Below are 72,089 nucleotides of genomic sequence, written 5' to 3'. Positions count from 1 at the left end.
ATGGAAAGGTAAACTGCTCTCCCACGCTAGTAAGGAGGTTCTCTTGAAATCACCTGTAGCCCCCATGTCAAATTTTATTGGATCCCATTTCAAGTTACCAATCTCTTTCCACAATGCTGTCAAGAAGGCATCCTCGAATTTCTATTGGAAAGTTGAAAAGTCAAAGATGCCTTGATCTCATTGCTTGGAAAAGATATTTACAAAGAAAAGGAAGCACAAGTTAGAATTAGAAATTTACTTTTCTAGAAATAGAAGGTTTATGTAGCTAGGATTCTTTTCTCTCCCTCTTTCTATTTTTTCTCTTTTTTCTTGGGATTCAAGGCATTGTAAAAGAGGAAGGAGAAGAGAGGATATTCTCTTTTCTTAAGGAATATTTCTCCTACACTTCCCTCTTCTCTCTTCTCCTCTCTTCCCCCTATAAATACCCCTACCCTCTCCTTTGTAATGTTGCTCATTCAATTTAATCCCTTAATTTTGTTAGATGCTTATGAGTTAGGATGCATTAATTTTTATTAGTTTAATTAGTTTAATTTAACACTTTAATTTGGTTCACTTTGCATTATTTTTGAGTTAGTTAAATAGAGTGGCATATATCTCCTCGTGTTCGACCCATAGCTACGATTGACCCGTATGCTTGTGGTATTATTTTAACTCAAACAAATTTTTGGCGCCGTTGCTGGGGAGATTATTGACCACTTTATTTTTTTATTTTTGGTTTGAAGTTCTTAATTTACTATATTTCTCTTCCACCTTTTCTAAAAAAAAAAAAAAGAGTTTTTGAAAACCTCTTCTTGTTTCTCTTCTGTTTCAAATAGTGTGCACCCAATCTAAAATCCTTTATATGCTCCAACCCTCCATCTTTTGGTGTCCCTCATAGGATTAAGTTACCTATGATGCTACATCTTGACTTGGTTGGGTGGTTTGGCATATGACTTATCTTTGGAGGTGACCACTCTTGATAACAGGAAAGCGACATAGTGAGAGATTTTAGAGACAAAAACGTATAGTAGTCCTCCACCTTACATTAGAATCCACTTGGAGTCGCACGTAGGTGGCTATAGAAGACTATACGAGTTCTCTTGCTATTAACCTATATGACATCCTTACAACTTTGGAACCATTGTTTCGATTCTTGAGGGATAGATATGCACTATCTACCTTAGGCTCCCTCTTATTTTTAGTACTTTTTTCTTAAGTCTTTTATTTTTCTTAAATTTTTCTAAAGGAGACCTCATATCTGCTTAGGTGGCTACGGTGTGGACTCGTGATTCATCTAATTGTCTTATTAGAATACCATATTCTCCACTACCCTTAACCCCACCTTTGACCATGGGTGACCAACAACCCAAGACTCTTAAGGATAGGTTTTACCCTACTAGCGCTGCGCAGTCTTCTTGCATCAACTTACCACCTGTTACAGGAAACAATTATGAACTCAAGCCCAACTTCATTAGCATGCTACCCCACTTCCATGGGATGGCCAATGAAGATGCATATCTCTTCCTTAGGAAATTTGAGGAGGTCTGTGTTCTAATTAAGATCCAGAATTTGATTGATGATGCAGTTAGGCTTAGATTTATACCCTTTGCCTTAAAAGACCAGGCCAAGAAGTGGCTCTATGGACTGCCGATAAATTCTATTAATACATGGGATGAGTTCACCATTGCCTTCTTGAGAAAAATTTTCCCTCTTTACAAGACCAACAAACTCAAGAGTAACATACTCCAGTTTAGACAGAAACCACAAAAATCCTTTTCTAAATTCATGGAAAGATTCAAAGACCTCCTCTTAGAATGCCCTCACCATGGTTTTGACTTGTGGCAGTTATGCCAAATTATTTATGAGGGTTATACAAGGCCAACAGGATCAAGGGCCCTCCAGCTAGGTAAATGCAATATATGTTTTGAGAAGCGGCCGTGAGTATCAACAGGCTAGTGCACCTCAGTCTTTACCATCTCATACTCCTGTTGATTCCCCCCTTCTGAAGAAGCCGTTGTAGTACCTTCTGTTCCTAGTTCATCCGATGAATCAGTAGTAATTCCGGATGATTTGGTTGAGGAAACCAAAGATGATTACTGTTGAGAAAGTGAAAGAGACCACCCCTGAAAGAGTTTATACCCCACCTGTCCCTTTCTCATATAGGTTGAGGAAACCAAAGAGGCCGTTGTAGTACCTTCTGTTCCTGGTTCATCTAATGAACCTGCAGTAATTCCAGATGATTTGGTTGAGAAAACCAAAGATGATTCTGTTGAGAAAGTGAAAGAGACCACCCCTGAAAGAGTTTATATTCCACCTACCCCTTTCCCAAATACGTTGATTAGCAAGAAATCTCCTTCTGTGGAGAAAATTTTGGATGTTTTTAAACAAGTTCAAGTAAACATTCCTCTATTGGATGTTATAACCCAGGTCCCCGCTTATGCTAAAGTCCTCAAAGACTTGTGCACCCAAAAGCGGACCATTAATGTGCCCAAAAAGGCATTCTTGGCTGCTAATATAAGTTCTCTCATCGCACATCCGATAGCAACCAAGCATAAGGATCCTGGAAGCCCCACCATCTCTTGCACTATATGCAACACCACCATTGATCATGCCTTATTGGACCTTGGTGCAAGTGTGAACCTATTGCCTTATCATGTCTACCAATAATTGGGATTGGGTGAGCTGAAACCGACCAAAATTACTCTCCAACTTGCAGATAGATCGGTTAAAGTTCCTAAGGGGATGATTGAGGATGTTCTATTGAAGGTTGGGGAATTTATTTTTCCTATGGATTTTATTGTTTTAGATATCCAACTTACTGCCAACTTCAAGGACCAAATCCCTATCATCTTGAGTAAGCCATTCCTAGCTACCAGTAATGCTTTAATCAATTACAGGAATGGTCTCATGAAATTATCTTTTGGCAATACCTCTGTGGATTTTAATGTGTTCAGGTTGGACAGACAGCCTGATATGGATGAAGAGGTACATGTGCTTCAGGAATTCCTAGATGATGAGACTCTCTTTTTTAATTTTGATTCGGGATTTCAGGATTGTACGGAGGAATTGGAAGATGTTGATGATACCACCTTATCTGGGGTCTGGAACATCAAACCACCATTGGAGCCCCTTGAACCCCTATCCACCTCCATTCCTCAATCCTTCATATTTGATTCCCCCATTATTGTCCCGTATATTGATTGGTCCAAACCTCCTCGGTTTGATGATTTTATTGAAGAGGACAATGTTAGTCATGATGCTCCCCAAGCATATTATCGTGATCCTGATTTGGAAAACCAAGTTATGCAAAGGGCGGATAGTTTTATTGCTAGGATTGATTTGAGTAAACCTCCCATTTTTTATGATTATCTTGATGAGGTTACTGATATTCATTATCCTTTTGATGCTTACTGCGATCCATTCTTGGTTGGTTTTTACGATAATGACATGCATTCTGTATTAACCTTGGGAGAAAATGGACGGATATATGGCCTGAGTTTTAATGCTTTCATTTTCCACTATCTCATGTGGACAAATTTTATTGTTGGGTATTACTCATGTGTGCTTAACCTCCATGTTATTTCTCGCTTTACTAAAATTCATGGTCTAGTATTTTTTGGTTCTCAAGCTCTTTCTACATTTATTGGCCATGAACTGAGGTTTCTGTTGCTACCCCTAGTACTTTTTGTAGAGTTCATGACTCTTCATGATCCTCTTTGTTGATTATATCTGGTAAGTCCCCTCATATCATCCCTTGTCCTTTTCTTTATTTTCTACATGCATTGAGGACACTGCATGAATTAAGTGTGGGGGGGTGTGTTGGACTTAATTGGTGAATTTTGTGAATTTTGATTGTGGCAATAGTTTGGTTATGTGCATAAGTCTCTTTGATTGCAAAGCAAGAGAAAGAGGGAATTAGGTTCCCTAGCATGCGAAATAATAAAAAATCCCTTTTCAATGACGATAGTTCGTTTGTATCCGATGATGGGGATTGAGTTTGAAAATATGAGTGCTACTTCATTTGATGGTTAGATTCCTCTATGTGTTTTATGGATCCCTTGATCTTTTGGCTAGTAGTTGAGACCAATTTGTTTGTGGCAAGGCAAGGCATGAAAGTGAAAAAAACAAAAAAAAAAAAAAAAGAAAAAGAAAAAGAAAAAAGTGGAATTCCTTGGGACTAGACAGGGCACTGTGCCTCATGAAGCAGGGTGACTTGATCGAAATTCCTTGGAAGGAAACTCAAAAAACTCTTGCGTCAATGTTTCAATGTCTTATAGATATATGCAAAAAGCGAAGCTACCAAGTATTTGGGTGTCTGGTGTATGCTCCATCATGCCATTCAGAGAACAGTAGTGGAGTAGAAATAGATTTTGTGGTTGAGAAAGAAAAAAGCTTTTGCCTTAATGCCTAAAAAAAGAAAGTATGGTCAACAATACTCAATGCCTAAGTCTTTGGTTCCATCGATGCTATGAGTGGTTTACTTGAAGGTGAGTAGTGTTCAGAAAATATGAGGAGATCCCTTGATCTTGATGCATGCTTGTTACTTGAATTGATGTGGGGTGATAAAATTCAAGTGTGGGGGAACCTTTGGCTCCTTGATCTGTAGTAGAGTATTTCTTTGAGATTGTGTGCACTATCTTACTTATGCCATGAGAAAAATTTACATCGTTCTTTTTGATTTATTGAATTTTGGGTGTATATTCACTGCAAACACCCACGAGACAAAACTCGTCCACTAGGGGTAACCTAGGGGTTTAAAGGCTTGTTGCACATGCTAAGTGCAACCGTGATTCCTACGAAAGTGAGTTAGGATTTTCTACATTCTAGGTTAGTTTTTCTTTTGCTTTACTTGAAGACAAGTAACGTTCAAGTGTGGGGGAATCCGATGAGCACATTTATGTGTGAAATCTTAGGACATAAAGCATACATTTTACCACATTGGACAGAGTTACTTTGGTGCTTTCTTGTGCTTTTCAGGTTTTGGGCTATTTTGGGCTATTCTGGACTATTGGGAGCTGCATGTCCCAAATTACACGTAAAGTTGCCATTTTTCTTTCCATGGCTATAAAGAGGACTAAATTTGGAGCAAGTTGGACGTGACGGAATGCAAGTATGCATTCGTCTAGCCCACCGTATAGTTGATTATTCTTTTTAGCCCAAGAAAGGATAATGGGTCAGAAAGGAGCTGTAGTGCAAGCCCATAGTCATTCTACCACTGCCCAAGGACATTTTTGACATTATAAAAGATATTTCTAAGCAATGGTGGAGATCTACTGCAAGTTGTAGACATTGAATTTTGGCACCTTGAAAGTGTGACTCGACGATGATGATCAAAGCTCGACTGGCTTGCGTGGTGACCAAATGGTAGAAAATTACCAATTTACCCTTACCCCACTTTTTATAACCAAACTATCCCAAGTAGAGCCCAAATCCCTAGGATAGCCTTATTTAACCATTTTAAGCCCACATGTGAAATTTCACTCCAATCTAACACCTTTTGTCAAAATGACTGTTTTACCCCTGGCCTAGTTCTCGATATCTAGACCACCCGATTTGGCCCAAAACACTTTGGATGACCTTATTTGGTCATATTATGCTTTAATGTAAAGTTTTGGCCAATTCGGACACCTTTTATGAAAATGACTGTTTTGCCCCTGACATGGTTCTCGGTATCTGGACCACCCAATTTAGTCTGAAATACTTTGGATGACCTAATTTGGTCATATTAAGCTTTCTCGTAAAGTTTTGACCAAATCGAATAACTTTTATGAAAATGATAGTTTTGCCCCTGGCATGGTTCTTGGTACCCGAGCCACCCGATGTGACCTGAAACCATTTGGATAACTTTATTTGCTCATATTGTGCTTACACGTAAAATTTCATGTAATTCCGGTATCATTTAGACCTTGATCGGGGTGAAGCATCATTTATGTGCTTTTCTCGATATCCATGCCATTTTTAGGCAAAATCCACCATATCGCCACACGGATAGAAAGTACATGTTGAGATCTTCACGGCGATATGTGACGCAGCAAAATCGGCCATTTTATTTTGGAGATATTAGCATTTGAACGTGGACCTTTAAAATGGAATCTTTAAATGGTTTATATAAAAAATTTATAATAAAAAAAAAAAGTGGGGCAAACTGAGTTGACCCGAACCGGTCAACCTGATCGACCAGACCAAGCAATCGCTGTCGGCGAGGGACAAACCCCCACCATTTAGGCTGAGCCACACATGGCCCCATGCCCACTTGCCTGACCCAAGATAAGGCTGCACCGGCCTAGGCTGCCCAGCAGGCTTAGGCACACGCAAGCCCAACTAGCCCATCAGCCTTTGGTTCCCTGCCATCAATACCCCAGGGCTCATTCAGTCATTTCCTTGAACAGATTTTTTCCTATAAATAGCAGGCCATTTGGAGGGTTTAAAGACACAGAAAATTCATGAAACAATTATCATTATGAAGCTCGTTCTCCCCTCTGTCCATCCATCCCAGATACATCCCCAGATCATCCTCCCATAGACATATAAAGTTCCTCAAATATCCTTTGTTCACCACTCTTACCATTCAGGACAATCACACTTGGAGTGGCTTTCGGTGCTTTCCAACGATAATTCCGGCCATCCAAGGATATGTAAACTGAGCCCAGACACTTCCACGCTTCAAGGGTAGTTTTTATATATTTTTATTTATTTTTGATGTATTTCTTTTGATTTTCTTTAGTTAAAAGTGGCTGTTTTCAGTTAAAAAATCTTCAACAATAACACAAGAGTGATAAAATTCTGAAATTTTTAGGGATGATGATCTTTAACATGGTCATAATAATTTGGTCCAAATACCCACCCACATGTTCAGATTTTACATAATCCGAAATCCTTCACAGGGACAAAAATATCACAAAAACCGTGATTTGGAGCTTGAGAAAATTAATGAATATCAAACATAGTGGTAATGGGCTCTGGTTTGATCCAATTCGGATCTATGATGGGGATTTTGTATTTTTCTTTGTTTTCTCTTCTTTTTAGCATTTCAGAAAATATAAAAAATAGTATAAATGCATGAAAATTCACAAAAAAAATTATAGGATACATATTTCATCAGGGTTGATTTTATGGGATCATTAATCACTGACATGAATGTTTGATCATTTTCATAGGTGTTCCCTACCATGTTAGGGATGTAGATGTCATTTTTCTATTTGTTGTGAAAATCCAAGAAAATCAAAATATATATATATATATATATATATATTTCTAAGCATTAAATTCTGTATCAAGTTGTTTTATAATGTTTTCATATGCATACATGCCCATTATGAAACATAACCATGCATAAAAAGTCACTTCTGCCCTCGGGGGCATTTAGGTAATCTACCAAATGCAAGCCCATTGTGCCATCCAGTAGTCTTACTCGACATGTTTAGTAATTTCAGGATGTTTGATGACATATCAAATGCCTGAAATGACTTAAAAGTTCTTGTTCTAGCATTTTACCATTTTGCCCTTAGGGGTATTTTGGTCATTTTAAGACCAAATCATGTTTAGGGTCCTGGAAAGGTTTCTATCACTTTATTTGCATGTTTTAACTTTCATAAGCATGTCTTAAGCATAATTTTTCTTTTTCATGAATTTTTCATGCATTTTGCCCTCTAGGGGCATTTTCATAATTTTGGTCATTTTGATCATTAAGCCATTTTGTTTATCAAACTTATCCATGATATTACCATTGCCCTAGGATCTTAATAAATTTGTACAATTGACCATGTTTTTGACCATAGAGTTAGATTTTCTAACTTAAGTAAAATAAATCAACTAGATTAATTAAGGCGCATAATGTACATAATCACCTAACTTAGGGGTAGTAATTAGGATTAAAACATTAATTTTAATTAGCCTAATTAGGTTCATAAATTTCAACAAAGATAATCAAAACACAAAAAAGATAGTTTAATTAGGTGCATAATATGTATAACACAACAAGATATAAATAGAGTTTGGTCTAGGAAGATCGGTAGTCGGTGGGGTGGTTCTTGGGTGCCTAACACCTTCCCGACTGTAACTTGACACTTACCCGAGATCTGGAGCAGACCATCCATTGAGTCATTGGAGTTAATTTAGCGCCCTTCTCTGAAGGACGGGCACCATTTGTGGGTCCTAGACCCTGATCTAGGTGGCGACTTCCTACACCATCTACTACAATCCCCGCGCCGCTCCCACACTCGGGTGCACCATGCCAGAAAGAGGTCGCGGATCGATCTTTGTCCGTTGCGCCTACACAAGTACAAGGCCATTTCGGCAATTTTGCATTCTTGAAGAGAGAGAAGGACTGCTACCCACATGGAGGGACCCACACTGCCACTAGATTCCATTATTTTTTAAGGCCCATTATCGTCCATGATTTTTATTGGGCTGCACCCGGTGCTCCACGATTTTACTTGAGGACATGATGCGTATTGTGTTATTTGATTGAGTGAAAATCCTAGTCATCACCCTTGCTCTCTCTCTCCTCCAACTTCCCAAGGGCACTTTTGGAATTCTACTTGGGATAGATTTATTTTGAAAGATATTCTCTCACCTATTGAAAGTTGAAAAGTCAAAGATACCTTGATCTCATTGCTTGGAGAAGATATCTACAAAAAAAAAGGAAGCACAAGTTAGAATTAGAAATTTACTTTTCTAGAAATAGAAGGTTTATGTAGCAAGGATTCTTTTATCTCCCTTTTTCTATTTTTTGCTCTTTTTTCTTGGGATTCAACGCATTGTAAAAGTGGAAGGAGAAGAGAATATTCTCTTTTCTTAGGAAATATTTCTCCTACATTTTCCTCTTCTCTCTTCTCCTCTCTTCCCCCTATAAATACCCCTACCCTCTCCTTTGCAATGTTGCTCATTCACTTAGTGAAATTTCGTCTCTTCTTTTCCTTCTAAATTGTGATTTTTGGCTTTCTAGTTTTTAGTTTTGATTTCATAAGATTAGTTCTTTCAAGTTCTTAGTTTTGATTTCATAAGTCTAGTTTAATGGTTGTAATAGCTTTAGTTTAAAGCTTCCTAATCTAAGTTCCTATGTTGATGACAAGACTTGGAGATTTAGAAGAGAAAGCCATGGTAAGTTTATTCAAGTATTCATGCAAGCAAGTTCAATCCGGTTCAAGCACATCAAGGTATCTCATTCTCTAAACCCTTAATCTCATACTCCCTCTCCTCTATCTCTCTCTATCTTCTTCTTCTTCTCCCTCTATTTCTTTTATTTTATATATATATATGGTTGTGATTTGTGGATGCACTTTTATTCCCTTATTCCCTTTTATGTGGTTATTATGTGTGGCTGCATTTTTTTATTCCTTTCAATTTGCGTTAGTTTGATAGGTTAGATGCTCATGTGTTAGGACGCCAATTTAATCCCTTAATTTTGTTAGATGCTTATGAGTTAGGATGCATTAATTTTCATTAGTTTAATTTAACACTTTAATTTGGTTCACTTTGCATTATTTTTAAGTCAGTTAAATAAAGTGGCGTATATCTCCTCGTGTTCAACCTGTAGCTATGATTGACCAGTACGCTTGCAGTATTATTTTAACTCAAACAAGTACCGAAGACGGCAAATTAATTTCGTCCTATTAGCCTATGCAATGTGGCCTTCAAAATCATCACAAAGCTAGTAGCAGATCGGTTGCATGGAATGTTGGACCAGATCATAGCACCAAACCAATCAGCCTTCATTCCAAATCGCCTCATCTCCGACAATATTATGGTTGCACATGAGATGTTCCATTATATTAAGAAGCAGAAACGAGGTAAACACAGTTTCCTAGCACTGAAATTAGGTATGCGCAAGGAATACGATAGGCTGGAATGGAATTTTGTGGAAGGTATGCTCTTAAAATTGGGATTTAATCAGATTTGGGTTTATCGGGTTATGTCTTGCCTTAAGACTGTTACATATAATCTCCTTATAAATGGGTGCATTAAAGGTTCTATAACCCCGACTAGGGGCATTAGACAAGGAGATCCAATCTCTCCTACCATTTTCATTTTATGTTCTCAAGCTCTCAATTTGATCATTAAACAAGCAGAAGCTGCCGGTAATCTACATGGTGTTAGGGTGCGACATAGGGGTGATGCTATCATTCATTTATTATTTGCCGATGACTGCTTGCTTTTTTCCAAGGTGAACTTGCAGGAAGTTAACTCACTCAAGGAGTGTCTAGATCTTTATTGCAGAGCAACGGGCCAATCTATTAGCTTGCAGAAATCAAACCTCACTTTCAATCCAAACACCCATGTCAAGTTCAAGAGGTGGTTATCTAGAGTTTTGAAGGTGAAATATGGAGAGAGCCCATCGAAGTATTTGGGGTTACCAACCGATTCTGGAATCTCAAAAAAAACCATCTTCAATGAGGTGAAGGAAAAGACCATCAATAAATTACAAGGATGGAAAGGTAAACTGCTCTCCCACGCTAGTAAGGAGGTTCTCTTGAAATCACCTGTAGCCCCCATGTCAAATTTTATTGGATCCCATTTCAAGTTACCAATCTCTTTCCACAATGCTGTCAAGAAGGCATCCTCGAATTTCTATTGGGGTGATTCTGACAATAATAGAAGGATCCATTGGATCTCATGGTTGAGGTTGTGTAAGCCGAAATCATTTGGTGGACTGGGATTCAAAGACACACGGTTATAGAATCGGGCTCTATTGGCTAAGGCAGCCTGGCATTTGTGGTCATCTCCAACCTCATATTGGGCTAGATTCATCAAGTCTATTTACTACCCTGCAACTAATTTTTTTCATGCTAAATTAGGCAACCAACCTTCATAGGGTTGGAGGAGCCTGTTGGAAGGGAGGGATGTGCTTATGGATGGTTTGTTATGGAAAATCGGAGATGGGCGAAAGGTACATATATGGCTGGACCAATGGGTCCCTTCACTACCCGCCTTTAAAGTGCAGACTCAGAGACCTGATGACTGTGATCTTGTTTATGTAGCTAACTTAATTGATCCAATCAGCCGCACTTGGAAGACCAGCCTATTGCAGCACCTGTTCCAACCTACTGATGTAAGTGCAATATTGAAAATTTCTCTGAGTGTATTTTCTGAAGAGGACATGCAGGTCTGGGGTGCCTCAAAGGATGGGCATTTTTCTGTCAAGTCAGCATACTGTTTATTGGCAAAGAAGGAGGAGGAGGTCCAGAGATCGATGGCAGCAACATCTAGAATTCACATTTGGGAGACGATTCCAGAGGCGGTTTGGAAGAGAATCTAGAATACTGAAACTCTACCAAAGATTAAGGCTTTCATCTGGAGAACCTGCAATGAAGGACTCGACACAGGCTCAGGTCTCCACTCTCGACAAGTACCCATTGATCCAAAGTGCCTACGTTGTGGAACAGAGATGGAAACTGGAGACCACCTATTGCTGGACTGCCCCTTCGCAAGAGCGGTTTGGCATGGCAGTTCACTGCAATACTCCCCACTTGCAGATTTAAAGCCAACCATTGCTGACTGGTTGGGTGCTGGGATATTGTGTTTCGACATGATAAGACGAAGGAGCGTGAAGCCTTGTCTAGAGCAGCCTTCCTGTGCTGGTACTTGTGGAGAGCACGTAACGAGCTAACTCCATTAGTTGGACTCCTTCAAAGGTCATCTCAATGGTAGACAAGGCTTACCTGGAGTTTGCAGCAATTTGGAGGCCTATAGGACCTAACAATAACTCTCAGCCGGCTGGAAGAGGCTCACCGTCTCAAGTTTGGAGTGCACCACCAATGGGAATAATCAAGATAAATTGCGATGCTACTCTCCCACACGATAGTGCAAAGGGTGGCCTGGGTTTGGTGTTCAGAGATCATGCAGGCGTCCAAAGGAAATTTGTTTCCATTCCCCATTATTTTGGTTCAGCTACTCAAGGGGAGCTGCTGGCCGTTTGCTTTGCTTTGCGGATGGCCCTGGAATCGGGGTTCACTCACGTGCAGGTCGAGTCTGATTGTAAAGAAGCTGTGAACTATATCACGGATCACAATAGGTCACCCCCTACCCATTCAGCTGTGGTGCTCTCTGATATTAGGAGACTTTCTTCCTCATTTTCCTCTATTACTTTTTATAAGTACCGTGGTCCTCGGGACGAGGGTTCCTCGGCCTCTTAACGACAAGAATTGGCTTCGATGAATAACGGCGTATCGTTCTGATATATCATCATGGGGATTGGGATCATGCTTTATAAAGAAATGGAGTCGCCACCTAGAGTTAGGGCCTAGGACCCAATGGGTGTAGCCCCATCTGGGGTTAGCGGAAAGGGCTACGTGATTCCATATGGTCTGGTCAGAGATTCAGGATAAGTAGTCAGGTTACGAGGGTGGGAAGGTATTAGGCACCCACCTCGCCTGAATAAACCGGTCTTTCTACTAGATGCTGGTTTTCGAATATTCTCCCTTAATAATATATCATATACTAATATGTAAGGCTAAGTTATGATGCACTAATCATGACAAAGAAAGAAAAATCATTTACTATGTACACTAAAACGAGTTACTTTAATTGTTTACATTATGCCAAAAATAATAAGAACAAAAGATACAGATACCTATCAAGAAATACACGAAATAAACCAAAGCGCACCGAGTGCGAAATATGTGATGTCCCATGGCTCAGGTGGAGATGGACGATCGGCTTGTCTCTCTCTTGTCGGACAGAGTAAGGACTATATGAGATGGGTTTCGCTACTCAAACTTCGGGCAGACTAACGGCTATATAAGGGATTCTTGTTATCTGTATACAGACATAATAACGACTGTGAAGGGGGTTTTTCGTTATCCGTACACTGACGGGATAACAATACCCAAGAGCAGAATCGCTCTATGCTTGGATGGGTAACCGAAGGATCTACCCACGTCGAAGAACTCCACTCACTCACATACTCATGAGGGAAAGACAGAAGAAAAGAGGGTGAAAAAGGAGGCAAAACAAGCGCTAGAGGGTCTCCCTACCCAAGAAAAACTTGAGAAATGAGGGAGGGGGGACCCTCACCCTTGGCCGGATAAGCCCTCCACAGCACCGTGGAGATGTCCACGGCGCCGTGGGGGACTTTTCCACGACGTCGTGGGTGACGTCAGCAGGCTGATGTCACACCCTTTCATGGCGTCGTAGAAATCAAGTACACGTCCCCACGGTGCCGTGGGAAGGAGCCCACGGCGCCGTGGGGGCGCAGTACCACTTTTCCTTATTTTTTGGGTTTTGGCCTCCCTTCTAACTCTTCAAAAAATTTTCTGTCGGGGGGCTACCTGCCCCCCTAGACCCCCACGGCCCACTAACCAACTAGCGGGACCGCCGTGGTGGGGGAGGGTGAGCAGTACCTCCTTCAGCCTTTAGTAAAAGGGTCTGATAAGCCATTTTAGGGATGTTTAGGGTGATTTGGTTCAGATGTAGGGACAAGAGTCCTTCTTGAGAGAGATACCGGTGTCTGTCCGTGTCCTGTTGTCATCATTGTCGAAGGTGGTGACAAAAATTGGTGTCTACACTTTTCATTGTATTCCAAGGGTTGTTAATAGTGTAGTTGATGCCCTTGAAAGGAAAGCCCTGTCACTTGTGTGTGTGACAAATTGGCCTTTATCCACTCAGTGGCTTCATGACCTTTGTACTCATGAAGCTACTGCTTTTACACACTCCCTATCTCAGTAAAATTCCCCTTTACCAAAAAAAAAAAAAAGAACAAGGGAGAAAAAAAGCTACCTAAGTACCGCATTGCCCCAACGCCCAAACATAAGGGCTGGCAAAATGACTGCCGCACCCCGATGGAAAGGTCGTCGTTCCATCGGGGTATGACGATCATTTCACCCACCTCTGTGTCTGGGCATAGGGGCAACTCACCTCACACACAAGCAGGTAGCATTCTATTTCCCTCAAAACAAATGGTAAAGAATTCGATTTTACCTACTTTAGACTGAAACAAACAGTCATAAGATCAATACGAAAAAAAGAAACCCTAATAAACAATGACTGAGGATTTTTTTTTTTATTAAACTCTTTTCTGCATACAAATCGCGTAGAAGGAAACTTTTCAAGTTAAAGACATCAGTTTTAGTTTTAAAAAACGACCAAAAAAAAAAGTTACTCTCTAAGACCCAAGGAGTTACATTGACAATTGATATATAGCCATCTTATAGGTCCGTTATTGTCTAGACTCTTCCCTTTAGGTCATATAACTAGAAAGTCCTCATGCCATCTGAGACAGAAATGGAGAAACCCTAGTAGGGTTTTAGTGCACTGTCACTGCCGATGGCTGATGAGAGGAAATGCCCTTTTGTACCGATACTATCAAATCCGTATCGATATCGTATCAATCTCTCACAGCCAATCCAATACTAATATCTAAAATCATGAACCCTGTTGCGTGTGAAAACCTCCGTCGCCCAGTTCGCCCACAGATGAGCCTGCAAAAACCGAGTGAGCACAAGAGAGCCGGTGTGGCTCCAGCCAAGGACTCTCCGATGCTTAAGTTAGGTCTCCGGTGCAACAGCGTATCGACTTAGTCAAAAGTGAGATGAGCGTTTGAGCTCCATACCCGAGTATTTATAAGATGAGATGAGGTGGCTAGAGGAGTCCTTGCGTGGTAAGAGTCCTCCATTGGCAGGGCTCTTCCGTACGGAGCGGAATGGAGAGTTATTCTCGGACTCGGGCTCTTAATGAGGTAAGAGTCCTTATTGAAGCGTGATTCGTTTTCGTCCCTGGATTGCAGCCCGATTCGTATCCCGTGATCGTCAAGGTGTGATGACGTGGCTCCGTAATCCCGGGGGAGTCGTAGTTACTGCTTCTAGAGAGGCCTCGGCCTCGTCAGGCAGCCGTGCTCTTGGTATTCGGCCTCGGGCTCGGTCCGATGCTCGTGTTCGACGGTCCTTGCCCATACGGCCGATTAGGGTCAGCGCGGCTCGGTTCTCGGCCAGCTTAGTGCTCGGCCATAGTGTTCGGCCATGTTGGTGATCAGGGTATTCGCCCTTCCCTTTGGTGCCCGGTTCGATGCCGCACCATTTGGCTCGGCTCGGCTCGGCTCTCAGGTTCGGCCTCAGTCTCTCCACGTGGCATTCTCTAAGTGGAGGGTGATTCTATGACTCATCAAACCCTAGCATACCAAAGAACTCTCAACCAAACAATTATCATTGTATCCAAATTAGATATCTTAAAGTCTAATTCAATGGACTTTAAGGTTTTAGTTAATGGAAAAATCTCCAATAATGGGTCTAGGTCCCCTAAGATTGGGAGCGGGTGTAGGTTCACAAACCTACAACTAAGAACCGTCTCTGAGAGTCTACGTGAGATCATTGAAAAAATGGTCCAATCTATTAAAAGCAGTTCCTGACAATCTACTAGCACTCACATCTACATCTACATATCTTGTGAGAGATTCTAACCCAAAACCTTAAAACATTAGATGGAGAGAACTTCTCAAGTATATGAATTATGAAAGCATCAAGGACCATAACAAACCACCATGAGACTACATATGAATCTATAACTCCCAACATCTCAACACTCCGTCTCACCCTCTACACATTGACAGAAAACTTAAAGAAACAACAAAGGGACGTGAGCTGTAATACCATGTTGGAACATCCTACCCAAAACCTTAAACATTAAGTGAAGATAACTCCTCAAGTATATGAAAACACCAAAGACCTAAACAAATTAACCAATGTGGAACTATAGCAATATAACTCCCAACATCTCTATTCCGGCAACAAACTCACGAAAATTTTGGCCGCTCCATTGTCCACATGTCCTCTCTTACGGTGCTTAAGGCCTCTCTGCATTGAATTCAGTTTTCTGCCACATTCTCCTCAAAAGCATTGTGGGTGGGAAAATTATCAGCGACACCCCTAAGGTATGCCATTATTTTAATGCACCCACAATAAATATGCAAATATCAACCTGAACCCAGATTCTAACAAGGTTAACACTATGAAATGCAATTTACTAAAATACCCTGTACACTAAAACATAAAAAATCCAGATTCTTTCAACACCATCACCCTCACCCTCATCACCGAAAGGGTGAGGGGACGATGAAACCCTTTTGCTGAAACGCTGCAAGTTCTGATAACGAAAGAGAGATCCACTCTTTTCTCTCTACCATTTAAAGCAAAGACGGTGGTGGCACCTTCACGTTCGAGAGCTTCGACGAGGACATCAGAACCTGTACGGGGTTCGTCAAGTGCAAATCTAGAGATGAAGGTGACACTGGTGGTGGTAGTGGGGCATTTAGAGTTTGAGAGGGTGTTGGTGATGTCAAGAGGATGGCATTGAGAGGAGCTGGGGTATATGTGTAGCGTTCAATGAGAATTTTTCTGAAATTATATAGTAAAAGGAAGGAACAATTCAAGTTGCTGATTGGTAACTTCTAAGTTCCAACAGAGGAGGGCCTAAGAGGTAAGGTCTTAGGATTTTGGTCACGGTTCACCCATGAGGAATTATCTAAACCTCCAAATTTCAGACCGAGTAGATTGACCAATCGAATTTTTCTGAGTCCAGATTCCCAGGAGCTAAACCCATCAAACAAAAACACCTCGCTTGCCCTTGAATGGCGACGAAAGAGATCTAGATGGATGTCGTGAAGGGTTTAGACTTGCAGAAATACATGGACCGGTGATTCAGTGGTACAAGATTGTTTCTTTCCCTTCAATATTTCAGCCCAAGGACAGTGTCAACACAAGGGCTATTTATACTTCGAGAGATGATGACATTGTTCATGTCCTCCTCACTCTAGTAGAGTGGCCAATAGTAGGGAATAAATAAAAAAGAACATAACTGGAAACAATGTTGGCTCTTGCCCCTAGGAGATGAATCAATCGATTAAGAAAATGAGCAAAAGCAATACTCAGTAATCGGCAGAAGAGGAGCAAAGGCAATAGCAGCAGCACTCAAAAGGACAAAGGCAACTCTGTAGCATCACATGGAGACCAGAAATTAAGCTCTGGTCGTCGTTGGGAGATGGGGCATGAGGTACTGTGCAACTAGGTGATTGACTTGAACAAACCCCAAGGCCTATGTAGTATATGCTCCCATGTTTTAGACGGTGAGAGAATTAATCTTTGCACTTGCGGGCAGCAGCAGGAGGATCGGCGGCTTTCCCCAGGACTCAGGGAAATGTTTCAGATCTTTTGCTTTTTCAAAAATCATTTCCGAAAAGGTTACTGCTCCACTTCTTCAAAATGAGATATCTGCAGCAAACCCCAATGTAAGTGAGATAGAACTGTCGGGGAAGAAAGGAGAAGGTACAGACGAGGGGCGGGTGTGGGGGAAAGGGGTGGGAAGAGGAAGAAGGGATATGTTTGTTTCTTTTATTTGAAAGGGCAAAATAGATAATTCACTAATGAGGGTAAAATTTTAATTTGCTGACATCACTATTTAACACTTAACAGTTAAAAGGTTAACCCCGTCAGAATCTGGGTTGGGTTTAGATTGATATTAGCATACTTGGTGTGGGTGCATTAAAATAATGGCATACCTTAGGTGGTGCTGATAATTTCCCTTGTGGATGCCTCTCTCTCTCTCTCTCTCTCTCTCTCTCTCTGTCTCTGCCTCTGCTAGTGGCTGCCGATGATGGCATGTGTTGCTCAACCCCTTCTCTTCCTCATCCACTCCCACTGTATCTACGATCCATTGTCTTTCCCCGTAAATGTAACTCCTCTCCCTCAGCATCTTTCGAGGGAATCTTTTTAGTTAAACAGAAATGTCTACTCTTTTTTCAATGTTTTCCTATGTATTACTTAACCTTCCAACTCAATTTTGCAACCACACCATTTCTCTTTCCAAGTAAGAATCCATTCTAAGATTCCTTTCCCTAGAAAGAGCAGAAACCATGCCAAAGACAAATTTTACATATAAAACTGATTAAGGTGAACAACTGATAAGCCCCTAAACACAAGTTTGTTAAATTCAGTCTCTTTACGAACCTCATAAAAAAATTGATCCTCTATGAAATGTTTTTCTCAAATAATAGTCATCTAATTTTCCTTGCATTCATAAAGCAGCCAATTGTGCTACCACCTGCAATATACCAGATAAGCACTAAATATCACAGGAGTTTATCAATTCCGATTGCATTTTGTAACCATTCTGGCATGACCTAGAAAGAGCACTTTGTCCATAAGAAACAGTATAATTGGGTGATTTTCTCTCCTTAAAATTGTGCTTAATTCAGGCAACGAGCTTTGTGTTGATGAATGGTTTTGCAACTAGGAACTGCATTATTTTCATCTCCCCCCCCCCCCCCCTCCTCCCCCCAAGGTGTCTGTGAGCTGGGTTGCTCATATTGCTGCAATGGATGAAAAGTAAGAGAATCCTCTATAATTAAGAAAAATTATCCCTTCGAAGTTCCTGGCCACATAAAACAGTTACCAACTTGAGTTCATCAATATGAATAGGAGATACCAGAACCATTATATAGGAGTGTCATAATTTCCATATATACCATCCACAGATGCACTCTCTCTAATATAGAGAGCAACTAGAATCTATACAAGTAGTAGGTTTTAGCACACCATTCTACAAATATACTTCAGGTTAGAGACAGATACATCCTCGTCTAAATTGAGAGTGCAAAAATACTAGAAGATTTCTCATTTCCAAAATTCCTAAAAAGATCTCAAAAGTACCTATCTTATCAAAACTAATAGCTAGTACCAAAAGCATTTGCCTGAAACAGAACTTAAATAAATCCAACCTAATATATAATTTAGAATTCAATCGATTTAGGAAAATTAATAAAAACCCAAAACCATGACAATCCAAACTACATTAAGAGAAAAGATAGTCAATTATCTGAATTAAGAGCACTCCCAACATCTACCTGTCATTAGTGAAGATCTCTATCAAACAATTCAAAAACAAAGACAAAATCTTTCCTTTATATTTAAGTACACAAATGAAATAAAATATAAAACGAAAGTTATCATAACAAATGACTCAAATCAAGGCCAGCAGCCCAGTAGAGTATTAAGCCATGGAAAACTGTGATTCATCTTTTCTGTAAGGTTGGGCTGGAATCCCTGCATGGATTTAATTCCTTTCACCAAAGATGCCATTTTTCCCTCATTAAAACATCCCAAAAGTTTGCCTTACACTGGTCCTACATTCCACTATGGAGCTCATTGTTTCTGTTCCCTCCCCCCCACCCCCCAAAAAAAAAAAAAAAAAGTTCTGTTCCTGAGTTATTGCGGTCGTTAAGGCTTACAAGTCCTCAAGTCTCCTCACAGTAACTCAAACCACATTGATTTTTCCATCAGTATAATTTTAGGGGCCTTTCAAGATAACAATTATCACTTCTCACTGGTGCAATCATTCATAATTATCACATTTACCAAAACCATCACAATAGACTTCCTCTCATCTCATCACATCTTGATTGTTACCCTAATTCCCCACAAAGGTATATTCAATAAACCAGACTTACTACTGATTGATCAACTCCTATATGTCCGATCGGGCTCCTCTCCAGCGGGCATCCAATGGTTGGGCTGGTTGGATGCACGCCGGGATGCGTGCCGGCACACATCCCCGAGCACATCCAGCCAGCCCAGCTGTTGGATGTTCACTGGGCACTCCCTGGGTACTGGGCTCGCAGGAGAGTAGCCGAATCCCTATATGTCAGCTACACTACTTTAATGTACATGGCGGTCTTCATCACCATCACAAAAAGTTTCCTTCAATTTTATTGGTATTTGTTGAGCAAAACAGCATCCTACTTCAACCATCATACTCCAATTCCAGGGGCAGCATTCATTTCAACCTCCAATTCTTGACCCAAGGTAACAATATTATCGCTTTTGAGGAATAACTTGCCTATCAATATTGAAACTATTCCCTAACCGACAAGAAATCGCAGGGGAAAGTCGGTATCGCTGAGACCCACTGATCTCACTTCATCAACAGTTCAAATTGGTTAGGAAAAGATCATTCTAAACTCTGCAATTAATACCGAACAGTGGTTGATGGTTCAGTCATGGTTCCAACATGAGGTCTCTCAACAGGGAATGATTCAGGATCTAGGCACATAGGACTTGGGTCGCCCTAAGATGGTAATTCAAGGCCCCAAATCTCAAGGCAAACCAACTTGAATTGATAGGTCGGCAAGTCCTTCTCAGCCATGTAATACCGCTCAACAAGAAGAACCAGGAAATATGTACAATGCAAATTAACAATGACAGCAAAGTAATACCAGAGGAGAAATAAGAACAGAAAAGAGTAAGGAAGAAAAGGAATAAGGGAAAGGGGTATAAATTGACTATACCTAAAATGAAAACAGAAAACTGAAAACTAGAATTGGAGTATGACTCAATTTCCTACTGGCTTATGGCAACTAACATTATCTAAATCAAATAAAAATTAATAATAACTCAATGAAACAAATCCCTACATCCTTTAGATTATACAAGGTTTCATCCGAAAGGAGTACAGTGGTTTTAGGCACCTGGTGACTTCAGAGTTGTAGGAGTCAATTCTGAAAAAGTATATTTAATGTAAACTACTAGTCCTATGTTTGAGGCGGTCTTATTTCCTCTCTTTATATCGGAATTAGGAAACGATAAGAGTTATAATCAAGGGGCATTAAATCCAGTGTAATAGAATTTCAGAGATCAAGTTCTTTAATCTTGTACTAAAAATATGGGGCATATATCTTTCTTTACTTCCAGACTTCTTTAAGAGATTTTCTTGTTTGTTATTCCACAAATCTCTTTTCTTGGATCTAATATATATTCAAAATTTGACCTGTAGTAACAAGTTCTGCAGAGATTCTTGCTCATATCTTTATTTGTCAAATGTTCATGGGCACAGATCCTTAATCTTCTTTCAACTCTATTTGCTCCTTATCAATTATCTACATTTCAGTTCAGTTTACTTACTGGTCAACCATACTAGTTCATCAATAACTCGTCTACTATCTTGAAAGCACAACCCTAACAAGCCAGCAACTAGTTGGAATGAGAGAAGCACTCTAGCATATGGTATATTGGCTAAAAGACACCGAAATAATCTTCTTTTTTAGGGATCGAAGTCAAGTCTCACCCTTTGTTGATGCCTATTCCTTTAGTTATATGATTTTCTCCTCTGCTAACCAACACCCATATTACCTCAAATCCTTTTTCCTACTCATTCTCTCTATATTATATAATTATTGGGATTTTAATTGCGTTAATATTATTCAATTGGGTTTTTAATGCCCCTCAAAACCCCATTTTCCAACCCTTGATCTCAAAGTGTCTTGGGCCCATTATTTGCTGGAAGTAAGAAAATAGGCCCTACATTAATCTCCCAGCAGTAGCTCCCCCCACCCAACCTTTTGTACAATCTCCTTTGCCACAACAAACTAATTTCAGATACTGCATTGTCATGTGCGACCCTCCAATGTCAGACATTTTTATTCAAAACTACATAGTCATTTACCCCATTTGTTCTCAAACCACTAATTCCCACACAATTTATGTCCTCAAGCACGCTGATATATCTTGTACTGGACAAAATGTCAATTTACCTACTTGAGACCCTCTTATTTTCCAGAACCAACCAGATTATAATTACAATGGCCATAGCAAATGCTTCCTCTGAATCAGTAAAGACCAAGTGAAGAGATATTCTTCTTCTCTCATCTTTTCCATCACTCATGCAAGATTGTAACAGAATAGCTTAGATGTTTGATGAACCAAGGAAAAAACAAGATTTCCAGAGAGTAGATTCTTGCTGTAGAGTGTAGGCCATACCCATTTACACCCAAAATTCCAGCATGTTCCAAGAGCATGAACTCAAAATTTTTGGTAAAATTACTTATCAAAAAATTGTTCAGAAATCAGAATATCTCCTTTTCTATTTGATGACAAATATGATACCTAATTTGCCTTGTGTATAGTCAACACAGTGCTGCAAGAAAATTAGGGAAAGTACAACAGATTTATTTGGCAATTTCCATATTCAAAAGAAAAAATAAGATCTAATGGTATACTTCATTTCCAATGTCTCCAACTAGATTTTTCTAACACATAACCTTCTTGTCCATACTCGTTTCTATGTTTAATTATGGATAAGTTCTCAGAAGACAACAGATGTCGGACTCCACCAGTATATTATAAAACACATGTTAACTGGCTTTACGTAGACAAATAATGATTCATACAGCTTCCTCCATGTTATGAGTTGACACTGTCAAGAATCTGAACTCCCACAACACATGTAGTCAGCCTGAAAAATTGCAGGCGAAGAATAACCAGGGGAAAAAAAGGAAGGTGGGAAAACAGACTGACTGTACAGTAACAGTTATGATTGTATACACGGAATAGAGCATCAAAGAAGACGATGACTGATGCAGAATTATCACCAAACTGGGCTTCTGTTATTAGGAATAAGGCTAGGGTTGGGATATATATATATATATATGTTGGGCCTTTAATCCCAAGGATTTCCTATGTAATAGGCCACTTTAATGAGCCTAAACTAGGGGTATATAGGTTGTATACGGGATTAGCCCAATACTTAGTCTATTTTTATGTTTTTTAATTGAACCGGTTCAAATCGGTTGCATCCAATTGGTTCAATTTAAGTGATCATGTGACATGGTTAAGTGGTCATGTGACAACTTAAGTGGTCATGTGATGTAAGTTGGGCTGGATTAAGACTTTATAAGTCCAGCCATGTTTTGAGTCTATTTCCTTTAGTATTCTAGTTTCCTAGTCAATTTAAGTTACCTAATAGATTAGGTATAGGGTTAGGCCTTTCCTTTTTAGTGTCTAAATCTATTTTTGAGTCTTCTATATAAGTTTATCAAGGAGGCTAGCATTGAGGACGAATTTTGATTAATAAAAACTCAGCTTTATGCTTGCTGCCTTTGTTGTTGCTGTTGCTCCTTGAGACTTGAGAGTGTTGCATCCTTGTGGGTTTATCAAGGTGGAAAGGGTGGGTGGACTCCTACGACTCCTTGCATCTGCTTATGATCGGGAGGTCCTCTTCAATCAATTCTCAAGCTGCTACTGCTGTTGATCTTCAAAACCAGTGAATTATTTAATAGTCTGCAACTATCTTCTTCTCCTAATTCCTTACAATCTACCCTAATCATTCTCCAATCGACCTCCATTAATCCTATCTCCATTAAACCCTAATTTCCCAATTCAGATCAATTTCCCCATTAGTTTATCATCAAATTTCAACCACAGTACCCTCATTGCCCTACCTATACTCGATCCAAAACACTGCCCTAAATTCCCATTAGAAACCCTAAATTCAGCCTATTTCCTAATTCCTAAAACCCGAAACCCTAATTCTGCAGATTTTCAAACTTAACCAAATCCAATTATTTTTATCCCATAATAACCCCCTAGACCTGCATATTAAACCTATATAAGACCCATTCCCAAATTCCCATCCTAAACCCTAGAATTAACCTAAAACCTAGTGTTGTCCATTCGAACCAGCAACCCCTTTTGCTATTTGATCCTGTTATCTGGCTCCTAGTAGGTGTCCTACCTATCTAGGACTACATTAACGACCCAAAACCTGAAAACAGAATACTGTTACAGATGATTTGTGTTTTACATTTGTATGTGCACTATATATATACATGAACGCAATTTAATTATTTGCAGTCTCAAAATAATAAAAAAGAATTAAACATATTGAAAATAATAAAATAAGCCCACCAATCGGCCTTCATCTCCGGCCTAAGCATTGCGGACAATATTATCCTCTGGTCTGAGATCGTCAGAGGATTTGACTGCAAATCTCACTCCTCTGCGGCTCTTTTGAAAATCAATCTCCACAAAACCTTTAACTCCATCTGTTGGGATTTCATCTGTGATGTTTTCTCCCTCATGGGATTCCCCCCTGTCTTTGTCCGTTGGATCTACGCCTACATCTCCTCCCCCTCCTTCTCTGTCCTCGTCAATGGCACCCCCACCAGTTTCTTCCACTCTAAAGTGGGAATCCGTCAAGGCTGCCCCCTCTCTCCTTTTCTCTTTTCCCTTGCCCTGGAAGTCCTCTCCAGGAGCCTCCAATCCAAAACTGATCTCCATCTTATCTCCCCCCTTCCTAAATGCAAGCACATCAACCTCTCTCATCTGGCCTTCGCCGACGACTTGATGATCTTCTCTAAGGCCTCCCACTCCTCCATCTCTGCCATTATGGACTCTCTCCACCTATTTGAATCTCTCTGGTCTCCGAGTCAATCTCCTCAAATCCAAAATCTTTCTCTCTGGTATCTCGGACTCTATCAAAGAGACCCTTTGCCAGCTTACTAGCTTCTCCATAGGCACCCTTCCTGTCATTTACCTCGCCCTTCCCCTGATTCCTGCCAGACTCTCGAGCCCGTTGTAGTCCTATGCTCGACAACATCCGCAAGCGCCTCCAGCTTTGGAAAGGCAAGCTTCTCTCCTATGCTGGAAGACTTGAATGTATCTGCTCGGTCCTCCAAGCCTCCTACATTTACTGGACAGGTATCTTCTGCATCCCTAACTCCACCATCAAGGCCATTGAACGCATCCTTTGTGCCTTCCTTTGGAAAGGGAAAGACACCCCAGATTTCTTCACCCTGCCAACTGGAAGTCTATCTGCCTCCCTAAATCCGAGGGTGGTCTGGGTCTCCGCCGCATTCGTGACTCTTAACACGGCGGACATTCTCAAACTCCAACGAAAAATTTCTTCCCACCAGGACTCTATCTGGGTTACCTGGGTCCAATCTCATCTCCTTAAATCAGACTTCATCTGGACCGTCCCAATCCCTGCTGACTCCTCTTGGATTTGGCATAAGATTCTCTCTCTTCACCCCTTGCTCTCCATGGAATCTCCTCTTCCATTGCTGATGGTACCTCCACCTCTCTCTGGCTCGACCCCTGGCACCCCCTAGGGATCCTCTATAATCTGCTTGGTCCCAGAGCCATCTACTCCTTTGGTCTCCCTAAGGATGCCCCTATCTCCACCCTCATCTCTTCTGGCTCCTGGTCTTCACCCTCATCCCTTAACCCTGCCATCATCTCCCAGATCTAGGCAACCCTCCTCTGCAGTCCACCTCATCCCACTGTGCGGACAAGGTTATCTAGCTTCCCTCTCCTAATGGTATCTTCACCTCTTCTTCAGCTTGGAACCTTTCCAGAGATCCTAGCCCTTCTGTCCCCCGGCACAAACTAGTCTGGTTCACAGGCCACATCCCCCGCCATAGCCTCACTGTTTGGAGAGCCCTCATACTTTGCCTGCCTACCCAAGCCTTCCTCATCCACCGCACTATCCCCGCCCCCCCTCCTGTAACCTTTGTTGGATTGGCCGAGAAGATACCCCTCACCTCTTCTTTGACTGCCCCTTCACCTCCACCATTTGGAATAAGGCCATGTCATCTATTTGGCCGCGTAGCAGAAGGGCCCGGAGTTTTGACCGTGAATGGCTCCAATTGCTCAAAACTTTCCCGGGGAGCTCCATCTGTGACACTATTGGGAAGCTAGTTTTCAGCGCTGCAATTCACCATATCTGGTTGGAAAGAAACCTAAGGAGATGGACTTCCAAATCTAGATCTTTTAACGTGATTTGGAAAGCCATCTACTTCAATGTGTCTTCCAAGCTCAGCTGTATCCGTCAGAGGCATTCCATGGACACCATTAGGAACAAGCACATTTTGACTTTTTGGGGCCTTGATATTGCCCTCTTGCGGCCTCCCTCCTCTGCGTAGGATGGTTGGTCGCGCTTTCCCCCTCCCCCCTCCTTTTCTTCCCCTTTTTTGTTCTTTTCTCTCTTCTTGTATATTGGTTCTCTCTTCCCTGCCCCCCCTTGGGGTTCGGTATTATATTCATTTACCAAAAAAAATGTAGGTATTACCATATAAGAGTACATAAAGCAAAGAAAAAGCAAAGAGAGTGAATGCAAATAAGCCAACTTATACAGTCACTAGCATTAAACACAAATTTGTAAACCTAAGGAACTGTAGACAAAGAAATGATAACACCCACCAAGTCTGGAGAACTTGACACTCATCTCCAAGATCAAGTTCCAGCCAAAATGCCAAGCATGTTAAAATAAGGCTTGAACTTACAAAATTCCAGAAAGATCCGTAGCATTTTTTTAGCCTCTGAGTTGGAATTTGACAGCTGAAGTGGGAATGTGGTCCTCTATCACATGGACTCCATGTGACAACCAGTGAATGTCACCAAGTTCATCAGCTGCAACAAGAACCCTATGAATGCATGGGCTCTGGTTTCCTGCACATCCTACCTACTACCTAGGAAGATCTTCCTGTACAGCCCCAAGGCAGATCTGGTACGGCTCAAATTTCATGGGCCTTCATTGTGGCTAGATATCTTTCTTAACTTGTGAGGATGCATATTTTGTTTACTTGTGTAGTTTTTTTTGGTTTTGTTGTATTTAATTTTATTTGGTGTCAAACTGTCAAGTACTAAGTGGAGTAATTATTAGGAAGTTATTGCTGGAGAAGTAGTAATTGGGGAGTTATTTATCTTTTTTTATTTTGGGTTTTAAAAGACTGTATTTTGGGATGGAAGGCAATGAAAATATGTTGGAACTTGTGAAATTTTCTCTCGTTCTTGCAACATGAGTGATTCCCTACAAACATAAAATTCGGTGTGAAGCCAAGCCCCCCTTTCTCTTCCCTAATTCTTCTCTCATAGGCTACCTCCCTCTCTCTCCATCATGTTCCTTTATTCTTTCGACTAGAATAGGACTGGTTTGTGGTATAATGTGGATTCCCAGACCTATTTAACCATCTTGTGACTTGAAAACTTCAACAAATTCAACTTTCCCCACTAGCCTAAACTTGATTTACACCAGTTTTCATACCAATCCCAGTTTTCCCACTTTTGGTTTAAATTACAACCCCAAACACTATGGGATTCATCAATTAACAACAAGTGGATACTTAAGGACACATTCTTTGGAACTCGGAAGCAACTTAGCACTTGATCACAGATTCCAACTCACGGGGCACAAAGGAAGGTACTGACCTATCATGTATCCATTATTAAATTTCCATGAATCCGCCTAATAATTTTTTATTTTTTTGCACTTGTATATGGAAATCTTTATCATTTATGGTTGTCGTTAGACCTGACATTCAGCATGTATGTTGTGATTTTTGTGTCAGTAGACCTTCCCCACCCCAAATTAACTCAATCCTTGGACTTGTATTAGATTCCAAACCTGCCTTGCACCATAATTGGTATCAGAGCATGGTTCCAGGTTGCAGCTCTTCATGTCCTCCTAAAATTTCCCCATTTGTTATATAACCACCCATACTGGGGGACAATACCAACTGCACTCTCAAATAGGAATAATGAATTTAAAATTTTTGGCTGAATCGTTTACTGGCATAAATGCTAGATTGGATGAGATCCAAAACCAGTTTGAGACCCAAGACATGCATGTGAGAGCTCGAGGCTCCATGGCAGCCTGAAGAGCATGTTCCTAGAGATTGGGAAAATGACATTCAGCAAGAGGATGCTGAAATACGGGGTGGAACTCAGAAGAGTGAATTCAATGACCAATCACGTCAATTTATGCATAGAAAGCCCTATAGATGACATATGCTTCCCTACCCACCAAGAGATCGACGAAATCTTTATGAGGAGGACAAAGACGAATGGGAGGTGCCGGATAGGATTTCTAGCATGCAATGGTCAGATAGGGCTAGTGACATGACACAAAAAATGAAGATTGAAGCTCCTACATATGATGGAAAACTTGTTCGAAAAGTCTTTTTGGATGGGCTTGCAAAAATGGGCCAATATTTTGCATGGTATGATATGTCTGATGCCCGCCAAGTAAGATTTCCCAAAATGAAACTTACCAGGTAAGCCAAGCTGTATTGGATGCATGTGGAGTCACATTCAAAGATTGGGACATGAACATATAGACTATTGGGCAAAAATAAAAGCGAAGTTAAAAGAAAAATATCTCGCAGTATCCTATAGAGTTCGGATTTTGGACCAGATAATTTCTCTTCAGCAGGGCATAATGTCTATTGCTGAGTAAATGAGTAAGTATGATGAATTAATGGTCCATCGTGATGTGAATGAAGATCCCAAAGTGACTCTTTTTCAATTTCGTACTGGTCTTAATCATGAGATAAAAAAGGAGATGATTCCACACATAGTAGTTTAGTTGAGCAGGCCTTCCAATTGGTATTAGAATTATAACAGTACATTAGGAAAACATTCACGAGGAAATACGGGTACTAATCAGCAAATTTTTCTTCAAGAAAATTCTCTGAAGGTGAATGAGTATCTAAATTTGTCTCTGCAGCACCTAGAGGAAGCAATCCTTTCCCGTTCACAAATAAAGATTCAAAAGTTGTTTGAGTAGATCAGACCACCATTCCAGTTAGTCAGCATGGTTTAGTTCCCTTACAATTTTCTGAGTATAGGGACATCAATTAGTATGACGTAATACCATGAATGTGGCACACATCCTATTGGAAAGACCTTGATAATTTTGATCTTGATGTGACACATTTTGGCAGAGCAAACACTTATATGTTTGTCTAAGGGAAGAAAATTAAACTCAAACCATCCCAATCTCGAGAGTTGAAAATGAGTGGTGAGACAATGAATCCTTCTAAAATTAACCAAAAGAAGCAACTGCAATTCCTTAATACACAAGAGTTCGAGAGAGAATGCAAAGCATTTGAAGTGGTTTATATCCTAGTTTCAAAAGAAGTGAAAGAATATTCCTTAGATGTTCCATTAGAGAATACGAGAGAGGTTGCTTCTATACTCTCTGAGTTTAGTGACATTGTCTCCAAGAAGTTGCCAAATGCACTTCCTCCCATGAGGGATATTCCACATGCGATTGACATTGTTCTGGGATCATCTCTTCCCAATCTTCCCCATTTCCGAATGAAGCCCACATAACAGTCCGAGTTGAAAAGACAAGTTGATAAACAATGGTTGGATGATGAAGTTTCAAAGGGACCTCAACAATAGCGGGTAGGCCCAAAATAGCAGCTCAAATTCAAAATCCAAATACTGTAGTGGGACTAGCAAAGTAGACACTAGAGCCCAAAATAGAGGGTTTCAGCAAAAAGAAGTCAGGTATAGTACCTCAGAATTTTAGAAAGCAGAATCGAAATCAAATTCAAATAGAAACAGATTTGAAATTAGTAACTGGAACAAAATAAAAAGTAACCACTTATAAGGTTTAGAAACTGAAATCAGAACCTGCAGTATCTGCAGATCTGGAAATAAAAACTTTCGGAATTTAGGGTCTGTATAGTAACCTTCCGAAAAATCATTTCTGGTGTTTTTTCTGTTTCTGGAGGCATAAATGGAACGGATCCTGTATGTGTTGTTTGAAACGAACCAGGTAATAGAAATGGTTCTGGCACGGTTTTGAGAAACACCACAAAAAAGCTCCAAAAAAAACAGAAATACAAACTGAAAGCAAAAATGTACCAACACCACCTCCATCGCCACCGCCACCGCCACCGCCGCCTCCACCTCCACCACCACCACTACCACCATTTCAACTGCCACCATCACCCCCTACCACCACCAATTCCACCACCATCTCCACCACCACACTACCACCGCCACCACCTCCACCTCCACCTCCACTGATGCAGATTCTGCCCAGAATAAGAGACAAAGGACCAGGCCCCTCTTTGGGCCAGAGATGGACCAGCTCGAGCCAGCCCAGCAGGGCCAACTCGAGCCAGCAAAGAAGGGGTCTGAGATGCCCCACGATTTTGTTAAAGATACCCCCTTAACTAGTCAAAGATGCCCCACGGTTTTGCTAGCATCCTTCTTTGACCAGTCAACTGGATTTTGTGCACTTTAGTAGTTTCTAATTTGTGGCTGAATTATAAAGCCAAATAGATTTAGTTACATTCTCTTTGGATTTAGAAGTTTCTATTTTATTGAGTTTCTATTTTAGGATTAGCTTTATTTTTGGAAGTTTCTATTCAATTGTAAACTTGCCTAAGCTATTAAAAGGCACCTCTTCTTAATGGAAAATACAGAATTTTTAGAGAGAAAAAACTGCAGGCCACTTAGCCATCGAGTATGGGTGTTTCCCCTATGCTGCAACAGCTGAGAAAGCTGTGGATGAAAGACCCAGGGTGAGAGACCAATCCGCCTACCCCCTTCTTCTATCATCTCTTCTTCCCTACCCCTGCTTGATCTCCACTGCTGCTGTTAGCTTGCGACTGCAACAAACTACTGTGAAGCCCTTTGAAGACCAGATTCAACTTCCAATCATCTCCAAGGATTGCTGCTGCTGATCACAACCACAGAAGGATCGAGTCACCCCTACAGATCAGTTTACCGCCCAAAATTCTCCAGCAACTTCGAGCCTACACTTCTCTGCAACCTGAGGCTTGTTTCAGTAGGGCTTTGGAGGGCTGAACCCTCTCAAAGAGAGGTACACTCGATCCCTGTTTGGAGTCCAAGTTGCTGCTGGTTTGCAAGATCTCAACAAACTTTCTAATTTTGATTCCAGTTCATATCTCAGCAACCAGCCATCATAATAGGCTGAAATTTGGAGCACAAGGCCCTCTCCTCATATTCCCCCCCCCCCCCCACTAGATCCAAGTCTGGATCCAAACTGCTGGCTGATTTGGTTTTATTTCTCTAAGTTACTAATTCTGATTTTGTTGCTATTTTGATGTTCTGCTGCAACATATCATCAATCCGACTGTAGAGTGGTTCTTACTTGAACCCCTTCTGCATTACACTGCCACAATCACCACCACAATAAAATAGAAGAAATTTTTCTCTTAATATGCAATCCATACATGTTTCTTTTTTTCTTTTTTCTTTTTTTTCCTAGTGGTAGAAACAATTTTTTTCCAGTTTTACCATACAGCATTTGTTGATATAGAATTACACCAAAATCACAAACACAAAATTTTGTTTCTGATTCAGAAACATTATTTTGGAACCGAAAAGTTGTCATACAGACCCTTAGAAACTGTACCTGAATACTGTTTGATAACACTTCAGTAGTATAACTTCTGCCGGCAGAACTTCAGAAACAGTATATGCATGCCTCACGTTAATGTTCAAAAAGAATCTAAGAATCAACTGTATAGTTCAGAAACTGATCTTAATGACTGAAGAAAAAAAAGAGAAAAAAAAGTAGAAGATGAAGAAGATAAAAGAAGAATAGAAGAATAAAAGATAGGATATGTTAGGCGTCTCACCTAATTATGGAGAAGGAATCCCACCAAATCCAGCCTTGGCATCCAACCAAGGTTTCCCTAGTGCATCTCATAATATTAGTAGAGCAATTTTAAAACCCATCAAACCATGCTCCGTCCCTCACAGAACTCACAAGTTCAAGGCTAAATTAATTCTCAAATCGTTCATAGGAGAAAGAATCCCACCAACTCCAGCCTTGACATCCCACCAAGGTTTCCCTGGTGCATCTCTCATAGTAGAGCAATTTCAACAAACAACAACAACAACAAACTCAGCCTTATCCCAACTTAATGGGGTCGGCTACATGGATCCAAACAAAACAAAGTAGGGAAAACAGAGTTCTAACCAAAAAAGGGAAAGAAAGATGGGAAAAGAGAGATGGGGAAAGAGATGAGAGATGAAGAAGGAAAAGGAGAAATGAAAGATGGGAAATAAATAGAAAAATGAACAATGAATGATAGTAATAGGAAAGAGGCATAGCCCAGCCTGTCAGGAGAATTTCAGCTAAATGGGGTCTGCGACATGGATCCTTGCCCTCCAATAGGCTCTGTCCGAGGTCATACTTGGAACAAGCCCTAGCCTATGCATGTCCTTCTTCACCACTTCTCCTATGGTCCTTTTAGGTCTGCCCCTGCTCTTTTAGCTCCTGCAATCGGAATCATATCACTCCTCCTTACTGGAGCAATTTCAAATCCCATAAAACCATGCTCCGTCTCTCATAGAACTTACAAGCTCAAGGCTAAATTAATTCTCAAATCGTTCATAGTGGATATGATCCCCTACTCTTTATTTATAACTTCATGGACATAAGCAAAATAGGAAACCCCTATGTATGGTAGGGGAAATCCCCACTTAGTCTTCTTCAAAATAGAAACTATTCTAGAACTTTAACAAAATAGAAACTAACCACTTAATCCTGTATGGGACTTGAATCCCTAATATTTAAGCTTATAGAATTGGCTCATGACAATAGTAAACCCAAAAATATTAAGCTCATGGACCATATAACTCATTGGTCACTCAAAATTAAACATATTAGTCCATTCTTCATCCAATTTGATGGCTTGGTTTTTTGCTGGCCTTCTTGTTCTTTTGAATTGCACGACTCTATTTATACCCTGCCATGATTTTCTTTCAAATTATCTTTTGGTTGAGAATTAAATTCTGTTCTAGAACTATAATCATCAAATCAAATTCTGGCTTCCTGGCTCAACTCCTTTCAAATTCTGATTTTCTGTTCTAAATCAAATCATTCTTCTGCTGAATCTGATTACTGTTTACCGATTAATCATTAGTGTGGATCCCTACTTTATTTCTGATCTGAGTTCTGAAACTCCCTGGTCCAGTCTACTGTGAGTTACTTTCAAGTTTTCTAGCTCCAGAAGGATTGCTCCATATCTGGAGATCTAGCTGTTGGATTTGAAACTTTGCTGACCTGCTTTACTTGTTAAAATAGCCCTGTGATTGCAATTTCAAGCCCATCTGATCTGTTTTGATTTAGTTATTAAATTTTCTCTGTCCTGGCTTTAGTTCCCTATCCTGCAATTCTGCAATTTTCTGGCTATCTAATAACCCTAATTGGTTAAGTAGTTGGATAACCCAAAATCATATGATAGAATTGGGATCTGAAATTGACACATGGGTAAGCCAGACCATGCGCTATCCATCCAACAGTCAAAATTGACATATAGGCAATCCAGACCATGCCCTATCTATCCAACAGTGAAAATTGACACATCACTCTTCGACATGAAAAAATTAGGTGGACCACATAAGAAGGCCTGCCCATGTGGGCCTTGGAAAAAACTTTTTAGCCTATATACATACCTACAATCAAAGGAAAAAACAACTAGAAACATTCTAAGGGATAATAATCATAATAAGGAATAAATACATCAAGCTGATTAACAAGAGATGCACATAAATGCCCAATTGAGAATATAGTATATCCATACAACTGTCCAACAGGACATGGGAGAACAACATGAGAAATCTACAGTGAGAAAGACACCAACAAACCAGAGAGCATAGGATTAATGCTGATCTCCATTACAATCTCCATGGTTAACAGTTTTGTTCTGCCAACCTACCCAATTTTGCACTATATTTCAGTTAATTCATGCCTCACCTCACCACTCCAACTTAAGTCATTTGAGCCTGCCCCTTATCCTTTAGGATCTCCAATTTAAATCACATCATCAGTATAGTTACACATGAAAATGTGAATTACATGAGGGAAATAATAGAGCATGCCAATGTGTGGCACAAGTACTTGAAACAACCAGAATCCACTGGTAGGCAAGATCCCAGCCATTTGTGCCACACAGCATTCCTAGCACTTCCCATCACATCAAATGCAATGTTAAATTATCTAACATAGTTGTCACGGCGTTTAGGCAACCCTAGGCATTGGAGGAGGGACAAAAATCAAGGCGACACAACCAAGGTTGCCTAGGCAGCGCCTAAGTGACCAAGGCATCCTTCCAGCAAACGCCTTGACAACTATGTTATCTAACAAAAGTTCAGTAACCCAAAGAAAATGCAGAGGTTTTCAACCCCACAAGAAACATGTTCGAAAGCAAGAACTCAAACAACCAACAAAAGAACAGAACATATGAGATAACTGATTAGGATGATGGATACCAGTGCTTAAAACTTTCTCAAGAGAGTAAAACCTGGCAATTCTCAATTTCATATGTCACTATCATCAGGAAACAAGGATGCAAAAATGTAAAACAAAGAATGGAACATAATTTACAAATGAAGCACTTTGATGAAAATATACACAACATATATATTTTCTCACTGAGAACTACATACAACAACAAATAGAAGCCTGGCAACAGCACTAAAAATGACATAGGTGAATCACATGAACCTCAAGACAGGTACACCCAAGCATCAAATGTTACCAGTATTTTTACAGTTACAGTTGAGGCCTCCTACTGAACAGTCACCCACTTAGCAGTGGTATCATCTATGACCATCAATGTAATCCTCCAAATTTCTCCGAGTGAACCTCCTACCGTCTGGATTTGCATCCTTACACCTCGCAGCGAAGTAGAATATCAACCATGCCACCATAAAATAAACCTCCACTACCGACTGAAAAAATGAGGCTAACAATTTCCCACAGATCCGAGTTAGAACCCATCTCACAAATGGCCCACAAAGGATGGCTTCATAGCATTTTATTTGGACGGCCTGGTTTAACATTGTAGAAATTAAGTGGCATCCTTCCTTCACGACTTCCCTGCCACTCCTCCTAGCGTCCATAATTGCAACCCAACAATCCAACGCAAGAACGAAAGCCACAATAACATCCAACAAAAACCATGTAAACAGAAACCCTGAGATCTCAGTCTCAAACCCTCGAATCCACGGAGAAGTAATGGAGAAAGGCATGAGTTTCAATCGAACAAACAGTTTAAAGAAAGAGTACTGATCCTCAATTTCACCAAAAAACCACAAACCAAGGAGTTGGGTCAACGCATCTCTAACAGCCCATCTCATGAGTATAAACCCAGAAAGCCTCCGAATGCCCAAACGCGAACCAGCGTTAACCGTTCTACTAAACGACTGATACCTTCCCAAATGGTCGTTGACGACAGTATAGAACACAATACCGAGAATGCAAGAATGCGTAACCAAATAGCCCAGAATTACCCAACCATATGCTGCAGATAAGAAACTCACCAGAAAGAACAAGGCCGCAGCATCGCGACGACCGAGATGGATACCCTTGATAAATAACTGAAAATCCGCAGGACGGTCGACTTCCTCTCCCTTGTCCAAAGCCGCTCTTTCAGTTCCTTCAACATTACCATCTCCGTCACCGTCATCCGGCAACGACAACCCCTCCGCCTTGAAAAGGAATCCAGAGCCAACAACTTCCGAAAGCCTAAACCCGTATCTCTCCTCAGAATCCGATAACCCTAATTTGCCGTCGCCACTAAAAAAATGGCTGAGATTCACAGAACTACCATTAACAGGGGAACGACGACCCATCCCAAAGAGACTCCGATCGTCATCGCTTTCTCCGGAGAAGAAATCATCGTCTAGGGTTCCGACACGGCTGAGGTGAAGAAAAGGCCGGCGGCGTCTGTTAACGCCAGCCGGAGATCTAAGTCCTTCGGAAGATCTGGCATTCTTGCCAGCAAGATCGAGACGGGATAAAAGGGCTTTGAGAGAGGGATCCCTATCGATGAAAGAGGTGACGTGTAGGGTTGCGTTCTCGACAGTAGTACGGAATGAGAAAAGCAGAAGGGATAGAAAGAGAAATGTGTAAAAGCTCGAGAAGAACGATGCAGTTGACTGCTTGATAACTTGCTCCCTTGTGCGTAGGTCTAGACGTGGACCGGACATGGCCGTCGTTTTTCGCAACTCTCTGCAACTCTCTGCAACTTTGAATTCACACGGACATAGATAGATAGAGATACACGCAACACAAGTCTTTCTTTAAACTCTCCCCGAGTCCCAACTCTCAACTCCCACCACCTTCTTTTTGTTCTCTCTCTCTCTCTCTCTCTCTCTCTCTCTCTCTCAAAAGATGGCGCTTCACACAAGAGGAAATGTACGGGTAGACTCAATGATTATGAAAAATCTCTGATAATCATCAGTGATGAAGGAGATGTCCGTAAGATTGGTTTCTGGTCTTCTGACTTCTGACGCGTTTTATATATCTCATGATCTTACTCTTTTGTCACATCCAAGGGTGCAACTTTGGTCCTATCGTCTTACCAAAAAATAAAAACTTTGGTACTATCCGTCCGAATTTGCCCTGGTCCATCCTAAGTCCGAATAGATCTGGACTAAGATACCTTGATCAGGGCCGAAAATTTTTCGCTCTGAGTTAAGGCTGGGCCTGTCCGGGCCAGAGTTGAGCCTGATCCAATCCGACTCTATCTTTTTCTTCTTCTCTCCAGTCTGGACCAACCCTTCTCCCTTCTCCCTTCTCCCATCATTAAAAGAGTTGGACCAAAAATTCATATTTTATCCTCCATCTATATCATGCATAATGATAGCTAAGATGGACTAGGAATTATATCATAGATGTCTATTATTCAATGGCTTGATGTGATATTTCAAAGCCTATAATGTTCTATACGTATTTCTAATCCCAAGGGTGGGCATGAGGTGTGCAGATCTTCTTAGAATGTGAGTGCCCAACTGTCAATATTTTTCATTTATAATTGGTAAATCATTATTCAAGTTAGTGAGTTTTGATCAATCAACCACTTTGGCGGCTTAGCTAGTTCAAAGGGCCCAGATCACATTCTTCATGCATAAGGTTGTTCACTGTTAAGGCCAATAAGGGTCAGCCTAGCTCACCCCAGCCTTGAGAGCATGTCAAGATTGAATTTTTCAGGGTCTTGAGTCAGGGTCGGGGCAGGCCTGGGCCCAACTAAGAGATTCAGGGTTGTGCTATGGTTTTAACAAGCCTGACCCAACCTAAACCTGTTTTAAACGACATAATCAATCCATGTCAAATCGCAAAAACCTTAGAATCGGCTTTAAGATCTAAAAAAACATTAATTCTAAGAATTATAGGTGTGACTCGGCCCGATTCTTGAAACAATGGTTACATGATCTTGTTTACTCTGTCGCATGACTTTAGGGCATTGTATAGCGTTAATTCATAATTGTTGGTAGAATGATCAGTGGCATCGGCATTTCCAAAGGTTAAAAACGGTTCAAAAAATCGGTGGTATGATATTTTTTTAGGCAAAATAGTCCCATCCGGCCTGATATGGCCAATCCATTTCACCATCGTTATCGGCCGAGACTGATAATGTCACCGATACTGTATACTAAAACTTTAGCTACCAATAGGATGTATGGGTATGGTTGTCAAATAGTTACCGGAATTAGCTCCTGCCGATTCTGATTCGGATCGGGCAAATCTTGCAAAAACGCCTGCTTAACCCTGTTCTGTTCGATCCAGTTTATGGGATCGGTTAGACTTTAGGCTGGAGAAGGGGGCATGGTGAACCAAGGAATCCTCTCTTCCTCTCCCCACCCCACCCCACCCCACCCCAATCCCCTCTGCCTCTGGAAATCACTGCCTCACCACTGACCATAATCCACTGCATCTCTCACTCCCCTCCCTCCCCCCTTCTCCTGCTGCAGTAGAAATCTTCTCATCCATCGCCCAGCATAAAGATTTCCACTTTGTCTCCTCATCATGGTCTCTTCTTGCTGGTGCTGGAAGGGTTAGTGGCTTCGTCACCACCGTCGTCACTGATCTGGAAGACGACCATGATGAGTTTCACCATATGCTGTCGGTCCAATTTCACCGTGTCATGGCAATGCTCGCTTCTTTCCATCTCGGCCACAGCCTTGGCCCTCTCTGCCCCCATCCCAAAACACAAAAACCAGTTTTCAAAAAAGAATTACTGAATAATGTCTTTGGGCTCCAGGCCCATAAGATAAGTAGCATTAGACATGGCCTCCCCTAATAACAGGCTAATGGAAGAAAAACAATACGGTTAAACCAAGATCACTGTATCTTGAGATAAAGGCAAAGTTCAATCCATCATATGCCAGAAAAAGTGAAGTTCATTGCCTGTAAAAAGTGCTACTTGAAACTATTTGACTACAAATATGACACTCGTTTGCTAGCCAAATATGGAACTGATTTGGGTGTTAATAACACTCCAAATCAAATATAATAATACATAATCCATGGAAAAATAATGATACATGATGCTGCAACTCATTAAAGAATGGAAATCGCAACTCCAGTATTGAAACCATTCTCAAATTACCCATTTAGGAATTGGTAAAACAAAATTACCACTACCAGTTCTTATCCTAATTTGCATCAAAAGGAAGCAAGCATGGTTTCCATGAGAAATGCCTACTTAAAATCAGGCTTCTCTGGGTAGGTGCAGCCAGACCTCTGGATGATAACATTTGCTGCATAACAAGCTGCCCTGACACATTCTTCAGTGGGCTTCTCCTGAACCAACTGAGACAAAAAGCCCCCAACAAATGCATCTCCTATAGAAAATTAAAAGACATAAATGGGGCATTTAGATGAGACAGAATAACTATACAATAATTCAAGACTTAATTTTCTTCCTCTTTTTTGGGGGTCACCACGTTAGTGGCAAATGCACCACAACCATGTACAGTCATTCTGCCATGTGAACAACTCAGACAGGGCTGAAATCTTGTGAACAGAACAGGTAGACCGCAAGGTCCCCTAGTCACATCAATTTTATTCACTCGGAGTTGTCCACGTGGCAGAACAAACCATTAAAAAATTCAGGAGTACAATGAGGTTGCACAAGACTACCAACAGTACCAAGGGGTGCATGAGCATACATGGGAGGTTATGCTCCTACATGGAAGGGCAAATGATTGAATAGAGGCTGAAATTTGACACCACCGTGCATGGTGACAAATCCCCCACCCCGATGTTTCTTCCTCTTTTTCTTTATTCTTTGACTTCGCTACCATGAAATGCCAAATGAGGTTTTAAGTCCCTGTCAACCAAAAAGCAAGGGGGGAGGGAGGTACAAAAGTCTTCGGCACAGGGTACAAAAATAAAAAATAATAAAGCAGCACATACCGGCTCCATTGGTATCAACAAGCTTCTCCTTGGGCACCAAGATCACAGGGAACAATTTCACCTTGCCATCCTCAGCAACAACAACTGGATCACAACCTTGCGTGATCACAGTAATCCTTTTGTGTGTTCCTGAAGCCTTGGGCCATTGTGAGATCTTCAAAGCAATCTCCTCGACATTCTCAGTCTACCATGAAAGAAGACCCAATCAGGAAAAATAGTTAAACTGAATCAGATTTAGTAAAGCAGCCATCAAGCACATATTACCTCCCAGCCATGAACCTTTGAGAAGGTTCTTGCTTCCGTCTCATTTCCAAAAACATAGTCCACCAACCTGAAACCAAATGTCGTCCTTATTTCAGTATCTTTCCAGTTTTATCAAATGCCACCGAATAGACTTATTTCAATAATTATGTATTTTGAAACAGGCTCAACAAAGAAGAGAAGGAATGGCTTACGGCAAAGCCTTCTCCTGAACATCCCTGAAGAATTCACAAATGAATGGAGCGGAAAGGTTCGTCATGAAGACCTGCATTTGGATGAATAAGTAGATGTTGCTTATGCTGCACTTCTTAAAAAGGATCAAAGAAGATAGAGCTTTCCATTACATCACTGTTTACCTTGTTATTTGTGGCTGCATGTTCAGCTACGAGTTGAATGGACTCTGGGGACACCGTGAGGAAAAACCCAGAAATATAGAAGTATTTGGCCTTTTCAACTGCTTGAATAGGATTTTACATGAGAATATATGGCAAAGAGGAAGTGGGTGGGAAACCTCAAGCGAAGATAAAGTACCCAATGCCCAATTTTCTGGTCTCTTCAAATGCTCGCTTTTATAGCAATTCGCCGCTGACAAGTTAGCAATGAGCGACCTGTTCAATGTTCAGCATTGAACATTAATGGTGAAGCTACTAAAATCTCTAAGAATTATAATATCAGTCCAAAACACAGATGGTTCCTCTCATATTTCATGCTGATCAGAACTTGGATAGCAGTCCTTTTTGTTTGCTTTTAGTTATATTATTTTAGTTTACTTTGGACCTAATGCCTTAACTCGAACTCTTATCATGTGATCCCATGATGGAACTCCACTAAAGACCCAAGGGATAAAGAGAGATGTGGATATTCTCATCCCCAAATAAAAATTATAAATTATTAAGAGCCCACACCTCCTTGAGATTTTGAATGAGTACTTTAATCTAAAAGAGAGAGATTCCAAGTAGAGATTGGATACCTGTTTATAAGAATGTAGTACCATCAACGTCCAGAAAAAGGGTCATAATACTCTTTTAAGTATAGATCACTAAATTAATTAATTCTATATGTTCTAGAATTAATTAATTATGTTATTAATCCGGGTTATCTTGGAAAGCCTTATTTACAAGTCTTTTCTAAGCAATACATGGTTGATACTAGCATAACCCTAAGAGAGGATGCAGCACTATATGGGCTAATGGGCTATCAACAAGATCAATCTTCTCAACCCCAATCTGATAGATAAGGCCTTCATCCTTCACTACCTTCCACCAACAGATTACAAGTTAAATAAGCAAGTAATATTATCTTCTGATAGATAAGGCCTTCATCCTTCACTACCTTCCACCAACAGATTACAAGTTAAATAAGCAAGGAATATTATCTTCTTTATGTGCTCAGCCACACAAATTCCAACTTTACAGATAAACATCAACAAAGAATCTAAAGGGGTTTGAAGCCAGTGAAAATGGTTACCAAAGCAGAATCACACATTACACAATGATTGACTTCTGCAAATCATGGATGACGTTAATGAAATCCCACACCCCACCCCACCAGTAAAACCTTAATTTACTTATCATCAAAAAGAATAAGCCTAGTAGACGGAAATCACTGAATTGATGAAAGAAACCAAGCAAACCACCAATACTTTGGAATTGAATCAATAAAGCAGCACCTACTTCACAACCCAATCTGATGTGGAGGAACCAAGTGAAAAAATCTCATCAATACTACTAATGATTAAATAATAACTATCCAGGCTTTTGGCCATTCCAATGCTTAAATAAGGAAAAGTTTACTAAGAACTAGTCTTGACTCTATTCTAAGCTAATCTAATGGCCTATGTTGATCCTTACACAGTGTGAGGATGCTTTCCCACATCCTGACCATGTGGGCCCCGTACTGACACTCTGTCTCCTCCCTGACCAGGCAGGGGCCCCCTGTTTACAAAGCCGTTTCCCACACCGTGATTGGTGTGGTGTGGGAGATTCCCCTACACTGTCAGCATGGGAAACCCTCTCCAATAAATTAAATTAAATACAACCTTGCTAAAACTCCTAATTACAACTAAACTTTTGAAAGTAGAAATCCAGTCACAGATTCACACACCTTCAATAAATCAGTCATACCTTTCTCGATATAGCTCAGAATTGCGAGATCTTGGTCTCATTGGATAGGTAACTCAATAAGCTTCCAAACGGGCCCAGAATCAAGTAAAATGGAAAAGTTTTGAGTGCTCAAAATTAACAAGAACAAAGAGGGATTGCTCTGTTGCTATTACTTGAACTTCTATATCTTGCAAACAATCTATATTCCTTGAGGCTTTAATCTTCCATCAATACCAAAGAATTCTTTTGCTGATTTTCTCCTATTTATTATATTAGACCCACAAATCTTCTAAACCTTGGTGCTTCTTATTTCAATCGACTTCTCTTCCTTTGCCTGAAACTACCAAAATGGTACAAGTGTTTTAATGCAACCTGGTTTACATCACGAACACACTTCCTTTTTCTTTTCATGGATCGGGCTATGTTTATTTTCAGGTAAAAACCATGTAAAATAAAATCATCAGGTAAAATCAGTATGAAAATTATCCTTTAACAAGGTTTTTACACAGACACGAATTATGCCTTCAAAGTTTTTGCTGAAAGATTATGAAATGATAAAAGTCAGCTAGAGATGACTATAAATTTAGCAGAATCGTGTTTTTATCATCCAACACGAATGTTTCTTTAATTCCAGATTCCAAACAAACTGGCAAATGGAAGAATATATCATTGAGTCTATGATCCTCTACCCTAGGCACTAGAAGCCACGTGGTACCAAGAATTCAGATAAAATAGTCTCCAGCAAGCTTGATAAAGAACAGATGAAACAGCACTTACTTGAAGAAGAAAACAGAGAATAGAAAGGCAGAATGTGACCTTTGGCTTCCCAACAGCATTCATGGGTTAGAACCACACTGATCCCAAGGATTTCACACCCTTAACTGAGTCTCACAGCATGCAAACTTTCTCTTTTTTTTTTTATAAAGTCATGCATACTTTCTCAGCAGCAAAGAAAAGGCTCAAGCCAAAATCTCATTAATCAAAATCCCTGTATAAGGCTGTAGCCCCTTGCAAATTTATATAGAAGAATTAAAAACAGACTCAAACACTAAAAAGGAAAGGCCCAACAAAATCCTTTACAAATAAGGTAATATAAACTAACTAGGAAACTAAAATAATGAAGGAAACTGACTCAAAATAGGACTGGACTTATAGAATCCTAATCCAGTCTAACTAAAACACTTAATAACAATTAAAATAAAGAAATGAAGACACCTATTTAACTAATTCCATATGCCTAGCCTCTACTCATATTATAGGCCCATTAAAGTGGCACATTACAAAGAAAACCCATTGAATCAAACGCCCAACACATACATAACCCAACCCAAAGTTTATTTCCAATAAAATAAGTCCATTTAGGTGATTTATCTGCACCAAAATGTTGGTCACAAACCTTTCTCTCTAGGATAAAAAGTTCCTCACAAAAAATTGTCTATTAAAGTTTAGTGGTACGGTACTTGTGATATTTCTCGTATTATTTATTTTCTTTATTTTAAGTGTATAAGTGCATATGAGTAGTTACATTCATACAGAAGAGGCAGTATTGTAAATTGCAATTTGCCTTATCTTAATGTTATAAGTATATCTTGCAATCAACTAGGGTACTCCACATCCTAATCCCATCCTTCTTCTTCTTCCTTTCTGGTTTTCTTTATTTTACTTCGTCACATGGTATCAAGGCAGATTTAAATAGGGTTCACAATCTTATTAAATCTGATTTTGAGAGTCTAAAGAATCAAGTGGTATTTGCAGCAATCTCTGATGTGTGTGCTGCTGTATTTAGAATGGTCACTAGGTCTGATCAAGAAGAATGAAGGTTGATCCTTACATGGATCATCAGATATGCTTAATGTATCTATCTTGAAGTTTTCTATCTGATACTGCATGGTTCCACTCTGCCAAGGTTGATTGGACTGCTGATTCCTAAATTTTAGGACTTGGAGTTGCTAATTCTGTTACGTAGCAATATACCCCTATCTATCCGTTCATTTTCTATCAATTCGGGGATTATATCTTTTGCTTAAGATCTCCAATCAATCAGGGTTTGAAAGGTATCAGACCACTGGATTTTGAAATGGATGCTCTCCTCTTCTGCCCTATTTTGGTATCCTATGATTTTACATTTTTTTTTTTAATCAGATCTGAGATTCTCTCTTACTCTGCAATATGAGTTGTTGCTTCTTGCAAAATAGGTTGTTCTGGTATGCCTTCTGGCTAAGTCTGATCTAATCTGACCTGCGGCTGGAGTTTCTTCTCTTTTTCTTCGGCTGGTCTTCTTGCTATCGTTTGCATATATTGCAGTTGTGTTGCTGTTTTGTGTGTGTGCATATATATATATATATATATAGAGAGAGAGAGAGAGGGAAAAAGAACGCTTCTTGGTCACTTGGCTCCTGTGCCCAAACACGTCTGCGCGAAATTACCACCCAGCCCCTCCTGAAATTAAAAAACCCATCCGTTTTGATGCTCTTGTATGCGTTCTCATTGGCCAGTGCAGGGGCTACACGACCATGCAGCAATCTCTTGCCTATATATATATATATACTCTGTAGAACTGAATGCTTAGATGATCAAAATAGATCATCCAGGCCCTTTATTTATAATAAACTGAATTACAACTAGTCACAATAGAAGTAGGAATGCCACCTCAGCCTAATCCTATTAAGAATTCCTAATCCAACTAGGAATGCCAAAATAGAGATCGGCAAAGGGGGAAAAAAACAGAAAAAAGAGAAAACAAAAGAAGGATAAATCATAATACAACTAGGACTAATTACCCCTATCGGGTAAATAGCCTATTTCAACACTCCCCCTCAAGTTGGAGCATAAATATCAACCATGCCCAACTTGACCAAAATAGGATGAAAAACCTTTCCACTTAAGCCTTTAGTGAACACATCAGCAAGCTGGTCAGCAGACTGCACAAAAGGAACATACACCAACCCCCTTTCCAACTTCTCTTTAATAAAATGCCTGTCAACCTCCACATGCTTAGTACGATCATGCTGAACAGGGTTGTGAGCAATGCTAATAGCAGCCTTGTTGTCACAATATAACATCATGGGAAGAGGAACAGGAGTATCAATATCATGTAATAAACCCTTGAGCCATAACATCTCACAAATACCTTGTGCCATAGCACGAAACTCAGCTTCAGCACTAGACCTTGCCACTACGTTCTGCTTTTTACTACGCCATGTAACAAAGTTGCTACCAACAAATGAGCAATAGCCAAAAATGGACTTTCGATCAGAGGAACCAGCCCAATCTGCATCAGTATATGCTTCGACACGAAGATGACCATTTGGAGACAAAAGAATTCCTTTACCCGGTGATGACTTCAAATACCGAAGAATCCAGATAATAGCATCCATGTGAGAAGAATGCCTCATGCATGAACTGACTGACCATACTTACAGATACTGCAATGCCAGGTCTTGTATGAGACAAATAAATGAGCTTACCAACCAATCTCTGATAGCGACCTTTGTCGGCCGACGTTCCCTCCTTTTCTTTGAGTCTGGTAGTAGCATCCATAGGTGTATCAGCAGGATAACACCCTAGCATCCCAGTCTCAGTCAATAAATCTAGGATGTACTTCCTTAGAGAAAGAAAGATGCCTTTAGAAGTAAGAAGACCGAGCAACTTCTATCCCTAGAAAGTACTTTAGGTTTCCCAGATCCTTTATTTCAAATTCTTGTCCAAGGTACGTCTTCAACTGGGTGATTTCATGACTAGCATTCCTGGTCACCACAATATCATCCACATAAACTATTAGGATGGTTACCTTTTCACCATTTTTCTTGATAAACAGGGTATGATCAGCATTGCTCTGCTTGTAACCCGCAGAGACCATTGCCTTGTGAAATCGTCCAAACCAAGCACGGGGGGACTGTTTCAGCCCATATAAAGCACGCTTCAATTTACAAACTTTCCCGCTGGTTTTATAACAAGAGAAACCTGGTGGAATGTCTATATATACTTCCTCGTCAAGTTCTCCATGGACGAAGGCATTCTTCACATCTAATTGTTGTAATTCCCAGCCCAGATTCACTGCACAAGAAAGTAGCACTCTAACGGTGTTTAGTTTCGCAACTGGTGCAAAAGTCTCCAGATAATCGATCCCATAAGTCTGAGTAAATCCCTTTGCAACCAAACGTGTTTTGTATCGATCCACAGTGCCATCTACCTTCTGTTTCACCACAAACACCCACTTACATCCAACTGGTTTCTTTCCTGGAGGTAGAACCACAAGTTCCCATGTATCATTCTTTTTTAAGGCTTGCATTTCTTCCATCATTGCTGCTTTCCACTGTCCATCTGTAAAAGCTTCCTGTCAATTTTGGGGAATATGAACAGAAGAAAGAGAAGAGACAAATGTACGAAAGGATGGAGAAAGGGAGTCATAAGAGACAACATGAGAAATGGGATGCTGGGTACAAGCCCGAATACCTTTACGATGAGCAATAGGTAAATCAAGAGAAGAAGGAGAAGATATGTTACCTGGGGTTTGATCTAGTTCCAGGGTCGACAACTGTGGTGGTGCCGGTGCTGTAGTGGATGGGAGCTGCTTGTATTTGGAATGTCCCCTGTGATAGGTTTTAAGATTAGAATCGTTAATTTTCTTCTGAAATTCCCTAATGGTTTGTTGGACTGGAGTCATCTCCTCCTGAAGGGAATTGTCACCAATAGGATTTTCAGCATCTTCTAAGTTCTCCCCCTGGGGAAAATCCTGTGGGGAATCAGCAGAGACATCTTCTAAGTGCTCCCCCTAGGGAAAAACCGGTTGGGCACCAAGAGAGGGAAGAGGGGTGGATGCAATAATCGGTAGAGGGGTGGGATCAACAAGTGATTGGTCCCTGGTCTGGGTCTGTACAGGACGGTCAACCATCACATCTTCACTGAAAGTCTCCCCCTGAAGAGGTGTGGATTGATAATAGGAGAGAGATTCATGAAAGACAGCATCCATACTGGTGAAGGTACGACATATAGGAGGATGGTAACACTTATATCCTTTTTGGGATGGCGAATATCCCAAGAAAATACAATGGACCCCACGGGATTCGAGCTTGCCAGGAGAGCGAGTATCCCGAACATAACAGACACAACCAAAAAACTTTAGGTGGGACGACAAAGGAGGAGGAACCCTGCAGTAAAGAGGCAGGAGTGTCAGAGTCAAAGACTTGAGTAGGGAGCCTATTGATGAGATAGGCAGTAGTTAGGACAGCATCTCCCCAATATTGGGGAGGGGCAGAATGGGCAAACATAAGAGCCCGAGTCACCTCAAGGAGGTGGAGGTTTTTTCTTTCAGCCACACCATTTTGAGCTGGGGTATCGACACAACTGGTTTAATGGAGTATACCATGGGCAGCAAGGTAGTTTTGGAACTGACCATCCATGTACTCTTTACCATTGTCACTCTACAATATCTTGAGAGTGGCATTGTATTGGGTTTGAATCATCTTATGAAATTTTTGAAAACAAGAAAAAACGTCACTTTTGTTGTGCATTAAGTAAACCCACGTACTCCTAGAATAACAATCAATAAAAGAAACAAACCAGCGATGGCCTTTGAGAGATGGTTTTCGGCTAGGACCCCAAACATCAGAATGAATAAGAGTAAAAGGAGAAGGACTTCTTTTATTAGAAATGGAATAAGTAGAACGATGTTGTTTAGCCAAAACACAGGCTTCACAAAAAAAATCGTTTTTATGACATTCTTTAGCTAATGCTGGAAATAAAAGGGATAATGTTCATAAAGGGGGATGACCTAGTCTATTATGCCATTGTTGAAGTTCAGAAGAAACCAACGCACTTTGATGTATGGGAGAAGCCAAAGGTGGTGGTGAAGTAGGACTCCCATTATCAAGCAGGTACAATCCACCATGCATCTTACCACATCCAATCGTCGCCCCCATTGCCAGATCCTGAAACACACAGTGAGAAGGAAAAAAAGTCACTTTGCAATTTAAATCATGGGTAAGGCTACTGATGGAAAGAAGATTAGTGGTAAATTTAAGAATATGTAAAACAGAGGATAAAGGTAAGAAAGGGGTTCAACTGATAGAGCCCTTCCCAGATATAGAAGACAGAGAGCCATCAGCCACCCGTACTTTATCTTTACCAGATGTAGGAGAGTAACGAGTAAAGAGGCTGGAGGATCCAGTCATATGATCAGTGGCACTTGAGTCTATGATCCAGGGAGAGGAGACTACTGATGCACAATAACCAGCAAATGAAATACCTGAGTGGGTTAAATGTGAACCTGGAGGTATGGAAGAGCTGGCAAGTGTTGATGTAGTAGAAGCAGCAGAAGCCTATAACATACGACGAAAGGCCTGAAGTTCTTCCTTGGACAGTCCAGTGTCAGTAGGAGGAGCTAGAGTGACAGTCTCAGTATGATTAGCTTTGTTTTTCGATTTCGAGCAGCACATTTAGCATAAAAGTCGGTTGGTTTACCATGTATCTTCCAACAGGTGGCCTTAGTGTGCCACAATCTGCCACAATGCTCACATTTAACTGCTATTTTTTCGGCTTTGGATGTGTTAGAAGTAGTAGAGGTTGAACCAGCCCCAGCTTGTAAAGCTGATCGGTCAGTAGGGGCAGAGTGGAGCATAGTTGAACGACGTCGGTCTTCAATGTTAACCAATGCATATGATTGTTTGAGTGTAGGAAAAGGATCCTTACCGAGAATTTGTATTTGTATTGGATCATATTCGACATTGAGACCAGCCAAAAAGTCATAAACTCGGATTTGGTCAACATGTTTTCTATAGGCAACAATATCAGTAGCAGAGGTGGGTCGATAATCCGAGTAATGATCAAGTTCTTGCCAATACTTATGAAGTTCAGCATAATATTGAGAGAGAGTCAACTCATTCTGTTTAGTCTCATGAATTTTCTTCCGTAACTCATATACCTGTGCATCATTCCCTACCTGGGAATAGATTTCCTTGACAGCTTTCCATATCTGAGCAGCAGTGTCGAGGAGAAGATAACCAGGTGCAATGGAAGAGTGCATAGAATGGATGAGATATGACATTACCATAGAGTCATGAGATAACCATTGATTCTGTGCAGGCCCCTCTTCATCAGGTTTCACGAGGATGTCTGTAAGGTCGCTTGTATAACCACGGCCAGCAATGGTGAGATAGATGGATTTAGACCACAGCAGGTAATTAGTTTCATCTAACTTAGTTGGGGAAGCAAAAGGAAGATACTCCGAACGAGTGGATCCATCTGAATCAGCTGAAGTCAGATCAGACATGATGTACAGCAAATGGGTTTTGAAATTCCCAAAAAATTAGCCGTCAAAAAAGGCTGAAACTGAGGTCGAGTTTCCCTCTTGTAGTGGAGAACAAGTCCTCAAAAAAGGAACTGATTCTGACCAGCCAATAAGAAGGGCAAAAAAACTGTTGGAGAGAAATCGCAGATCTGAATCTGTTTTGTCTTGATTCAATACTGCAGTCTTCAAACAGTAAGAGGTGTGTGGCAGGAATAGCAGGAACCAATCTCCAAAAAAACAGAAATCAATCTTCAGCTTTGTGGGAAAAACTCGATCTCCAATGGTGGAGGGAACCTGTCGGCAGTAGGCAACACCAGTAAACTGAAATCTTCAATGAGGTGAATGCAAGGACAGCATCAAAATCTTCATTAGATCACCTCATAGGTGCTGCCCTGAATGGAAGAGAGGAGCCGAGAGTGATGGAGAAGGGAGAAACCAGAAATCGTGGGAGGGAGGATAGGAAAAAACCAGAGAAAACTTGAAAGCTTCTTCTTAGATCTGTTTCTGCTCTGATACCATGTTAAAACTCTGTAGAACTGAATGCTTAGATGATCAAAATAGGTCATCCAGGCCCTTTATTTATAATAAACTGAATTACAACTAGTCACAGTAGAAATAGGAATGCCACCTCAGCCTAATCCTATTAGGAATTCCTAATCCAACTAGGAATGCCAAAATAGAGATCGGCTGAGGGGGGAAAAAACAGAAAAAACAGAAAAAAGAGAAAACAAAAGAAGGATAAATCATAATACAACTAGGACTAATTACCCCTATCGGGTAAATAGCCTATTTCAACAATATATATATATATATATATATATATATATCTCTGACGCTTTATCGCATAACCTTATCAAGTAGGTCGTGATGGTCTCATTGGGCTCTTGCTTTGTTGTCTGGAGATCCCAATGAGTCAACTCAACATCAGTGTTGTAAGAGTACTGGTGATTGAACTCTTTGACCTTGTCATTTTAGGTGCGAGTTTGAGACATATCGAGGTTCATAAGCCATTGGAGAGTGGCATCCTTGAGACTCAGTTGGAAGGCTTATCCCATATGCTCAGGGGTAAGCTTGTCTTTATCCATTTGCCCAATATATGCTCTAAGATGGGCTTTGGGATCTCCTTTTCCCGGAAAATTCTCACCATTGACTTGAAATTAGGACAAAGTCTCGCTTACGGAAAGAAACATGTTCCTTCTACATCAATAATCTGATCTTCGTTGCCCTTCACTCTTGAAAACTAGCTCGAGCTTTTCCAACTTCTCACGCATGAGTTTCTCCCACTCTGTCTCAAGGGGTTCTTCAGGATTTTGGTGTTGCTTGAACACCACATCTTCTTTCTCATCCAACACCATCTGTGGGATGTTCTGCAGGGTACAGAGGAAACTCATCTCATACTCTGGTTGCCTGCTAGCCTGAAACTGTAACTAAAACATGGCTGACAAGTTGGCAACTATCTCTTGCAATTTGTTCATTTGTTCCTATAAAGACTTTGCTCCGATAGGGGGATTTCCGGTTGATCTCATGCTGAACAAAGTGCCTTGATTGACTGGTAACGATGACACTCTAACTAGACGACTGTCTCTCCAGAGTCCAAGCCCACAGAGACTGATTCTGCTATCGGGAAACGGTGCCCCCTTACAAATGAGAAACATACTTTTATCAGGCTTGGTTTCAGGGTCAGATGACTCAATAGAACAGGGTGGAAGGTAGTTATGGGATGGACTCACTCCTTTGACAGAACACAAAGTGAAAATCATGCACAAAACAAACAATTGAACCATACAAGGGCGGCTTAGGTGAGAACAAACCTTGTAGCCGATTCTACATCAAAACAGTCGGCGAGAACCTTGTGGTGGATGAACTTGGTCTATCCCTAACATCGAGATAGAAGTATGGAACCTATACCAAGTTGAATTGTTGCCACATCGGACCAACGGTGTAGGACCGTAGGCATATAGACAAGATACCAATCATGCGGTGCGGTCATATGAACTAACAGCTGATGTAGTTATAAACACCCGAATCTAAATGTTAAAGATGGATCATGTTTGTCCATCGGTAGACGAATACTGAAACAGATAGAACTGACTAATGTGGAGTTCTGGCCAAAGTCTCAAACAACTATACATTTGTGGCGTTCCTAATGGTTCAGATCTCTGTCCAATATACAATGCATGCAAAGGGTAGGTTGTAGGACATACCCATCGCCCATATACATGAAGCGAATCAGAGATACATGGTCATTTTCATATACCTTCGGGGGAATAGCTCAATTAGTCAATCTCAGGGTGGTCGAAATAGCACCTTTTTTTGGGAATCGAACTTACCCAACAGCACGCTGGTGACCACCCTCGCTGGTGAATCATATTCTAGGCCCAGATAGTACATGAACAAGGGGTGTGAGTTCACGGTGGATTATTCATAACAACACATGGGTTCCAACGGCTACACCACGGGGCTAAAGGCTAAAGCTAACTGTGTTGTGCATATGCAATGCAAGAAAATGATGGCATGAAAATGTAAAATAATAATCATACACAAACAAAGCTACGTATAATAAAACAAGTATACAACAAAGAATATGGTCTATCCTAAGTCTAACATATCCCCAGTGGAGTCGCCACTATAGGTGTACTGATAAAATCCAATACATCCAAGGGAGCAAGGATGATTTGATGTGATAGGGAGTCGCCACCTAAATCAGAGTCTATGACCCACAAATGATATCTTTCCTTTGCAGGTGGGAGACTATGTTAACTCCAACTTGATGGCAGGTCTATCCAGATCATTGGGTAAGTGCCAAGGCACGCTTGGGGAAGGTGTTAGGCACCCCCAGAATGCTCGGCCGGATTCGATCTTCCTAGACCAAACTCTTGTTGTATATTGTTGTTTATACGTATCATGCACGTAAATCTAATTGCAATAAATCTAATTGAAATGAATATTTTAATCCTACTAACTTACCTAGGTTAACTAACATGCTTGAACTTGGAAAGGAAATCTAAATTACTGCTAAACTATTTAAAGCAATTAATATAGACATGCTAAAGCGTTGTATATGAAAGTAATCATTCACAACTAAATTAACAAGGCATGTTATGAAAACATGTATTTACGTTGATTGGAAATATGTACAGCATGTTTAGATAAATATCTATATGTATTATAATTGAAAAAGCAAGCAAAGAGTGTCTAACCTCTAGCTTCCGGTTTACCCAAAAAAAAATACCAACTCAAAGGTGTGGGGCCCAATTGGCAGTATTTCGACTACTCAGCCAACTCTCGACACAGTTCTAGAGATAAAAGGAGTTTAAGATACTCAGTCTCTTAGGGGGAACGTCTGCAGGGGTCTATTGGAAAAAGAAAAGAAGGGAGGAGTGACTGGTGGGGGGGCTCTCCATTCCATCAATTTGGAAAGGAGATCTACATCCCTTTCATCACTCTTCATTTTTTTTGGGGAAGGGACATTCACAAAAGGGGGGAACACAACTGGAGAGGGAGTTCTTACTTCCATCAGCTCGGAAGAGAACCCCCCCCCCCCTTCTTGCTTTGCTCCTCTCTTTCTCTTTCTTTTCTCTTCTCTTTGCGTTACACTATTTGTCTCAGGGGGGGAATAGAGCATCAATAGGGATTCAGGTAGGGTTGTTTGTATGTGCATGGGGTGTATGTAATGGACAGAAAAGGGAAGGGGTGTGTGTGCTCTCGGGTACAGCAATAGGGGAAGGGGACTGTGAATGCTTTTGGGTGGTGAAGTGAGTGCATGTTTAATGGAAAAACAGAAAATGGAAAGACGAGGGTGAGGGAGTTACCCATCTTTCTTCCTTCCCTTCTCCTTTCCTGACTTGTCTAAGGAAGGAGAGAGGGTGAGGAATTCGATGGTGGGGAGGGAGAGCTTCCAAGCTAAGAAGAGAGGATACTCTCAAGAAAGAGATCAACTAAAGAGGAGGGGGAACAACTTAAGAGAAAGAGGGGGGAAGAAAGTAAGGAGGGGAGGCAACTAAAAAAAGAGGGAAGGAGCAACTAAGAAGGGTGGGTCTCTAAGGAGAGAGAGTAAGCAACTAAGGAAGGGGGTCTCTAAGGAGAGAGAGTAAGAGAGAATGAGAGGGGTATGAGTAGTTATAGGCTAAGGGGTAAGAGTGAAGTATAGGTATGGGCCGTATGGCATGGGTGATGCGGGGGGTATTGAGTGAAGTGATAGGTGGTAGGAGAGGTAATTAACTGATGGCATGTCTGTCATTAAGGGGTAAAGTAGGGGAAGAGAGAGAAATTGATGAGGTTCCCAGTTAAGATAAAAATGTTGTGGCACACCTAGATTGCCCGAAATAGAATCTTTTTGTCGTAAACTACGGACGGCGATATCTTTCAATCCGCAAGTCCGATTTTCACGTTCCAAATGTCGTTTGAAAGGTCTCAAAAAGTACTATCCAATAATGTAAGAATTGGGTAGAGATTTGGCCAAGAACAAGGTTAAAAGTGGGTCCCGACACCTTAGCCGGTTAACAGTGAATTATATAAAACGATGGCTAAATCAAACCATTTTCGTACCATTTTTTAGGACATGTTTTCTAATGATGAAACACAGTGGTATACAAAGTCTAGGACAAATCTGGAAAGATTTAGCGGTTAAATTAATGGTGGGGGAATATCGGTCATTTTTTTAAGAGAAACCCTACAAATTCTGAGACTAAGATTTCTAATGAGATTCCACAAGATTCCATCATCACTGTCGGTACAATTCCCGGGGTGACAAAATTCAGTGTCTACAATGCTGAAGGTGATAGATGATCAACCACTGGTTATTGTACGTTTGTTGATGGTAGTCTTGTTACTTGGAGGAGTAAGAAACAAACTATTATGGCTAGGTCGATTGTTGACTGTTGAAGCTCATACTGCAACTGAATTAATGTGGCTCAAGTCACTTCTTCAAGAGCTTGGTTTTCTTTATTTTACTTTGTTACATTGTCCAAAAGTGTTATCTATATAAAAAAGGCTACCTTGATGACAAATTGACAACTTAGGAATGCTATACATAATTTAGGTAAGAATATCAGCCATATATAGTTATGGCAAAAATATAAGCCATCCCCTTCTAAGAGCATTGTTAAAGGGTTTAAAAGCATAAGCCCCAGTTGGATCCCTCTCATTAAGGTGTGTGCTCCACCTTCAAAAACCAGTTTGATACCTTCAATCCAAGAGAGCCAGTCTGCTTGACATAATTCCATTTCTCCATGTTACATTCCTTATTTGCATGTTCCATAAAGCTAGTCAAGAGCTCTGATATTCCATACTTGTACAAAATATTCTTAAGGGGCATAATTATATGTCAAAGCAAATGCAATATAGGCAAGAATTTCAAGGATAGGACTTAAAAAAGGCAACCATATATAATCTAATCAGTTTCTCATTAAGACCTAAAGCAAGTGAATGAAGAAATCAGGCCAGGATCCTGGAAATTAACTTGTAAAAGCAGAAAGCTGGACAACCAGACAATCAGGCATTCCCTTAATAATATTGTGTGATAGTATAAGATAACCATATGAGAGGCATGATGCAGAACTGACCGTTCACCACCAACTACACAAACAGCACATGTACCCGTTGGTGCAGACTCATCTTCATAATAATGAACCTGAGAAATCAGCAAGCATAAGATATTAGAAATAAAGAGCTGAGAATACAAGTGAAAAATAAGCGACAAGAAATGGAATAAGCAGGAAGACCCTACGTTAACACCAGCAGTTTTTGCATTTCTCTTCATCTCTTCCCCAAACTTGTCCTTACCGATGCAACCAATAAAACTAGTTGCCCCAGGAATTTGAAGCATCCACTGCAAGGACAACAGAAAATGTCTCACCCAATAGGAACACTGATACACTACAACTAGATCAATAAGCACCTAAAGAGAATTCCAAATATACCTGGGCAACCCTGATTGAATTTTGTGTAGCACCTGAACAAATCAAAACAACATAACAGCAATGTAATTAAAGTATTGCTTAGACAAGTATTAGTTCATTGAGTTGACCAGGTAAGAGTTCATCAACAATACTTGGACGGTAAGTGGCTATTGTGCAAAAAACCAGTCACTAGTCAATCACTTGATCCCCAATTGCAGTTTCGCATTTTAATTTCAGGAATCATTATATTATCATAATTACACTTTTTAAGAGGGTGAAATAAGTAAATTCGATCTTCTCAGACCCTTAAAAGTTGAATAATCCTCCCATGTAGGGCTTTCACGGACACCAACCCACATACATGTTACTTAGCTTCTTTGACTATAGTGCGCAAAAGCAAAAAACCGATCATTATGCAGTCATATAAATGCCAAGGAACATCATTCTTGTGATGCTAACGTTACCTCCAGCGATGTACTCCACAGTGTGCTTGGTTGCCAATTCATCATACCTGAGATTATTGACCAAGAATCTTAGTTCAAAATATTGAGGCTTGTCAACCAATCATAGAGGTACCTCATAGATGAAAAGCCACCTTGAAGTTATTCAAAGGTGGTAAATTGAAATAATACACTGACAACTAAATGAATAAATGCATTAAGATCCCTTTTCACTAACTGAAGTTGTCACCTTTGAATGCTTCTCCCAGCATTACTATGCATTCAAACATTTCAGACCATACTGGCCTGATGGCAACTTCACATGAATATGACAGGCTCAGTTAGTCTCACAATGTCACCACGGAAAGAAAAGAAGAAAAAAAGGGAAAGGGGGGGGGGGGGGGGAGAAGAAAGCCTAGTTGATGCAGAACTAAGGCAACAATAATGAAAACAAAATTAGATCGAGTTGTACAAATAGACTAAAAGTTCCACTTTGAACAAAGAAATAAACAGGTTGACTTTACAACAAGACAACCTGCACTTTGATTCATGTTCTTATTCAACAAGAAAAACTCAAAAGGGAAAAAGTTCTCAACTGATTAGATTCTCATATATCTAAACAATAAAGTTAGTCCTAATCACAGAAACTGAATACTTACATTGGTAAGTGCTTGTCCTCTGCAAGAATAGCATCATTCAACTTGATACCATACCTGCCAACAAAAACAGAGGTAAAAAATGACAACTGAATAATGGTAAAATGAGAATAAGCCCCTGAGATTTAGAACATGAATCAACACTCATCCAACAATTTAAAGCCCGATCACTGAAAGTTTTCATAGTACAAACATGATAGAAAAGATGTAGTACCACGAACTATGAAATATTTTAGGTTATTAAAAGCTTTATTCCAAAAATAAATAATCATATGTTTCTTTCAACATTCAATAGGGTACCAGATTGTTCAATTTGAAACATCCACAATCATATCCCCGAACCGGCAGGAAAGGTTGAGATTGGATGATTTATAACCACAGCATACAAGCAGATGGGATCATCAATCAGACAAGCACTACACCTTCCAACTACTGAATAACCTACTAGCACATACACAGACAGGAATAAATACTTATTAAAACACTAAACAACAACAACTTCAACCCCCTTACCTAAGGAGTTATCAATTGCAACATTAGAGGAATTCCACTCGTTATGATCTCAAATAGACAAGGATCACAGAGCAACATTCATACAGTCAAACGAACCGAATGGTGAAACAGCCAAAATTGCAGATACAGTAAGTAGGTTTATAATTAACAAATCTGACTCCCAAAAAGAAGAGAATTGACTTGTTCTGTACACATTCATATCTGTCACGACACAAGCATCACACACAGTCCATGTCAACCAAAGAAAACATTTCAGGAAGGGACAAACAAAATAAACAACTATTTTCAGTCTCAAAAGCACAAATAACATATAAAATGGCAAGATCTACAGTTAAAAGAACTCGCAATTTCAGAAACAAAGCTACATAAAACGAGTGACAGCAAAAGAAAGAAATTACTTCTCCAGGAATTGCTCGTCTACGACGGCTGAGATGTCAAGGAGGGGATTCCCCATCCCCATTAGAATTCCCTCGGACGCCATTACGCATGGAATGAGATCTCAGCAGGCAACGGATACAAAGGCAACAATAATGAAGAGTACTATAGTAGTCTACAGCACTGAGAGACGCATTTCTCTAGTCATTAGTATTTATAGGCCTACTTGGCGAATGATAAGAGTTGAGAGGAGAAATGTCGTAATCGTGCTGTTGTAGTCTTAAACCTACCCATGCGCATGCAGGCAAAAGTTGGATGTTTGTTAGCTTGTTTTACGAAGATGTCCCTGTTTTGCTTCAACAAATCTGCCTACTCAAATGTAGGGCTGCAATAGGTCTGGTTGGGCTGGGGTGAGTCCCCTAGCTGGGCCTAGGCCCGGCCCGACCCTGACTCAGGACCAGAAAAATTCAACCCTGACCCGCCCTCAAGGTTGGGCCGGGCTGACCCTAATTGGCCCTGATCATGGAGTGGGGGAAAGGAGAGTTGCATGGACTGGACAAAGTTGGGCTGGGTCAAGGAGAAAATTATCAATTTTACATAAAATAACACTATAATAAAATATATTATCACTTATTATCTTCATATATAATATATCATATAACAGAGAGAAAATTTATTTGGACACCCCCTAAACTATGGCCATTTTGCTTACTATCACCAATGTTTCAAACAATTACTTGACACCTCTGAAACCTGACGGTGTTAGTCTGTTGTTAGTACTTAAATGGAAATGTCCAATTTACCCTTACAAAGTTAAATGACCAACTTACCCTTCTTTTTCTTCTGTCAGTACCACTATCATCGCAACCACTGTCGCCGCCGATCCTCTTCCATCGCTAGCACCACCGCCAGCACCACCACCACCACCGCCGCCGGAACCCATTCAACTCTAGGAACTAATTCAAGAAATTCCTAAACATAATCTGTGTAGAAATTGTGAGAAGAAGAAGCAAGAGCTTCTTAGCCACAATGCCCAGCTCCGCAGCCGTGTCTGTGGCCGAGGTCGCCGCTGCTATTGCCGCCCTCACAGCCTTCCAAGCAATGTCACCATCGGACACCACATCCTTTCCTAATTTACAGAGCTTATTGATGAACCCAAATTCACACCAACCAATAAGAGGTCACCACGTGTCGCGGCCCAAGGAAGGGGGCCAAGACAGAGCCAGTGAAGGACCAACCGCAAGCGCCGATCACCAACACCCACGGGCTCCAACCCCCTTGGGGGCGTGGACCTCCCTGGGCGCCAACCCCCTTTGGGCGTGGACCTCCCTTGGAGCGCCAACCCCCTTGGGCGACAACTCCTTCTGGCGCGGTCTCCCTCGAACACAGCGATCACCGCCATCAACAAGACACAGACTGCATCACCAAGGACTCTAGGCCACTGCCTATCAAGTCACGTAGTCTGAAAGGACTCATGTACCAGAAACCTCATCTACCACGTAGATAGGTCAATCCACCAAGGATACCAAGTCTATCATACTACATCTCACAAGAAGACGACTACCAAGTCTATCGTGACACCACGTTTCACGGGAAGACAACCAGTCAAGGATGAGCCCTGCAACTCAGGGACTCTATCACCTACTACGGACACTCTACATCAACTGGGACTCTGCACACCGCCATACTCTACTATAAAAGGCAAGGTACTCAGCCCCATCAGGGGACATATTGAATTCTACTATTCATCTATTTACTCAAAGAGATCTAACTTAGGCATCGGAGAGTCCTAGGCCGAAACCACACTGGTTCTCCTTTGTCACCCAAGGTCTTTTACAGGTTACGACACTCGAAAGACCGTTGAGCGATTTCTTGATGCAACAGATTGGCGCAATCTGTGGGAACGACGCTAGTCATCACCTTTACTAGCCAGTTTCCATATCTGTTCAACCATGGCACCACGAGGCAAGAAGACCGCTCCCTCCACCAACAATGCCCCGAGGGAGGGGAATGGATCACCTCCCCTAGAGAGCTCGCATCGCAGAGCCAATGACTAGGACCATGTCTCTCTGGAGAGGGAGATCCCAGACGATGATGAAGTTGCGGTAGTCAAACCCAACAACAAAGTGGTGGTGGAGGTGGTACCTGACCCCAATGCCCCAACGACTATGGGTCAAATCAATGACCTACAGCGACAAATCCTTGAGGATCAACGACTCTTCCATGACTACCTGAGGCAGCGTGCAACATCACACCGTCGCAGGACAGACCCTCAACGGGAACAGAGCCCCAGGAGGACCCCTCCCAGGGGGGACAGATCAGAGAGGCACACCAGGCAACGGGGAGAGCCTTCCCAACCTAGGGGGAGATCGGCGGATCCTCCAGCACAGTCGAATCAGGGGAGAACACCATCACACCAATCCATAGTACATAACCCTGAAGGGTCCATCCGGAGGTCGGTGCTTGATGGTCAACTATGAGGAAGCTATGTACCAGAGCAAAATCGGACTTACCATGGAGCAAGCCCCTCGCGGTCAAGACAAGATTCATCACGACGTGACCCTTCCCCATCTCACCAACAGTCGAGACGGGGGGGACTTCCAGGAGAGGACGCAAACAAGCTTGCAGCAAACGACTAGTTAAACGTGAAGGACAAACATGGGATGAAGAGCTAAACAAGAGACTCCGAGAGTTGGACGAGAAGCTGGAGGGGTTGAAGAAGCAGACCAAGGGTGACACATACTTAATCCCTGGACAACACCCCTTCTCAGAAGAGATCATGCCAGCCTCACTCCCATCTAGGTTCAGGCTACCCACCTTTGAACTCTACAGTGGTACCACCGACCCTAATGGCCACATCAACTATTTCAACGGGATGATGACCCTCTATGGTGGATCGGATGTGGTATCCTGTCGAGCATTCCCTGCATCCCTCAAGGGTGCAGCGACCTCATGGTTTTCCAAACTACGACCATGGTCAATTGGGTCGTTTGTAGAGCTATGCAAACAGTTTGTGACCCGCTTCTAGAGCAACGTCAAGCAAAAGAAGACCACGATCAATCTACTGAACATGATACAAAACCCTGGGGAGTCCCTCAGGGAGTATGTCAGCAAGTTCACCAAGGAGTCCTTTGAAGTCAGGGACCTAGACGATCAGACCTAGCATGCTGCCTTGGCTGGGGGCATCCGAGACATGGAGTTGATCAAGAACCTGGCACGTCATGAGACCAAGACTATGAAGGAGCTCCTGCAGCGGTGCAACGAGTTTGCCAACATGGTCGAGATAGTACAAGCTCGGAAGAAGGCAATTGAAGCAAAGCCACAAGGCAACAAGAGGTCAGCACCAGAGGACCATAAAGATAATAAGAGGTCAAGGGCCGAGCGTCGATAGGAGAAGGGCGATCGCCCATCAGGAAGAAGTGACCGCCGCCCAGAGAGGAGTGAGAGAGCAGGTAATCCAGAGTTCACATCGCTGAACACCACCAGGTCCCAAATCCTTATGCAGATCCAGGATCGTGACCTACTCCGATGGCCACGACCCATGCTAGCAGGACCTGAGAAGCGTAATCCTAACAAATACTGTCTCTTCCACAAGGACGATGGGCATGACACAGAAGACTGCTACCAACTGAAGAGGGAGATAGAAGGCCTTGTGAGAGCAGGGAGTTTGAACAAGTACGTGAAGGGGAGACGTGATGGTCGTTCAGGCCAAGGAGATTGAGGACGTGACCAAGAAAGAGAAGAACCAAGGAGGGAAGAAAGGAGAGCGGACCGAGATAGGGAGAGAGACCGCACTAACGAAAGAAGAGATGTGCCAGAACCCAGCAGCACCAAGGGAGCCCCCATCCTCACCATACTGGGAGGACCAGGGCAAGAATCAACCAAGAAGGCCAAGGCCCATGCCAGGTTCGTGGGAGTAGCGGAGAAGCCAAGCAAGATGGTAAAAACTGAGATGGTGATATCCTTCTCGGATGATGACTTGGAAGGTGTACATGAAGATGCCATGGTAGTACAGGTGGAGATAGCCAACCGACCCGTGCACAGGGTGTTGATAGATACAGGGGCATCCGTGGATGTACTCTCACTGGAAGCCTACCACAAGTTCGGATTCGGAGATGATCAACTCAAGCCAGAGCCCACCTACCTCCATGGATTCTTGGGCACCACAACCTCCATCAGAAGCACCATAGAGCTACCCGTCACCTTTGGAGAGTACCCTCGATAGGTGACCATCATGGTAAACTTCATGGTCGTCAGGTCTGTGGTGTCATTCAATGACCTCCTAGGGCAACCTTCCCTGATAGCCCTTAGAGGTGTGGTGTCTCCACTCCACCTGAAGATGAAGTTCCCCACTGACAACAGAGTGGGGGGAAGTTCGAGGTGATCAGAAAAAGGCCACAGACTACTATGCCACCTTCGTGAAGAAGAACAACGGCAACACAAGGGGGATGGCACTGTGCATAGGGAACCTGGTCAGTGACCAGAGAGATAAACTGACAGAAAAGAGAGGAAGACCGGTGGAGGACCTCATCCCCTAGCCACTCAGCAAAGATGACCCTTCCAAGGTTGTACAGGTTGGCTCATTATTGAGCGATGAACAGAAAGAAGAACTGGGGCACCTCCTCCAGACTAACAGGGATGTCTTCGCATGGTCAACTGCAGACATGCCAAGCATACCCAGATCCATAGTAGAGCACAGATTGCATATAGACCCAACCAAGAAGCCTGTCCAGTAGAAGAGAAGAAATTTCACCCTCGACCGACAGGCAGCCATCAAGGAAGAGGTCGAGAAGTTGAGCCGAGCAGGGTTCATCAGAGAAGAGAAGTTCCCTACCTGGCTCGCGAATGAGGTCATGGTACCCAAGCCGAATGGGAAGTGGAGAATGTGCGTCGACTACAATGACTTGAACAAGGCATGCCCAAAAGATGAGTACCCACTACCCGGGATTGATCTGCTAATCGATGCCACCGCCGGACATGAGATGCTGAGTTTTATGGATGCCTTTCTGGCTATAATTAGACCCTCATGCATGAGGATGACGAGTCTTACACCACCTTTCTAATGGACAAGGAGAACTGCTACTATCACGTCATGCCATTCAGATGGAAGAATGCAGGGGCCACCTACCAGAGGATGGTCAACAAGATATTCGAGGAACAGATTGGACGCAACATAGAGGTGGACGTGGATGATATGCTCGTGAAGAGCGTCCAAGCCCAGCAACACCTGACCGACCTAGAAGAAGTGTTCATCGTGCTGAGACAGGAACCAGATGAAGCTAAACCCCGCGAAGTGCGCCTTCAGGGTAACGTCAGAAAAATTCCTGGGGTTCATGGTCTCAGTACGGAGAATAGAAGCTAACCCATCCAAGATCAAAGCCATCCAAGAGATGGCACTACCTCGAACAATCAGAGAAATACAAGATTGAATGGAAGGATTGCTGCCCTCTCAAGGTTTGTGTCACGGTCGGGAGACAAGTGCCTGCCATTCTTCAAGATGTTGAAGAACCTCCAAAGTCCTAAAGACTTTGCATGGATAGAGGAGTGCCAAAAGGCATTTGAAGAATTGAAGGTATACCTCGAGAATCCACCATTGCTTGGGCACCCAGAACCCAACGAAGAGTTGCAGATCTACTTGGCTGTGACACCCGTCGCATTGAGCGCGGTGCTACTAAAAGAAGAGGGTAAGATATAGAGACCCATCTATTACGTTAGCCATGTCTTAATTGATGCAGAGACCAGGTACACAAGGATTGAGAAGGTAGCATACGTATTGGTGTTCACGGCTAGGAAGCTCAGACCATACTTTCAAGCCCATACCATCACAGTCCTCACCAACCTACCATTGAAGAAGGTACTGCACAAGCTAGACATCTCCGGATGGTTAATTTCCTGGGCGGTTGAACTGAGCAAACACGACATCAGGTACCAACCCAGGACTGCCATTAAAGGTCAAGCCCTGGTGGACTTCATCGTCGAATGCACCCTACCTGAGAATGAGGTAGAAGCAGAGGAACCAGAGGACCAGGACTATGGATCATGGGAGATGTTCATGGATGGTTCGAGTAACGCCACAAGAAGCGGAGCTGGTTTCATACTCACCAACCCCGAAGGATTTTGAATCCAGTATGCTCTTCGATTCGCCTTCCCAGCATCCAATAATGAAGCAGAGTACAAGGCATTACTCGCTGGACTCTGGGTGGCCAAGGCCATTCAAGTCACACACCTATCCATCTGGAGTGACTCCCAGCTTGTAGTGAACCAAGTGAATAGAGAGTACGAAGCAAAAGTTGATCGAATGGCATCATACCTAGCACGTGCTCGAGAGTTGATCGGAGAGTTCATAAAGTTCGAGATGGTTCGGGTTGCCAAGCTAGAGAATGCCACTGCTGACGCACTATCTAGGATAGCCAATGATGAACTCAGAAACCTGGCCAGTGCAGTGTACGTGGAAATATTATATGAACCAACATATCAGGAGAAGCAAGTCAATGAAATTGAGGAGGGGCCTAGCTGGATGAACCCTATACTCAACTACCTATAGAACGACGCCTTACCAGAAGACAAGGTCGAAGCAAGGAAGATAAGGATGAGAGCTACAAAGTACACCGTCCTGGACAGAGTACTGTACAAGAGGGGGGCCACAGCACCACTGCTTCGGTGCCTAGGACCCAAGGGCGCCCAATATGCCTTGGCAGAGGTACATGAGGGGATCTGTGGAAGCCACATGGAAGGACAAAATCTAGCCAACAAAATCCTCCGACAAGGACTCTACTGGCTAAGAATGCAAGAGGAAGCAATACAGTACGTCAAGGATTACGAGCAATGTCAATTGTTCGCCCGAGTGCCCCATCTACCCACTACCAAACTGACAATGATCCTCAACCCTATTCCCTTTGCCATGTGGGGGGTAGACATCTTGGGAGACTTCACAGCAGCATCAGGCAACTGTAAGTACTTGGTGGTCGCCATCGACTACTTCACCAAGTGGGTCGAGGCCAAATCATTAGCCAAGATCACAGAGAATGAGATGGAGAAGTTCGTCCGTAACGACATCATCTACAGGTTCGGTGTGCCAAAAATCATAGTCTTCGACAATGGGAAGCAATTCAACAATCCCAAGTTCAGAGCCTTCTGTCAAAGCTACAACATTGACTATCGGCCAGTTTCGGTAGCATACCCACAGGCCAATGGTCAGGTGGAGGTAACAAACCGAACCCTACTGGATGGAATGAAGAAAAGACTGGAAGGAGCCAAAGGGAAGTGGGTCGAAGAACTATTGAGTGTCCTATAGGCATACCGCACCACAGTAAGAACACCCACAGGGGAAAGCCCATTTCGCCTAGCATATGGCACAGAGGCACTAGCACCGGTAGAAGTCCTCGCAATGTCCCACAGAGTACTGCACTTCAATGAAAGGACATACACAGATGGACTGCGAGCAAACCTGGACTTCCTGGATGAGGTAAGAGAGAAGACACTACTGAGAAACATGGCATACCAGCAGCGCACAGCCAAGTACTACAATGCCAAGGTGCGAGAACAATTATTCCACCAAGGGGACCTAGTCCTAAGGAGTGCAAGTGCATCACAGCCACGGAAGGAAGGGAGGCTATCAGCAAACTGGGAAGGACCTTACATAGTTTTCAAGCAAATACATCCAGGGACATACCGCTTGAAAGCTCCGAGGGGCAAGAAGGTAGATCGTACCTGGAACTCAGAACACCTGAAGAAGTACTATCAATAGAAGTAACAGCAAGCAGAGCAGCAGCACCACCAACAGTAGCAGTAAAGTAGTAGCAGTAGATGGCATCACTGTTTCAAGAATAATTTGAAATTTTTTTATCGAAGTAAAGAGTTGGTTTCGAAAATACTCATCTTTTACTACTCGATCGAATCACAACCACCACACCAAGGCGTTATGCCACCAAGGCCCGTTGGTCACCAAGGTCCGTTGACCATCAAGGCATTATGCTACCAAGGCCCATTGGCCACCAAGGTCCGTTGACCACCAAAGCGTTATGCCACCAAGGTCCGTTAGCCACCAAGGCCCGTTGACCACTAAGGCGTTATACCACCAAGGCCCGTTAGCCACCAAGGTCCGTTGACCACCAAGGCGTTATGCCACTAAGGCGTAATGTCACCAAGGCCCGTTGACCACCAAGGCGCAATGTCACCAAGGCCCATTGGCCACCAAGGTCCATAGACTGCCCAGACGTAACACCACTAAGGACTACAGACTGTCGAGGGTTGCAAAAGTAAGAGAACCATCAAAGCAACGAGGATCACATACATGCAACATCTACATCAAAGAAGGTAAAAAGTTAAGTACATACAATCCAAAAAGAGATCACAATCCAAAGTTCAAGATCCAAAAAGTTCAACACCCAAGAACACCTATATACTCAAGGGGCATCTGATGGAGGAGTGACATCCAACCCAATGGGGGACATCATATCGGCCTCGGCTGGACGAGCAACACTCTCCTCTGGCAAAACCACACCCTCCTCCGTCACCACAGCACCGTCCTCAGGAGAAACACAAGCCACAACAGCAGTCGTAGGCAACAGCATAGTGACCTTCGAGAACCCTGAGAAATCATAGTTAGAGGTCTTCTCCAAAATGCGGACCGCCAAGTCTCAGATGCCTACATCATATATCTCCTGGTTGTACTTATAGAAGTACGCAGTAATCTCAGGAGATTGCTGATAAGCTGCCACTGCTCACTCCCCGGCCTCATACACCTCAACCTCATGATTCCACCGTAAGGTGCGAAGCTCCTCCTCCAGGGTATGAACTCTAGATGAGCTCTCGGTCGTTGCAGTAGACGCCACCCTGAGCTCCTCAGCCATACTCCTCTCACGTGCCACGGCCTCCTCCCAGGCGACCTTATGCCCCTGAAACTTCTTCTCCAGGCCCTGCTGTTTGCGGTTCAGCTGGACCTTTTGGAAAGCATGACTCTCCAGGCGAAGCACCGTCTCCGTGACATGATGCTGGACTTGCAATCAACATAGCCACAAAAGAATCATCCCAAGTACAGGAAAAGCAACAACATGAAAAGCAAAAGAGCGAGAAGCACAACTCACAGAAGCCATGTCCTGGTAGAGGGTCTGCGTCAAGAATGCGTCGCTAAACCCCTGTAAGATAGAGCGCTCCCCGGGAAGCCTTCCCATATCCAGCCACTCCCGAAATACTCCTCGGCTGGTCAACGTCGCTCCCTCCTAAAGATCCCAAGGTAGCACCAAAAGGGAGGAGGTTGGCAGATCAGCAATCACGCCACCAGAAGAGGAGACCACCCCTTTGCCTCTCGAGGGGGGTGGAGCAGAAGATCCAGGAGCAGTGGCGGTAGAAGACGAACGCAAAAGGATAACACCTGGCCCAGTCCTCACTGAACTAGGGGGATCAGGGCCCCCCTTCTGCTTGGTCCCAACGACCCCGGAAGGAGAAGAAGTAGGAACTGGAGGATCAACAGCAGAAGAACCATCCCCAGGGGAAGCAGTCTGAGTACTCCTCTTCCGCAGGTTAGAGCGGAAGATACTAAGATCTGGTCGAATGTCCATTGCATAACGACACCCAATAAAAAACACAAGGTAAGTCAAACAGTGGATACATAGAAGAAAAGTACATAAGCAAACATCCAAGAAGCCAAATATCTTACCAGGACTCAACTTCTAAAGGCATAAGAAGGCCTCGGAATCCAACTGACAGACGTTGAATGGGTCGCATCCCTAACATCACTAGAGGGAGTCGCGCTCAAAGTCGTTCAACTCAAGAGGGCGGTTCACCCCCTTGACATCAATGACCTCCCAGGTAGATCGCAGTGCACATCGGGGGACCATGGCAAAAAAGAAGCGATCCCTCCAGTACTTCACCGAGCTAGTGATCCCCACAAGAGGATCGAGCGTGGCAAGAGACCCCCTAGGGAGACGACGGGCGAAGTGGTAGCACCCACCTTCCCCCTTCTTCAAAACATAAAAGTACGAGAATAGGGGAGCAGTAGCAGCACGCCCCATCCGGGCGAAGAACACATAGAAACCCAGGATGACACACCAAGAGTTAGGCAACACTTGCCCAGGGGTAAGGCGCCAGTGCTCCAACACCAGCTCCACGAAATGGGAGATAGGGAAGCAAAGACCATGGGTGAAGAAAATACGGTTAAGGCAGACCTCATCCACTCGATGGGAGTAAGCACGGTCATCAGGGCCAGGGATGCAAAGCACGATCTAAGAGGGTATATGGTACTCCCGACGAAGTGATGCCAAGTCCGAAGAAGTCAAGATGCTAGGAATGTGAGCCAACTTACTCCTAGGGTCACCAACTGAAGTAGAAGCTCTGGAGACCTTACGACCCCTACTAGGGGCAGAACCTCCAAAAACCTCCTCCTCCCCATCACTAGCAATAGGGGAAGGCAAAGAAGAAGAAGCATCTGCAAGGGATGACGACCCCGAAGAAGACTCCTCAGCGGATCCAACCACGTTCGTAGTCGGATCAGAGTCGTCTGATGATGACATGGATAAACAATGAAGCGAACTAACTACTTACTTATAAAGACGACCTCCCAAGACCAGGCAACCGATGAGAAGAGAGGGATGCCAACCTGCAACCACTAATGCAGAACCAATCAACAAAAAAAAAAAAAAAGAGAAGAAGAGAAAGAAAAGAACATACCAGACACGGTCGAACATGGGCGCGGATCAGGCGTGGCCGAGTAGGCGTCGACCAAAGCGCGAACGTCAAACAAGCTCAGGCGCAAATCGCTCTCGGGCGAGAATCAAGCTTGGGCGCGGATCGCCTGGGCGCGGACCGTTAGGGCACGGATCACTTGGGCACGGATTATCCCCGGGCACCGATCGAAGCTTGGGCGCGGCTCAAGCTCGAGCGTCAATCGACACTTGGGCATAGACCGCTCAGGCGAGAATCAGGCGAGCGCGGACTCGGGCATGGATCGAAGCTCGGGCACAGCCCCGATCCCCGACCTGGTGAAGCACAAGCGTGGTCAGGCATAGGTACGAACAAAGCTTGGTTGCAAACATAAAAGGGCCCAAACCCAAGTCAACAGGAAAGAGAATAGGAGCACAAGGCAAAAGCCAAGCACCGAGCCATACATGCCATTAAGCAAACCAAGTCCAGAGGCAAGACTAGAAGAGTCAAGCAAGAAAGTGGAAGACACTACTCTCCATGGTGCCCCAAGAACAAATACATGGGGGGCACAATGAATAGGGACCAAGACCAATGCCCAAGCAAAAGGAGAAGATACAAAAAAGCAAAGAGTCGAAGAGCAAGAAAGAGAGAAGAAGAGAAATGAAGAGGGAAAAGTGAAAAGAGAAGAAAGGACCAAGAGTATATGTCTACAACAAAGAGAAGAGAAAAAGACAAAAAAGATGGGAGAGGAGAGGTTTGAACCCACAACCTCTCCCTCACCAAGCAATTCACAAGCACATCCTCAAAGAAGAGATTATTTGCAGGAAACCCACCTAATTGGTATAAGAATGCAGAGGATACTCTCTTGAGCACTCTATTCCAAGAGAGTGGGGGGCAAATGATGAACCCAAATTCACACCAACCAATCAGAGGTCACCACGTGTTGCGGCCTAAGGAAGGGGGCCAAGACAGAGCCAGTGAAGGACCAACCATAAGCGTCGATCACCAACACCCACGGGCGTCAACCCCCTGGGGGGCATGGACCTCCCTGGGCGCCAACCCCCTTTGGGCATGGACGTCCCTTGGAGCGCCAACCCCCTTGGGCGACAACTCCTTCGGGCGTGGTCTTCCTCAAACACAGCGATCACCGCCATCAACAAGACACAAACCGCATCACCAAGAACTCTCGGCCACCGCCTATCAAGTCACGTAGTCTGAAAGGACTCATGTACTAGGAACCTCATCTACCACGTAGATAGGTCAATCCACCAAGGATACCAAGTCTATCATAACACTACGTCTCACAGGAAGACGACTACCAAGTCTATCGTGACACCATGTTTCATGGGAAGACAACCAGTCAAGGATGAGCCCTGCTACTCAGGGACTCTATCACCTACGACGGACACTCTACACCAACTAGGACTCTCCACACCGCTATACTCTACTATAAAAGGCAAGGTACTCAGCCCCATCAGGGGACATCTTAACTCATATTGAATTCTACTATTCATCTGTTTGCTCAGAGAGATCTAACTTAGGCATCAGAGAGTCCTAGGCCGGAACCACACCGGTTCTCCTTTGTTACCCAGGGTCTTTTGCAGGTTACGACACTCGAAGGACCGCTAAGCAATTTCTTGACGCAACACTCATCTTCCAAGACATCCACTATCGTGGCATCAGCAACAGTATTGGTGATTTCTCACTGCATTGAGATTACCGAGGAAATGGGAGCACCAAATCATCTACCAAGTCATTGTGTTCTAAGATGAAATCCCAAGTCGCCAACTCCAACCTTGCAAGTAGAGTGCTGAACAGAGGGGGTATACTTAACTCTTTTTTTTTTGTCATTGTGGATGGTCATCTCTGATATTCTTAAAACAAAAGAAAGATAGGAAGAGGAGAAATCGTGAAGGCTCCGTTTGGTAGCAAGGGGAATTAAAGGAAAGGGAAGTGAAATTTTTTAACTTAAATAGGAAACTTTTGTAATTTTTACCCCATATGACTATATCACTTGCTCCAAATCATTCCATATTTGGTTATTAAATTTTACTTTACTTTGCATCCAATTCCCTTTGGTTTAATAAGTAAAATAAAAATTACATGTAAAATGTATCATTACTAAATATGGTATGAAATTTAAATAGTTTATACAATCACATGGGGTAATTATTGCAAAAGTTTCTTTTTAAGGTTTGAAAATTTTCACTTCCCTTTCCTTTATTTCCCCTTGCAACCAAACATAGCCGAAGTATGGAACGACTTTGTCGTTGATGGTGGAACCAAACCTTTCTCTTCTACTGCTGCTTTGGGCTTTTTTCTGGTGACTTCGATTTCTGTTTCTGGTTTTTTTTTTTTTATCTTTTCTTTTTCCTCCTCTACTTCTTCCAGCGTCTTCATCTAGCTTTGGCATTGAAACCCCACACTAGATGCTTCAGCACCTCCATCTGATGGTACCACTGCCTTAACCCCTCTCCCTTCCATCTCCGTCATGAAACAATCTCTCTCCCATCTCCTCCCTGAAACCCTCTCTTTCCCATCTCCTCTCTAAAACCCTCTCTTTCCCATCTCCTCCCCAAAACCCTCTCCTCCCAGCTCCCCTGGCATCGTCAAATGACTTGTAGATGATCTGGTGCACCACCATCCACGTGTTGGTGACATCGCTTGGGAGGCTGTGAGGGTGGCAATAGCAGCAGTGACCCCGACCACAAACAAATTTGCGTGGAGCTAGGCATTGTGGCTTCACAGCTCCTGCTTCTTCTTCTCACAATGTCTTGGGAGGCTGTGAGGGCGGCAATAGCAGCGGAGGATTCTCAGTGAAGAATTAGGGATTAGTCATTTAGGATAGGAAAGGGTAATTCTATCACTTCACTACCCTTTAAGGGTAGTTTAGGCATTTAGAAAAAATTTAACTGATGACATCATCACTACCTAACGGACAGGACTTACTTGAAAGAAATGGTAAAATGCAGGGGGTGTTCAAATAATTGTTGGAAAAGTTGGAGAGAATAAGTAATTAGGCCATAGTCTAGGGGGTGTCCAAGTATTTTTCTCTATAATAGAATATGGGTGACATTTAAGGTTTATCATATATATAGTATATCAATATAGATTTTATTTTACAAATATATATATATATATATATTTACAGTATAACTTAAAACATGATAGGGCTCAACCTTAGCCCGACCTAACCCTGACTCAGGGTCAGAAATTTACAGTCCTGACTCGCCCTTAAGGCCAAATATCTCAGCCCAGGCCCTGTTCAGGCTTAGGGCAGGTTCAGGCCAACAGGGCCAAACTTGCACCCTTACTCAAATGCAACCGAAAAGACCATATGTGTAAAGGAATAGGATAGGGTGCCAACGGTTGATTCGGTATGATTTCGGTCCTTTTGGTTGTTGATATATTTGGTTAGATCAAAACTAGACTGATAAGGCATTCAATCTAAAAAAAACCAAACCGATAGTGTTGGTTTGATCGGTTTCGGTCCATTATCCATCCCTTATTGGTCTATTATCGGTACGATCTCGATTTTTCATATATAAGGAAAATTTTAAGTTCTAAAATAATATTGAATTTTGTCAGTTTATTAGATTTTTCTGGCCTTTCAGTCCAAACAATTGGTTCTATCATAACGAACTGATAAGGAGTTTGGTTGGTTAACTTTTGGTTTGGTCTAGTCAATTCATTTGGCCTGTTATTTATCCCCTAGAATAAGAGTGTACTTATTTATATGTGGAATCGGTCAATTTGACTTGCAACATTGATTCCAATTAACATTATTCTTTTACCTACTCAATTAGACCAAGTTAGGCCGGGTTCCAAAACAATCCATGTTATATTGGCCTCATATCCAATTCTGAGTTTTCAAACCTTGAATAGGAGTAATGGAATTTTAGTTTAAGTTGTACGATGCCTCATGACAGGTTCAAATAAATTTGTTTGTAATGGCAAAGGCAAAGTATGTACAATGATGGCCTAATCCTAATGGTGATTTGGATTTTGATGTTTGAGGATTTGAGATGAATTGGCCGACTATCTTTAATCAATTTCATGAGTATTTATAGAACGCATTTACCACAGTCTGAAGTGATTCTTTATCCATGGTTTCCCTCTAAGAATTACCGAGTAAAAAATTCAAGAAGAAAATTTTGCTCACCTCTGATGTATTCAATATAAAAATTAAGGGCAAGAGAATGTTAGAATATTTTGTTAATATTCTTTCCTTTTGGTGCGCTCTATTAATTGTGACAACTTCTATTTCTAAGAGGTTGGTCTAATAAGGAAGTTATGCAGAATCTACAGGATCTAATATGAACTGGCTAGTGTAGGCTCATAGATCACTGTTAGATTTGTAATGGGAAGATCGATGGAAATCTGTATAAAAGCGAAGCTAGGTCCCTCCTCTAACTCTAATCACAATATTGCAACACCATTCTGGAGAAACGGTGTCTCTAAGGTTTTACCATTGAACCAGTGCTAAAGGGGAGTCGAGAAGAGAAGATCCTTGCTTCAAGGGAGATCGAACATTCATTCCACTGCGTTCTTCATCGTCTCCAATGGATCCCAAAGAAGGTACGCTCCCATGAACGACTTTGTCACATGTTTATTATGTTCTTGATCTGTCTATATGATCCTGGTTATTATTTAATCTTACTTGTGGTATCAAAGCCAGTATAGATTAGATTAAGGACCTATATGGTTTGATATATGACCTTTGTTTCGTTCCTGTGTTGAACAAATCCATCGAAATTTTTGTTTTCGGGTTTCTTATCGAACTCGTACATTTTTTGGCCTCTGTCGGATTTTCCAACTGGTGAAAAGTGAAATAAATTAGACAGGCTTATAGGGCTCGGGATTACAAGCGTTTCGATGGGTGGATCACCGTCGGACGCGCCCTCACGTGCCGACGGACTCCGGCGAGTGATCTCACTCGCCATCTGGTTTTATTTTAAAAAAAAATAAAAATTGACCCATTCGGGTCGACCCGGTAACCCAAGATTGGGACCCATTCAGGTCGACCCTCTGACCCATTTTGTTGAGCCATCAGGTCGACCTGGGTTGACCGTTAACCGTTGACCAGTCCGGTTCATATGATGAACCGCTCTAGACCGAATCGAATCGAACTAGTAGTTGAATCGAGTCCTGAACTGGGTTCAACCCATTTGGCTTTTGGAATCTTTGACCATGCGCGTGGGCTC

The 72,089-nt window shown here is 42.1% G+C and overlaps 2 protein-coding genes and 1 non-coding gene across 6 annotated transcripts; all 3 read right to left on the bottom strand.

The window, feature by feature from the left end:
• Positions 1-1,704: 1,704 nt before the first annotated feature.
• Positions 1,705-1,811, bottom strand: LOC122657203. Its single transcript, XR_006332271.1, has one exon. It is a non-coding gene; the product is annotated as a small nucleolar RNA R71 (small nucleolar RNA).
• Positions 1,812-17,967: 16,156 nt separating this feature from the next.
• On the bottom strand, positions 17,968-54,849 carry LOC122654434. Of its 3 annotated transcripts, XM_043848516.1 has the most exons (3): positions 54,837-54,849; positions 53,037-53,041; positions 33,865-35,530 (listed from the first exon to the last, which is right to left on the bottom strand). In XM_043848516.1, exon 3 carries the CDS (start codon positions 35,496-35,498, stop codon positions 34,107-34,109), a length of 1,392 nt encoding a protein of 463 aa, XP_043704451.1. In that variant the 5' UTR covers positions 35,499-35,530; positions 53,037-53,041; positions 54,837-54,849; the 3' UTR covers positions 33,865-34,106. The 3 variants fall into 3 exon arrangements, 1 of the variants encoding a protein (XP_043704451.1); XR_006331914.1 differs by lacking the exons at positions 53,037-53,041; positions 54,837-54,849 and adding an exon at positions 17,968-18,336 and having other exon boundaries at positions 34,046-35,568; XR_006331913.1 differs by lacking the exons at positions 53,037-53,041; positions 54,837-54,849 and having other exon boundaries at positions 33,865-33,963; positions 34,013-35,568.
• Positions 37,674-56,394, bottom strand: LOC122654435 (adenosine kinase 2-like). 2 transcript variants are annotated; one of them, XM_043848517.1, is made up of 12 exons: positions 56,268-56,392; positions 55,360-55,413; positions 54,725-54,771; positions 54,282-54,313; positions 54,089-54,190; positions 53,925-53,992; positions 39,502-39,578; positions 39,327-39,424; positions 39,165-39,235; positions 38,974-39,040; positions 38,710-38,893; positions 37,674-38,135 (listed from the first exon to the last, which is right to left on the bottom strand). In XM_043848517.1, the coding sequence occupies exons 1-12, from the start codon at positions 56,348-56,350 to the stop codon at positions 37,993-37,995; spliced, it is 1,026 nt and encodes a 341-aa protein (XP_043704452.1). In that variant the 5' UTR covers positions 56,351-56,392; the 3' UTR covers positions 37,674-37,992. The 2 variants fall into 2 exon arrangements, with proteins under 2 accessions (XP_043704452.1, XP_043704453.1); XM_043848518.1 differs by lacking the exon at positions 54,725-54,771 and having other exon boundaries at positions 56,268-56,394.
• Positions 56,395-72,089: the final 15,695 nt, after the last annotated feature.

The sequence above is a fragment of the Telopea speciosissima genome, chromosome 3, assembly GCF_018873765.1.
Source record: "Telopea speciosissima isolate NSW1024214 ecotype Mountain lineage chromosome 3, Tspe_v1, whole genome shotgun sequence".
Taxonomy (NCBI): Eukaryota; Viridiplantae; Streptophyta; class Magnoliopsida; order Proteales; family Proteaceae; genus Telopea; species Telopea speciosissima.
Note: the sequence above shows the minus strand (reverse complement) of the source record. Positions and strands in the feature narration are given on the sequence as shown.

Bases quoted from the DNA above. Each gene is read 5' to 3' on its own strand.
- LOC122654435 (XM_043848517.1), bottom strand. From the start codon at position 56,350: ATGGCGTCCGAGGGAATTCTAATGGGGATGGGGAATCCCCTCCTTGAC. The intron at 54,314-54,724 runs GTAACGTTAGCA...TGATTTGTTCAG, and splicing joins TGTGGAGTACATCGCTGGAG to GTGCTACACAAAATTCAATC. The intron at 38,894-38,973 runs GTAATATGTGCT...CTTTCATGGTAG, and splicing joins CAAAGGTTCATGGCTGGGAG to ACTGAGAATGTCGAGGAGAT.
- LOC122654434 (XM_043848516.1), bottom strand. From the start codon at position 35,498: ATGTCCGGTCCACGTCTAGACCTACGCACAAGGGAGCAAGTTATCAAG.